This window comes from Ziziphus jujuba, chromosome 11 (assembly GCF_031755915.1).
Source record: "Ziziphus jujuba cultivar Dongzao chromosome 11, ASM3175591v1".
In the NCBI taxonomy this organism is placed as follows: domain Eukaryota; kingdom Viridiplantae; phylum Streptophyta; class Magnoliopsida; order Rosales; family Rhamnaceae; genus Ziziphus; species Ziziphus jujuba.
The window spans coordinates 15,044,103-15,101,629 of NC_083389.1; the positions used below are offsets into that span (position 1 = coordinate 15,044,103).

The 57,527-nt window shown below is 36.6% G+C and overlaps 2 protein-coding genes across 2 annotated transcripts; both read right to left on the bottom strand.

Moving 5' to 3' along the window:
- Positions 1-2,057: 2,057 nt before the first annotated feature.
- LOC107432633 (probable fatty acyl-CoA reductase 4) lies at positions 2,058-2,916 on the bottom strand. The gene is made up of 3 exons (XM_060812907.1): positions 2,801-2,916; positions 2,525-2,600; positions 2,058-2,255 (listed from the first exon to the last, which is right to left on the bottom strand). Exons 1-3 carry the CDS (start codon positions 2,914-2,916, stop codon positions 2,058-2,060), a joined length of 390 nt encoding a protein of 129 aa, XP_060668890.1.
- Positions 2,917-19,419: 16,503 nt separating this feature from the next.
- LOC107432639 (fatty acyl-CoA reductase 3) lies at positions 19,420-28,097 on the bottom strand. Its single transcript, XM_048465940.2, has 10 exons — positions 27,944-28,097; positions 27,603-27,706; positions 27,147-27,346; positions 26,950-27,050; positions 22,809-23,004; positions 22,445-22,606; positions 22,081-22,162; positions 20,754-21,020; positions 20,344-20,471; positions 19,420-19,676 (listed from the first exon to the last, which is right to left on the bottom strand). The coding sequence occupies exons 1-10, from the start codon at positions 28,020-28,022 to the stop codon at positions 19,520-19,522; spliced, it is 1,476 nt and encodes a 491-aa protein (XP_048321897.2). The 5' UTR covers positions 28,023-28,097; the 3' UTR covers positions 19,420-19,519.
- Positions 28,098-57,527: the final 29,430 nt, after the last annotated feature.

Genomic DNA, 57,527 nt, shown 5'->3' on the forward strand with positions numbered 1-57,527 from the left:
ATGGTATTGATTATAAAGACATTGTGGAGAATTTTCCGGTTCAAGCGGATGGACTATGCCCGCTATGTTTATGCAAAAAATGTGAGTTTTGATATATAATTTAAATTTGTGGATTTTATGATTTTTAGATGCACCGTGCACGTACTGGTGTTCTGTTTATATGCGATATGGTTAGTGTGCACACGGTTGTGATTAGCGCGCAGGTGGGTGTGAGTAGCGCGCAGGTAATATTATGAGGTTGTCCTGTGGTTGCCATCGGATGAGGGTAGGCCACCCCCCATGGCCGGGACACCAGGTTAGCAGCGGCGCAGTGGGACGCCACGCGACCGTATGCCGGTTTCTTTCTATAACCTCCTGTTTGGCGGTACCTTTGGACGCTGGGTACTGTTGGCGCCACTGGTATATAGTGGGTGCATCAAATGATTTTCAGAACTGTGTTTTAAAAATAAAATGTTTTGAGATTGTATTGGAACGAAAAATATAATTATTACTGTTCTGGTATTTATTTGGTTGGGGATCTTAAATTGGTTTAATTTTCTCTTTTCTTAATTATTCAATAAATTAATTTCCTTTAAATTAAAATTGTCGGATGCTTGACTTATTATATTCTATTTGATATTTAGTGAATTAATTGATGTCTTGGTTTTCGGGGAATACGAACAAAGGGTTTTGTGAAAAGGTTTTAAAAGGGAAACTTTTCCAACTGAGAGAATTGCGAGGGTTTTGAGAGAAATTATTATTTCCAAATAATTACTATTTATCTACTTTATTACCATGGTATTATATTGTATAGTAGATAGGGTCACTCACTGAGATGATTAGCATCTCACACTCTTAAATTCCGTTCCCCTAGGTCCAGGTTGGAGACGTTGATTGTCTGGGGCGAGCCCAACGTCTCAGTTCGTTGCCGAAGGTTCAAGAAGTTTTTCTTCCCTTTTTCCTCTCGAACTTGTATTGCTTCTTTATCTGTCATTTTATAAATTCCACATTTATCTGTATAATGCTCTGTATACTGTATTGGATGTGTAGTTGTTTTTGCACTGGGTTGCCGCTGTTTTCTTTTGAAGTGCTGAAATTTGTGGAATCATTTTGTAGTTTGCGGGAGGAATAAGGGGATGAGTATAGAAGTGTGTTTTCAGTGCAGGTAAAATTTTTTGGTTAGTCCTACCCTTAGGAGAGGTGCTGCCGGATTTTCCGTTGTAAGGTTCGGTGGTATTTCCCTGGGATCAGGGCTTGTCTAGGGTTCCGGGGAGGAATTCTGGACGGGTCCTGACATCATTGCCGAGAGTCCAAGAAGCATTTTCCCCCTTTTTCCTCTTCATCTTTTATTGCTTCCTTATCTGACATTGTATTAATTCCATATTTATTTGTATAATGCTCTGTATACTGTCTTGGACATTTAGTTATTAATTATGCACTGATTTACTGTTATTCATTTGGAGTGCTGCAAATTTATGGAATTAAATTGTAGTAATGTGGGAGGAATAAGGGGATGTATATAGAAGTGTGTTTTCAGTGCAGAAAATTTGTGGTAAGTCCAACCCTTAGGGGAGGTTCTACCGGATTTTCCATTGGAAGGTCCGGTAGGGTTTTCCCTGGGATCAGGGCTTCTCTAGGGTTCCGGTGAGGAATTTTGGACGGGTCCTGACAATATGCATGTGTAAAGTAGCTATATTCTTTGTGAATAACATATTCTGACTGACTTTATGTAACAGCCTAGTCCACCCCATGAGATATTGTCCGCTTTGGGCCCAGCCCACACGGATTTAAAAAGCCTTTCAAGGGAAAGGTATCCACACCCTCTTATAAGGTATGCTTCGTTCCCCTTTCCAACCGATGTTGGATCTTACAATTCACCCCCCTTGGGGCCCAGCGTTCTCGCTGGCACACAGATCCGGATCTGGCTCTGATACCATCTGTAACAGCCCAGTCCATCCGCATGCGATATTGTCCGCTTTGGGCCTAGCTAGCACGATTTTAAAAGGCCTCTCAAGGGAAAGGTATCCACACCCTCTTATAAGGCATGCTTCATTTCCCTTTCCAACTGATGTGGGATCTCACACTTTAACTAGCTTTCCCTTCTTGTCAGTCAATGGATTCTGAGTGAAGTAATGGAATGAAAAATTGGGAATGTTGGATATGTATATAGGATTTCTCGATGAGGATCCAATATGGTAAATAATTTCAGAACAAGACTTTTTGGCATGAGCTGCCATTGCTACCATTATTACATTGATCACCACATCGCATGGTATCTGCATAAGTAATTGTTAATTTGGTTAATCTTACAAATCAAAATTGAAAGAAGAAACTAAATTGGTCAAGTTATTAAACTCATACATAAGTTTTGGGCTCCTTTAATATACTAGACTATAGCTAGGTTGGATTGAATTGTATACCATAAAATCTAAACCTAATTCAGTTGGTTTTAAATATAATTTAATTGGATTGAACTAGACTTAAACAGTTCAATCAAATCCAATCCAATTTTAGATACCAGACAATTCAGAATGGTTTAACTCACCAGATCAAGTATTGACATGGGACTACCTAGGAAACATTTCACCTTTCCTTTACCATAAGCAGCTATCACGCCATCACTATATACCAACAAATTATAAAATCAATCAAAAAAATTATTTTTGATATTAGGGTTATGGAGATTCGAACTTAGATTATTATTCATAAAAAAAAAAAAATCCTCAATGACCAATCAAAGAAATTATTGGAATGCAATTACAAGTAAGATTTTTTTCCCCCCTGTAAAAATTGACGCAAAATCTTGTCACAATATTATTACCTCAAGCCTTCAATCCAGCCAGGGAAAGGTTCTCTGTAAGAGCTAGTGACCATAGTTGGACGTATGATGGCCAAGGGAATATTTTCTCTAAATTGCTTTACACATATTTCTCCCATTGCTTTTGTAAACACATAGGTATTTGGCCATCCATGAAGTTTTTCCTTGTGAGAATCAAAACAAAACAATTCAACCTTCTTAAGGTAAGATTTTCATGAATTTATTTACTAACTAGCTAGCATTTGGTTTTCACGTTTATTGAATTCAATTATGAAATATACATACAAATAATCATGCAAATATAATGGAAAGTATGTTTGAGGCAAATAAACCTTTTAATGCCAAAATCCCTCATAATAGATGTAAGTGTGTCTTCCGAAGCATTTTGTCCTCGTAACTCTTTCATTTTTTGATCCACACATTTCTGTTCTACTTTGAAATCTAATTTAGAGCTTTCGTTTATCTCCTCTGGAATGATTCCCTCTCGTGCACCACAAACAATTAGCTGAAAAACATCAATTAAAAAAGGTTAGCTATATGAAAATAGGCATACAATAGTACTATATTGTAGCCGAAAGGGTGATCGATTACTTAATGAGTTATCTACATTAAGAGGGGTGTATTCAATTAGGAATTTAATGGATTTTAAAAGATTTTAAAAGTCCAACGGTATTCAATAATGATTTCTATGGAATCCGTCAAAATATTAGGGTATCCAATTCAGAATTTTATATAATCTATAAAAATCTGATATTATTCAATTATGACTTTTTAAAAGTCTATAAAAGTCTGTTGGTATTCAAAAAGTTATTGACTTAGAAAGATTTTACAAATAAATGGATTTGATTGGATTTTGAGATACTAGGTATCAATACTCAAGCCTTTCACAAATCCAGTCTCCACCTTAGAGATTTCACCGGATTTTCAAACATAAAACATTGAGTGAGACCCTACTTTGAGACAGAATGAAGAACAGGCGACGAACACAACCCGCTAGATGAACGATCAAATGAAACCGGCGAATTGACAGTGTAACACTCCGTCCCAAAGTACACCGGAAATTTCTCAAATTTGACTAAGGTTGACCGGGTTTGACCGTCATTAACCGAGAAGGGGTCAAATGTTGACTTTTTGTTCCTAATAGAATCTCACATTGACCAAGGTACCGTTAAAAAGTACACGTTGTCACGAGTTCATAGACTAGTAGCACGTTGAAAACGGAGCTACGGTTTGAAAGTTATGAGCCAAACAAGTTAAGGTCCAAATTGTCCAAGGGGTGCTGAAGTTGACTTTTTATTCATGCAAAGCTGAGCTTTGACTCATGCATGGTTGTGAAGTACTCGTTGATACGAGTTCATAGACTAGAGGCACGCTTAAATTGGACATCTGATTAAAAAGTTATGGACATGTAAAGCTTTCCGAATACTGTAATATTTTAATATATTTGGCTTGAGTGAACAGTATATGCCACGTGTTGCAATTTCAGCCAATCCCATGAGTGAACAGTGTCACCCACGGGTGGATTTTATTTTGGCAAAACACGGGAGTTGGGGAGAAGAGAGAGAAAGAAGGGAGGAGAGAGAGAGAAAGAGAGAGCTAGAGAGAGAAACCAACCAGCCACCGCCGTTCACCCATTTCCGGCCATCAGAACAATACATGCACTACCCCACCTTGAAGCTCACCTGAAAACCGGCCGGCCAGCCAAAAATCACGACCAACCGACCGCCGACGCACCTGGATCGAGGCTTTTTCCAGCGGCGATGCCAATCACTTCAAACCCAAATTTCTCCCTATTCCGATCTCCGTTTGCCTCACCGCCTATTAGGACCCGTCCAAAATTTTTCACCGGAACCCTAGACAAGCCTTGATCTCAGGGAAACCCTACCGGACGCTCCAATGGAAAATCCTGCAGAACTTCCCCTAAGGGTTGGACTTACCACAAATTTCCTGCACTGAAAACACACTTCTATATTCATCCCCTTATTCCTCTCACAATACTACAATTTGATTTCCACAAATTTGCAGCACTTCAAAATAAATAACAGTAAATCAGTGCGTAATTAATAACTAAATGTCCAATATAGTATACAGAGTATTATACAAATATATGTGGAATTAATACAATGACAGATAAGGAAGCAATACAAGATGAAGAGGAAAAAGGGAAGAAATACTTCTTGGACTTTCGGCAATGAACTGAGAAGTCGGGCTCGCCCCGAACGATCAACGTCTCCCAACTTGGACCTAGGGGAACAGAATTTAAAAAAAAAAATGAGATGCTAATCATCTCAGTGAGTGACTCTAACTACTGCACAATTATAAAGCCACGATAATTATAGTACACTTAATTAATTAAGAATAAACAAATAAATAATTAATAATTAATTGGAAAATAATAATTTCTCTCAAAACCCTTACTATTCACTTCGTTGGAAATGTTCCCCTTTTAAAACATTTTCACAAAACCCGTTCGTATTTCCCGAAAACCAAGGAATCAATTAATTTAATAAATAATGATTAAACAATCCAAATATAAATAAAATGTAATAAAACATAATAAATAATTTTAGAACACTTTAGGGTTTGAAATTTCTATCCGAAAATTTATACTTGACGCACCACACCATATACCAGTGATGCCCTCCGATACCCAACGTCCCGAGCACCGACTGGCGGGGAGGTTAAAGAGAGAAACTTGCATACGGCACTTCGGCGTCCTGACAATACCACTGCTGAAACCGTCATCCCGGCCAAGGAGGGGGGCGGTTATGTGCACTCAATGGCAACTCACGGGAGACATAATAACTTGCGTGCTAACCACATATACAACCAGGATATCAATACTGTATGAGTGCGTCTAACATAATTGTTAAATTAATTATTACCGTACCGATTTTCCAAAATCACCGTGGAAAATATACAAATTTTCAAATTCACCATCCCACATTTTCTTTTAACATTTCCGGTACGAAACCATCGATAACAATATAAAAATAATTTTTTTCGTAACACGAGGTTCAACAAATAATATTCCACGAGCATAATTATAAAATTTAAACCACCAATTAAACCAATTATGCCCAACAATAATATTAAAATCCAAATACAATTAATTAATGAAAATACTTTGCTCATGTGTAATAAATACAATTAAATCACAATAATAAAAATTGGGGTTTTTTTTTTTTTTGGATAACCCAAAATTCCGTTTAGCACCAACAAACATATACGTATTTATAAAATAAAAATTTTCCACAATTATAATTAAATTTCCACCACATGAGCATAATTTCAGATACCAATTTAACACCAAATAAATATAACTAATTACCCCAAAATATTTTTAAAGGTGGATCACTCACCTGGAGCACGCAATTAATCCAAGATCCTCCATGGGATTAATTCCATGACTCACCCGTGCTCCTAGAACAACAACATTACACATCTCAAATAAATTAATATTTTATTCGGATAAATAATACCCGGTATCCGGGGGGGTTAAACACAAACGTTAACCAAAATTGACGAGTAATATACCGAATTGAAGCTTGAGTGATGAGAATTACGAATCCGATCTTATTTCCTAGAGATCGGATCCGAGGTGGTTGGAATCTCGCCAGAAAGCTTTCGGGATTCAACTCTTCGATTCTCTCAAACCGTCGCGAATTGGAGGAAAAGGACACCGCATTTGGATTCAGGGGGTCGGAATTAGTGGAGAAAGATCGGCGGTGCAACTGGGTACTCGCCAAAACAGGATTTTCCGGCGAGCCGCCGCAGTCACCGGCAACCGTCGCCGGCGGCGGCGCGTCCGGTGGCCGATGGCTTAGATTTTTGGGTGCCAACGGGACTGGCGATAAGGCAAACGGAGGCCGGACGGCGAAGAGATCTGGGTTTGAAGATTTTCGGCCCCTCGCCGGAAAATACTTTGATCCCGGCACGTTGGAGGTCCGGTGGCCGTGAAATTTGGTGAGTAGGCCGGAATTCTCACGGGTGAGAGACCGGTCAGGCGCGTGTAGCATGGGGTGGCCGGAAACTGGGCAAATCGGCGGTGGCCGGTGGTAGAGGGGAAAAATCGCTGTCGCCGGAAAACGCTCCGATCCGGGTGCGTCGCCAGTCGGTTGGCCGTGAAATTTGGGTGGTCGGTCGGAATTGAGGAGGTGGTGAGGGGTGGTTGGCGCGTGTGGCCAACCGGTGGTCGGCGGTCGTTTCTCTCTCCTCTCGCTCCTTCTCTTAACTTCTCTCTCCTCCCCCGCCGTTTTGCCAAAATAAAAGCCACTGTGGGTGACACTGTTCACCCACGTGGACCTCTCAGACGTCGACACGTGGCGTCACTGTGCACTTAAGCCAGATATAATAAAATATTACGGTATTCAGAAAACTTCACATGTCCATAACTTTTTAACCAGATGTCCAATTTAAGCGTGCCGCTAGTCTATGAACTCGTATCGACGAGCACTTTACAACCATATAAAATTCAAAGCAAAATTCTACATCCATAAAAAGTCAACTCCCGGCACCTTTTGGACAGTTTGAATCTCGACTTGTTTTGCCCATAACTTTCAAACCATAGCTCTGTTTTCAACGTGCTACTAGTCTACGAACTCGTGCCAACGTGTACTTTGTAACTGTACCTTAGTCAATCTAGAATTCCATCCAAGTCAAAAAGTCAACTTTTGACCTTTTCGGTCAACGATCAAAGTCAACGGTCAACGGTCAACCTCGGTCAAAGTTGGAAAATTTCCTTTGTACTTTGGGACAGGGTGTTACACCGCCGGTCTCGTTGAGTTACCCATCACCAGATCTACCTTCCCACCAAAAATCATGGCCAGTGGCCACCGGACGCGCCGCCGGCGGTGGCGGATTCTGGTTACCACGTCAGCTCGCCGGGAAATTGACTTTCTGGCGAGTTTCCAACTGCATCGCCCCTCTTTTCCTACTAATTCTGACCCTCTGAACTCAAATCCGGTGTCCAATTTTCTCAATTCGCGACGGATTGTGAGAATCGAAGGCTTAAAATCCGTGAGCTTTTCGGCGAGATTCCAGCCACCACGGGTCCAATCTCCGGGAGGTAAGCCTCAATCCATGATCCTCATTTCACAAGCTTCAATTCGGTATATTACTAGTCAATTTTGGTTAACGTTTGTGTTAAACCTCCCGGGTACCGGGTATTATTTATCCGAATAAAATATTAATTTATTTCAGATGTGTAATGTTGTTGTTCTAGGAGCACGGGTGCGTCGTGGAATTGATCCCATGGAGGATCTTAGGTTAATTGCGTGCTCCAGGTGAGTGAACCACCTTCAAAATTATTTTGGGACGTTAAAAAATATATATATATATATATATATTTTGTGTTAATTGGTTATCTGAAAAATATGTTTGATGTGTTGAATATTTAGTAAATTTATATTTTCAATTTTGGTGCCAAAATTGAATGGAATTAAATATTTGTGCATTATAAAATATTTTGGTTTTAAGGAATTTGAGATTTTGGTAAATTTATCAAATTTCATTGTTGAAATATTTCTTAATTAAATAATTGATAAATATGTTTTATGTATTTGATATTAAGAGAATTTCCATATAAATTGTATTGCTAATTTATAATGTTTTTAATATATGTTTTTGTTCCAAAAGAATATATTTGGGAATTTAAAGAAATTGTGGTTTGATTTATTTTAATTATTGCTATGGTTATTATTCAATTATTGTGCACAATTATATGAATTAATTATAGATGAAATTTATGTGGTTTTAAGGATTTGTTGATTTAAATGGATTTTGAGGATTGGAGAAAAATATTGTTTTAAAGAATTATGTTTCAAAAATATTTATGCCATTGGAAAATTGTATATTTGAGTTGATGGATTTGAAAATTTTATAATTGCATCGATGGATTTTGTGATATGAGAAAAATTATATATATTATCGAAGTATTCATGCTGGTGATATTAAAAGAAAAATGTGGGATGTGAATTTGAAAAGTGGTATAATTCCCACGGTGAATTTTGGAAAAAATTGCGTATTTTTAATAATAAATTTGGTTATCTGTTTTAGACGCACTTATACAGTACTGGTGTTCTGTACTGTATATGTGGATGAGCGCGCAAGTTATAATATCTCCTGTGAGTTGCCATTGGACCAAGGGTAGGCAAGTTTGATATTGGCCATAAGCCGCCCCCCTCCATGGCCGGGATGACGGCTTAAGCAGCGGCACTGTCGGGATGCCGAAGCGACCGTATACAAGTTTCTCTCTTTAACCTCCCGTTACACGGTGCTCGGGACGCTGGGTATCGTGGGACATCACTGGTATATAATATGGTGCGTCAAGTAGCTTTTGATACTATTTCCAAATAATAATGTTTTTAAAGAGTATCTAAAATAAAAATGTATCTAATGGAAGTTTTATAATTTATTTAATCAGTGTTTCTAAAATGCATTTTACCTTGATTATTTTACTATTTAAATGGATTGCTGTTTTCAAATAAATTCTTTTATAGTTTTATCATTTACTTCAAATAGATGATTAATTGATTTAAGTATTTCTTTTATTAATTAAATGATTTATTTTACTATTTATATTGATTTACTGATTTTAAAGCGATTTTACTATGTTCTTACCATTCATTTTAAATGGAGGTCTTAATTTGATTTAATTATTCATTTATTTAATTGTTCAATTAATTGATTCATTCTAATTATTTTATTATTTCCTGAATTGTCTTAATGTAAGTTTCATTAATACTTTTGTATTATTTGTTTATGACATTTATTAATCATTTAGTAATTGTTACGAAATTATTTTTATTCTATTCCTATTTTATTTTCATTATAAATTTTGGATCGTTGATCTATTATACTTTAATTGATATTTAGTTGATTAATTGTTTTCCTTGGTTTTCGGGACATACAAATAACGGATTTTGCGAAAATGTTTTAAAAGGGGAACTTTTCCAACGGAGTGAATGGTGAGGGTTTCGAAAGAATATTATTTTCAATTAATTATTATTTATTTACTTATTTATTGTTAATTAATCAAATGCGCTATAATTATTATTACTGTTATAATTGTACAGTAAATAGGGTCACTCACTGAGATGATTAGCATCTCATATTTTTTAAATTCCGTTCCCCTAGGTCCAGGTTGGGAGACGTTGATCGTCCGAGACGAGCTCGACATCTCAGTTCATTGCCGAAAGTCCAAGAAGCATTTCCTCCCTTTTTTCTCTTCATCTTGTATTGCTTCTTTATCTGTCATTGTATTAATTCCATATTTATTTGTATAATGCTCTGTATACTGTATTGGACACATTTTATTAAATATTGCATTAATTCTTGTTATTATTTTAGAGTGCTGTAAATTTGTGGAAACAAATTGTAGTAATGTGGGAGGAATAAGGTGGTGGTTATAGAAGGTGGTGTAGCTGTCGTACTTAATACCAATTAACTTGTTCTTTTGAGGCATTATTAACAGTACATGTCTACCATCTTTATACAAAGTCTCCATCGATCTCTTCCAGCACAGCTCCCTTTCTTCCTTAAGCCATAAACACACGGACGAAAGTAGAAGCATAGAAACAACTGCTGGGTGACAAAAATTTTGAGCGGTTAGTTTTCAGGAGGGTAAAGATCATCTCAGATCAATGATCAATGATCAATGTATTTTCTTTGTACCAAAAAAAAAAATGTAAAAAAAGGAAACAGATGGATAGTGATGATCACCGCCTTTGAAAAAAGAAAAAAAGGGTTGGTTGATTAGACATAATGACTATGGATGTCAGAAACTAGCCTCACAATTTTCCATCAATTAATAAATTTATAGAGCTTTGAAGAAAAAAAAAAGAATTGGTAGATTAGGCACAATGAGTGTGTACGTCAAAAGCTAGCCACACAATTTTCCATCAATTAATAAATTTATATTATAATATATATATATATATATATAGTTTCTTGTACTTAATTAAACACACTTCCCCAAGAATTTGTGCTTTGGTTACTGTTTCCACTGTGAGTGACTGATTTGGTGTTCCATCATTATTATTATTATTATATATATATACTTCTTGTACTAATTTAACACACTTCTCCAAGAAGTTGTGTTTTGGTTTTTGTTTCACTTTGAATGGCTGACCATGTTTAGTGTTCCATCACTATTATTATGTGTTACGAAAATATTACTGCCTACTTGCACTCAAAAAAATATATGTTGCGCTCCAGTACTACATGTTCATGCATATATATATATGATTTCAGAAAAAATTAGAAAAATACATTATTTTTTGGTTGCAGTTAGTAGTCTTTTAAAATGCATTATGAATCTAATATGATTTATTAAGTATTTTTAATTTGATTTTATAGTTTGATGACTTGGAATGTGAATATTTTGATTTTGTTTATTATATGTTTAATTTATAATATATATATATATATATATATAAATGTGATTCAACTATTCATGGACTTTATATTTAGATATTCATTGTTACAATGGGAGATTCACAACGAAAAGGTAAAACTGTATATAACACATGGACCTCACAAGAGAGTAATATGTTGCTGGAACTTATGGTTGATGCTGCTAATTATGGATGGCTTGACAATAATGGTGTATTTAGCAAACTAATAATGGTGTATTTAGCAAACTAACTCTGGAAAGTAAGATACTTCCTAAGCTAAATGAATCACTTGGGTGTAATAAAAATTATACTCAGTTTCAGAGTCGCTTGAAATGGTTTAAAACGCATTATCAAACATTTTCTCAACTTATGCGTTTCAACTCTGGTTTTGGATGGGATGCAGCCACACAAAGATTCACTGCCATAGATGAAATATGAGATAATTACTTTAAAGTGAGGTTATACGAATGTATTTTATATTATTATATCTTATATATATTTATATATATATTTTTTGTATTTTTATATGTTAGCAAAATATTATATTTATTTTATTTTGTTTTATTTTTTTTACAGTCTCATCCAAACCATAAACACCTTCGAATAGACACTTTTGTTGACTTTGAGGATTTAAAAATTGCTGTTGGAAATGGAACTGCTATTGAAAAAACTCTATTGGATTGGAAGACGATACAGATGCAAGATGAAAGTACACATGCTTGGATAGATGACTATGTATATGATGAGATTAACGAGGTATATGTTCCAACTCAACTCGATCAATCATGCTAAGCACGTTCACCCAGACATTATGAACCATCAATATCAGAGTTTGATCCAAATTTACAAGTTCCCCTGGAAAATGTTGTTCAAAGAAAGCGAACTAGAAATGAATATGAAGGGAATACTCGTTCATTTGATCAGAATGCCACTCGAGTTGATCTTCTAGAAAAACATTCACATGGTTTGAACTCGATTGGAAAAAGTGCAACTGAAATTCGGGGTATGTATAACCTAATGGAGAAAAGAGAAAAGGCAATTAGTGAAAAGGAGAAAAAGAATGATATTTGGAATGCTATTAAGGAACTCCAAATTTAGATAATCATGGTCGCTATAAAGCACTTGCTTTGATTCAGAAAATGGGAGTCGAAGATGCATTCTTGAAGATGTTACCTGAAGAGCACTCAGAATGGATATCATTTAATATGGAATGAGTGTTAAAACATATATGTGGCTATGACTATTTTATGAAATAGGTTTTTAGTTTTGATATATTTTTCTCTCTAGTTCGTTTAAGTGAATTTTTTCATTTGCTTTATTGTTCAATTTGTACTGAATTGAATTTTTCATTAAAGAGGTTTTTTTTTTTTTCGCCATCCTGATATTATTATTATTTATTACGTTTCATATTTTCTAATAATATTTGATGTTATGTTTTAGATTAAGAGAGAAAATGGAAGGAGAAGAACTGGGAGAAAGAGATACACAAGAAGATGAAGAATTTTATGAAACCATTAAATTAATATTGTTGGAAATTCAAGCAATACTTGAGGTATTAGATGCACTAATGATTAGCATATGTGATGAATATATCGAACGTCCACTGGCTCGACGATCAATCACTCTTAAGAGGTATAATTATATTCATAAAATATTGAAAGAAGATCCTTAACATTTTCGGCAACTATATAGGATGTATCCTAATGTGTTTTTGAAGTTATGTAATATTATTAGAGAAAAAACATATTTACAGGATACAAGATTCATTTGCATTGAAGAAATGCTTGTAACATTTTTACTTATTATAGGTCAAAATTCTTGGAATCGTATGACTCGTGAAACGTTTAGTCGATCACATTTCACAATGAGCAAAAACTTCAACAAAGTTTTGAGGGCTTTGAACACAATAGCACCAGATATGATGGTTAAACCAAAATCTACAGTGCCAAGTGAAATAAGAGAACATACAAGATTTTATCCTTGCTTCAAGGTAAGTAATGAATGTTTTACCCATTTATTTTTTTAGTAATAATAATAATTATTATTATTGTTATAGTTTTGTTATTACTAGTGTTGTAATTATTATTTAAAACACCTTATGTTTTATATTAGTTATAAAATTTATTATTTCTTTTAGGATTGTCTTGGAGCTATTGATGGCACACATATACCAGCAACAGTAAAGGGTCGTGATGTAAGTAGCTATTGTAATCGCCATGAAAAAATTTCACAAAATGTATTAGCAGCTTGTAACTTTGATTTGGAGTTCATCTCTATGCTTAGTGGATGGGAGGTTTTGGCTCATGATTCAAAATTACTACATGATGCTTTATCAAGGAGGAATGGACTTAAAGTGCCACAAGGTATATATTATTTTTGTTATATATATTTTTCAATATGTACTAATTTTTACAAAAATAATATTTATGAATTAATAATTAATATCTTATATTTTTAGGTAAATATTTTCGGGTGGATTGTGGATTTCCAAATCATCGACAAGTTTTAGCTCCATTTCAAAGGGTTCGATACCATTTGCAAGATTTTTTTGGTCCAGATCGTCATTTCGAAACTGCAGCTGAATTGTTCAATCTCTATCACTCTTCTTTAAGAAATGTAATTGAGAGGATATTTAGTATATTCAAATCCAAATTCACAATTTTTAAGTCTGCACTTCCATTTCCATTTAAGACATAAGCAAAGCTAGTTTTAGCTTGTGCAGGATTGCATAATTTTCTTCACAAGGAATGTCGCTCTGATGAGTTTCCTATAGAGCCAAATGATGAATCTCCATCATCGTTATTAACACAAGAAACTGAAGAAAATAATTTTGAACAGCTGTTTGAAAATCAAGAATAACAACGAGAGAATGCTAATGAATGGAGAACTACAATGACTTCAAATATGTGGATGGATGCCCAAAATGCAATAAATCAAAGTAATGAACAATGAGTTTTTTTTTTATAAAAAAAATAAAATTTTGCATATAATAATAATAATAATAATAATAATAATAATAATAATATAGATGATATAAGACTATTTGATATATTTATCTAATTTTATTTTAATTTATCTTGACAATGTTTTTTTTTTAAATATTTTAAGGATAATATTATTAAAGTTTAATATTCATATATATGTTGTTTGCCTATTTGTTAATATTTGTTAATTTGTTCGATATCATAAATGTTCAATCATGCTAATGGTATGATAAAATAATATAAAAAAAAACTATGCTTATAATATAGAATAAATGATATTATTCACCAAAATAGTAAAATAAATTATATAAAAATATTTAAAATCATTAGAATTCCATCAAAATCTATTAAAGTCTACAATATAAGTCTCATAAAATCCATTAAACTCCATATATAATTATGATAAAATCCATATGAAGTTTATTAAATTCTAAACAAATCCATGAATTCTATCATACATTTTAACTTTTTTAAAATTCATTAAATTTTTAATTGAATACACCCCCTAAGATATTATTAATTTTTAGTGGTAGCTATCCCCTTTTTTTGCTTATTTTGGTTAGCCCTGGCCTCAAATCCTTCATGATTTTCCTCCCTTTTATTCCTTCTTTTTATTTTTATTTTTTTTTATTTTTTGTTTTTTAACTTCAACTCTGTTTTTTTAATATCCGCTCTGTTTTTCTGATTTTGGTTTATCATGTCATTGAAATTGTTGTCAAGTTTAGTTTGCTCTTTATTTCTTTTATTAATTACTTTTCAAGCAAGTATTTAGCCAAAAAAACAAGCCTCTAAGCGATGAGTCATCATGGTATTTGGGTTATCTCAACAAATGCTATGTTATGATTTTATTTATTTATTTATTTTTTTCAACAATGCTTTGTTTTGATAATTTATGTAATTATTTTTTTTCTGCTTCGGTTTTAACCGTTGGTCATCTTATGCAATGTGAAGTAATTGAATACTCTATATTAATGATTATGTGAAATCAAAGTATTTATAGAAATAATAAAAACTTATCTGTAGAAATATGGATTAATCTAGATTGATACATTTCTTGGCAAAGCTGAGCACATGGACAACTCCGAAGTTGTTGGTGCCCAATGCAGCATCATATCTGCAAAGAGTTTGATTTTTTATACTATAGTTTCATTTAATCTTTGATAAATATTTAAACTGCAATATATATATATATATATAATCAGAAGATCGTGTATGATTGAGGTGATTCACTTGATATTATAAATAAGTTATATATATATATATTACCTTCCATCAAAGCTGGTGGTGGCTGCGGAATTAATTATTATGTCTGTTTCTTTCCATAACATTTCCTTCAATTGGGCATCTTTCACTTCCAGGTTTTCACAAGAAACATCTCCTGGTATAGCAGCCACTTTTTCCGATATAAAGTGATTAAAATTTGCATCCCATTTCTGACTTAGAACTCTGAATAGCTCCTTTGCTAAGACCTTTTCCACATGTAAAAAGCGTAAAAATCAATATATATATATATATAAAAAAAAAAAAAAACAATGTCATGATAAATGTGTACTTTATATGAATTTTGATGAACCTTGTTGGCCATCAGTATGGATGGACAGCTAAACATTTAATTAAACTAAGAAGCGTTTGACAAATTGTTTACTTTTGAAGAGAAGGTGAAAAATAATGCGCAGCCTATTTGGACAGTTGGATTGGGCCGGGTCTGGGTATCTAGTACTAATCACAGACAAGGTAAGGAGCTCATGGGGATGAGGTAAGAACCCCCACACCAAATTGAAAAATAGCCCAAAACAAGTTTTTGTTGTTTTTGTTTTTTAAAAATTGTTTTAAAAAACACGTGGCCGAACTCACAATGCATATTTTAGAACAATTTTCTGTTTTTGAAAACAGAAAATAATTATTTTTTGTTAGTAAAATAAGGATTCTATTGCATAATATTAATTCTTATTTCTATAAATATATAAACAGTAAAACACATAAAACAACATATCATATATATATATATAGCAATTGAGAGATAATTGAAAAATTAGTATGGATCGAAACAAATATTATTTGGTTTTAGGATAATTTTCACACCGAATTGATGCTGAGGGCCAATGTCTCCAAAGCTACAGCAGTACTATAGATCCTCAAAAATGACAAACAAATTTTATTCACACTTTCTCTTCATGCAAATAAATGGATGTGAATGAAACAATTTCCTATTTTTCTCTTCTGATTATTGCTTAACTGTAGAAAATCAATCATATTAATAGATAAAGTTTGCATTTATTGGCAGAGACTGACCCACGTTGGGTCCGTGAGGCACGTGCCCCTTCAGGTTTTTTACTTTTTTAATTTTTATTATATATATATTTATCTATTTACTTTTTTAACCTCAGACGTATGTAAATGTGCCCCCCCTTACCCCTCCTTCCTTCTATCTCCCACCCATTTACCATTCCTTCCATTTAGTGCTCCTTTCTTCACCATCCCAAAACCACGTGTATTTTCAGGTTTTGAGTTTTTCATTTTATTTTCCATTTGTCTTTTGTTTTATTCATATATATTTTTCTTTTTCTAACTTATTTATATACATTTTTTTTCATATTTATTATATGATGATAACTATTTAATATAGTTATAGTATTTAGTTATATAATATTTCAACAATATAATAGCTATTTGATCAAGATTCTATTATATATTATAATAGGATGTAATTATTTAATAACAAAATTTTTATAATATAATTCTTATTTCAATCTTGTGTTAATTTGGAGAAACAAATTTGTATTTTTTGTTTTAATTACACATTTTTGCTGTTAAAAGTTTTTTTCCCCCTACTTTTCAATTTCTTTAATTGTTGAAATCCTAAGAAAACCAAATTTTTATTTATTTTTTTATTTTTCCTCAAGGAGTTTATATATATATATATATATATTTGCAATCAATTTCTTGCGTAATGTGAAAGTGTTTAAATCATATTTTTCTTAAAAAGAAATTGGACTTTTAGTGAATGTTCTAATTAGTAAGAATAACCATAGTAAAACAAATATTGCATTTTTTTTATATGTTTATATGTCTAATCATAGATTAAAAATAGTCAAATGGCAATATATCATCGTGCTCTCTGGAAAAAAAAATTTTGGGTCTTCCATTGCCTATTGATGAAGAAATACAACACTTTACTGTTTCTAACTTTAAATAAATAACCCAATTAATTGACAACCGAATTATTAGTTAAAAATAAAAATTTCTATTCATATAAAATTCTTAAAATTTTCAACAGAAAGTTTATATATATATATATATATGTATGTATATTTAATTTCATATCAAATCCTTTGTTAACAACATTAGAATTATACTTTGAATTAATATTTAAAAATTTTAATAATCAATTAGTACTCAAATATATATTTAATAATATTCAAACTTTATTTGGAAAACTATTAATATATTTTTCTAATTTCAACCAGTTAAGTGATTTAACTACTGATAAAGAAAATTTTAATAATAAATCATTAAATAGATCTAATGTGAAATTGATTATATATATATATATGAATGTATATATATATATATATATATATATATGAATGTATATATGTTTGTAACCTCAGTATGCATCCGATGGGAGGCTGACTCGCTATCAGTGGCTCTAATTAGTAGATTAAGCTTCTTAACATGGGGCTGAATCCGCAGTATTTTCTCCACCAACACTGCAAATATATATTATAAAAAAGAAAAAGGAAGAGAAAAAACTTATTATTTAAAGTCTTCCAACAATTCAAACAAACAGTGAAGAAAGCTATATAAAATGGGAGTTTTGAGGATTTACTCTTTCGAAGAAAGCCTGTGGCCCCAGTGACCCAAATGGTCTTATTTTTTAGAAATTGAACTATGCTTTCCAACTCCATAGAAGAAAGAACCGAAAATTGTTGCAGATTTTAATTAATATAAAAAATCTTGACATACAGAGAAAGAATGCTTTAGATCTCGTAGCAGATCTATTTCTTTTATATTTCCGCCAAGACAGAGATACCCATTGGGCAAATGTAGGAGTTTATGTGTGTATATATATATATATATATGTAAGGGGCTGGCTATTACCAAAAAAATATACATATAAGGGGCTGAAGGACCATTCAGCGGCTGCTCAAGAAAATAATAATACTAATAATAATAAATGAAAAAGTAAATAAAAAAAAAAATCCATGAGTTCCTTGAATAAAATATTGGCCATGAGTATTTCGTTCCCTCAAAATAAAACGTTTGGCCATGGGCATTTTTCCCTTAATAAAAAAATTGACCATGAGTATTTCGTTCCCTAAAAATAAAACATTTGGCCATGGGCATTTCTTTCCCTTAATAAAACATTTGACCATGAGTATTTCGTTCCCTAAAAATAAAAAAATTGGCCACGAGTATTCGATAATACTTAAGCATTTTCAAATAAAATCTTGTTTTAATTTCTACATTTTTTGATCATCATTATTGACTTTTTGTTTTTTTTTTTATTTTAACTAATCAAGTAAATGAGATTGATTCAATTAATAAATTATTTTTATTTATATTTGAAAATCATGTGTTGAGACAATAGAATAGAGGAAATTATTATAAATAATTTACTTGATTATAGTTGCTGTTGTACCACATAAATATTGTCCACTAAAAATTTTAATAATCATTACAAATTTTTTTTTTATATAAATATAGATATAAGTTCATTTAGAACAATTAGATGATAATAACCACTCGTGATATCTTTTAGATTTTTGAGTTCAAAACTTTGTGCTAAAATTCCCATTTCTCAATTTATCAAAATATATCCAAAAATATCATGGTGCTCTTTTTGTTAGTGGATGTAGACATGTACGGATTATATTAAACAATATAATAATACTAGAGCAATCAATTATTCTACTAAAATAATGGGATAAAATATCATTTTATATAAGTCAATAAATAATACAATAAAATATATCACTTAGAAAAATTTTGATAAATTAATTGATACCTTTAGCATTATTCTTAACAATTAAGAAAAAAATTATGTTTTAAAACAATTATATATATATGTACACAGATATAAATTTAAGATAAACAAAACAGAGTTTACTCATGTACACAAAACACAGTTTATATATGTAGATAGTAGTTTAACGAATTAGCAGGGTAGGTGTGGACAATAACCAAAATGTAAGACAAAAATAAGACAATGCAAATTAATTGTTTTCTTACATGCATTCTACATAGATTCAAGTTCATGATCATTGTTTGAGAAACACACGGTATATATATGGATTTGAGATATTTGAATACATCAGTAATAGATAGACAAGAACTAATTGTTATTTAATGACATATTTTACAAGGCCAGGAAAATGAGTATTGATCATGTAGTCTTCCCAGTCAATGCACTTTGGATCAAAATTCAACGTTTCCATTTCCTTGCCACTGATCTCCCTCAGTTTTTGTCGTAGATTCTCTGAGTTACTGTCATCAAAACTAAAATTGAAAACGTATTCATGTTGTTAACGGTTTTAACTAGTGGCAAAGATCTATTTTGAGGAAAATTTCACAAAACAGTCTCATCAATCTATTTTTCACCCAAAAAAGGTCTCATCAATCTATTTAATTTACAATTTATCCTCATCTCTTACATTTCAATTATTAATCCTTTCTATGGCTCTCTCTCTCTCTCTAAAAAGAACCATTCATATATATATATATATATATAGTCTTTACTTCTATCATCCTTTCTATAGTCTTTCTATAGTCCTATAATGTTATCAATTTAACTATTGGTCAACCATGACATTTTGCAAATGTCATTTTGTCCCTTCATCAATGGAACAATAAATTTAACATAAGCATAAAAATTAAACTTTGTTAGAAAAAGATAAATTTTCATTAAATTTGTCAAATTAATTACTCTTAAAAATTTTATCAAACAATTTTTATGATTAAAATAGTGGCAGATTTGTCAAAATATTTATATTAGTAGTTGGTTATTAAATTAAAGCAAAGTCCAAATGTGAGGAAGATAAACTGTAATTTTTTTTTAATAGCATATATACAAAGTGTTAAATAAAATTATTTTTAAAAAGACAAATTTTAAAATTAGTTTATTTATATTTTTTGATAAAACAATAAAAGAGAGATATGTACTTACATCCCATTGAATAGCGCATAGGGTTTGTAGAGCTGTATCAAACGCATCATTAATTTGAGTTTCCGATTATTGTCGGTGTGCACATCAGGAAAATGGTGGCAAGATGCTATGTTCCCCAATTTTAGTATCTGTGTATTGAATTAATAATTAGGAAAATAGAACATAGAACAATAATAACCCCTATTTGATTTCAAGCAAAAAAAAATAATAATAATAATAACCCCTATTTGTTATGTAGCAAAAGAATAAAACAAAAAATAAAATTATAGCTGTAAATTAAAAAAAAAAAAAAAAGGACCCAACAGGCCAACATCATCATACAAGCAAGAATTGCAAATTCATTCACCTGTCTTAAATGAAAAAATCAATATTGAGGCAAGAAAAAAAAAAAAAAAAAGTTTGACACAAACCTTTAAAGGTAGTTTGAAACGGATGACCATGTAGGCCTGGAAAACAGCCACATTGCTAAAAAATATACAGTTTCCAACTTTGATTAGCTTTCCCTTCTTGTTTGTCAATGGATTTTTGGTGAAGTATTGCAAGCTAAAATTTCGAATATTAGACATTCTTATAGGATTTCTCATGGACGATCCAATATGATATATGATCTCACAACATTGATTTGCATGCCTTGCCATCGCCACAATTATAGAATTCACCACCATGTCACCTGGAATCTGTATATATTTATTTATTTCCCAATTTAACATATATAATGAAAATAATTAAATAATATTATAAATAAACAGGTCCGCCCTTTCAAAAAAAAAAAAAAAAAAACAGGTAATGGACTAAATTCCCCCCTAGTATAATATTGGCATCTACCCCCCATAACGTGCTCTACTGCTAGTATGCGGCCATATCGTAGTTAGACTAGCCCATAACGTAGGCCCTTGACACTAGCCCGGTATAGATAATTTAACATATGTCTGGGTCGCGCCCAAAATTGAGCCCACAATGTGAGATACTAAATAAAACAAGCGTGCTTTATTTATTTATTATTATTACTATTATTATTTTTTTTTTTTAACTGAGAAGCAATTCAACATATTAAACAAGCTATATACATGATTTTTTTTTTTTGAGCAGAACTACATACATGATTACTGTTGCACTAACCATGGTATAAAATTTTTTTCACAGTATTATATACAATATACATATATATTATTTTTTTATGGTACATATTTAACTTTCAAATGCATCTAAAAATGGTAATTTTTAAAACTGTCTTCTTTTATGTGTATCAGTAAGTTAAAAGTTTATATATATTCACATTGTAATATATATATGGCTTTAATCATATTTTTATTTTATAAAATTAAGATATATTATCAATCATGATAAATTGATCATTTTCATTTTAATCTAATTTTTTAACATTATATTATAATTTTATAAAATCAAAATACTCTAATTCTATATAGATATATATATATATATGTATGTATGTATACATTATCAATCAATTATAATAAATTGATCATTTTCATTTCAATATAATTTTTTAACATTATATTCTAATTTTATAAAATAAAATACTCTAACTGAATAATTATTCTTTTTATACATATGTATATGCTTTACGTAAACTCATTATATCCAAACTTTATAAAATTAAAATACACTAATTGAATAATTATTCTTTTTATATATATGTATATGCTTCACGTAAACTCACATGCATATGAAGTAGACTTCGTAGAATTAAAGTTTGCAGTTTATTAACGTACTCACCAGATCTGCTATTGACATGGGATTAGCGAGGAAGCATTTAACCTTCCCTTTACCATGGCCAACTACTATACTATCAATGGTTCTGTATACCCACAAAAAGTAAACTATCAGATTTTGCTGAACAAAATTGTTCAGAAGTTCGTATAATATATATCCAATCTAATTAATAATTTATTTGAACTTAGTTTTTCTTTTTAGCTCTTACGATATATGTTTCTTCTCGAACGGTCAAACCGTGGAGTTATTATTTTTTCAAACAATAATTTAAATTTAAATTCCATATACTTTCAAATATCATAAAATAAATAAATAATATCCAATATATGATATCTAGATATATAATAATGCAGTCATTTCACATTACCTGAAACCTTCCATCCAACCAGGAAAAGGTTCTTTGTAAGTGCTTGTAACAACAGTTGGACGAATGATGATTAGTGGCAAATTTTCTTTGGAGACCTTAACACATAATTCCCCCATTGCCTTGGTAAACACATATGTATTTGGCCATCCAAACAATTTCGCCCTTATTTTGCAAAACAAAAATAAAATAAAAATCTAATTTTAAATGAGAGAGATATTTCTATGAATTTACACAACTTGGTTTTTAACATTTATTGGCATTAATTCAGAGAAGTGCATGGAAATAAGAAACATATTATCAATTTGATGCACAATATTAACACCCACAACAAAATGTTTGATGTGTACAAAATGGGATAAGGTACCTTTTGATGCCAAATTCTTTCATGATAGTTGTAATTGTATCTTCTGAAGCATTTTGGTTTCGTAATTCCTGCAATTTCTCTGCCACCAATTTCTGTTCTTCCTTGATATCCAATTTAGAGGTTGACTTAATGGTTTTGCCCGTGCAAAAAATTGTATCCTCTTGTATGACCCCGTCCCTTTCCCCGCACACATAAGCTGAAAACACCATTATCATGGAGGAAGCTTTGAAAAAAACAAAGGATTTGTACATATTTAGGAATACAACATATATAAAAAGTGCATCTCTTTATTCACAGTACTTTTTATCACAAAATAAAATCTTGCGTGCCCAAAGCTTAACTATTTGAAGATGCACCGTTATTATATTTATATTATATTAATATTTTTTTCTTTTATGTAGACCCAGCATATTTGGGCTTAAATATTGGTTCTTAAATAATCTCAAGGCCCCTTTTTTTAGGTCTATGGGTCATGATTGTGTTTTAGTTAACAGGCCTAGAGCATAAATATGTTTCGCTTCGATCTGTCACTTCCTATAGATTTATAATTATGCTCAGCAATATATATTTATATTTATATTCAGTTTCTCATTTGGGATGCCTAAGTTAGATCGAAGATGCGTAAATTTAGAACCATATGAAAAGATAATATTAACTTTGAATATATATATATATATATATATATATTCAAAATAATATTTTCTTCATTGTTGTTTTGAATCGTTGCTTGCCATTAGCCTGCGTTTAAAACCCATTTGGATAGATAGTCTGGACTATTTGAAATTCTATCCAATAAAAAATTTTCAAATTTAAAACAGTCTAATTTAATGAGGCTACCTAGTTTCCCAATGGTCATCTATGCCAATCCATAAATTCTGAGTTCAAAATTTGATGATATTATGACCCAGTTTATATATAAAAAGAAGTTTAGTTCAATATGATAGACCAATTATACATTTTATAATAAGTCTTAAGAAGAGATCAAGTACATATATTTATCGTAATAGTTTATTTTGGGGTAAATATCTTTGTAGCCTCCTCTATATTGTTATTTTTTTAATACTACATTTTTATTATGAAAAATATCATTACAACTTTTTTACATCTTATATTTGTTTTTATAGCACATTTTTAAAAATTCTTAGCAATAAAATTAGAATTTTACCTATTTACTTTTATTTGACCATTTTTTTTTAACTTCCATAGTTTATCTTCCTTTTTAAAAAATAAAAATAAAATAAAATTCTGACTACCTTTTTAAAATCTCTTCTCCAATTTATCCAAAAAAAAAAATGGTTTCAAGTTATTTATATATAACTATGATTATCTCAAATACAGCTTCAAAAATTAAGCTCATTGACATTAAATTCATTTAAAACTATTATTGTAAATGATAAAAAAAAATATATATTTCTTTTTTCTTTTAAAAAAAAAACAAGTTACTGTTATTATTTTTTTTTAATAGCTAAAAGTCATTATGAGTGATTAAATTATTTTTTTAATTTTAAAAAATTTATTTAATGAGGGTAAACAAAATCTCACTCTATTGCCAAAAGTTTAAAAATGAGGTGCTATATTGAAATACAAGTGAAATATGGGGAAGCTGTACTGGTATTTTTTAGGGATAATTATATAAATTTACATTGTAGTTTTAAGTTTTTTCACATTTATCCTTATGTTTTGATTTTTTTATTATATCTAAAATTAAAAAGTGAAAAGACAATAATGTCAATCGAGTTAAAATACAAGATTTATCAAAACAAACTCCATTAGATTCATAAAACTTTTTACCCAACATTGACTATTGCCTTAGATTTATCTATCTCACGTTAAAATCTACTGCAACACATGATCCAATCCAAATCTCTTTTTTCCCTTCTTCTTCCCAATCAATCATAGATTTCAATATAGGACCTATTTAGAAACCCAACAATTATTTTTGTTTTTTGAAAATTTAAGATTGTATTCTTGTAATCTTCTTGTTAATGTTTTTATTATATTATTTTCTTTTATTAAAACATTTTCTTTCTTGTTAGTGCTTTAAAAGAAGAATTTCATTTATCAAACATATGGATGTGGATGGGATTTTTTTTTTTTTTTTTTATTTTTTATTTTTTTTACTTTGATGTTCTCTAGGATGGATCCTAAAGTCTTTGGTGGAGACCCTACATCTTAGAGGGCAATTGTGTAAAGGCAACGAGAGGCAGATGATCAAGACTTGTATGTTCCTATTTAGTAGTTCCTCAAGGTGTTAAGATTAAAGCTGCAGATTGGCTAGTTATAATGGAAACGAAGACTTCCCTGTTTAATTAGGAGGATAAGGGAGACAAAACTTCTTAATACAGTCATTGTGTTTTAATTAGATGGTTTTTGTTGTCTTTTCCTTTATTAATTTTATATCAGATTATACATATTACATTAAGAATAAATCATTTAAAAGGAAAAAGAAAATAAAAGGGAAGTGTCTAAAAAAAGTCAAAACACAGGAACAAATGTGAAAAACTTTCAAACTATAAGGTTCTGTTATTATCCTTATTTTTCATAATAGAATTACAGTATTGAAAAAACAACAAAATAAGAGAAACTATGACAGTGTATATACTTTGTCTTCTTGGGTGTGTGTTTTCTAGGTCCATATAGAAAGACCTTATTTAATCACGCTCCTCTGACTCCAATTGGTAGATCATAGGCTACCCTTGATTTATATTGTGGACAGAAGCCGAATTGTTTGTCTTCCAAATAAGAGTGAGCCAAAAAAATAATAATAATAAAAAATAAAAAAAATTAACCAATCAAAGTGATCAATTCAATCCAAATTAAATTGTTTGAATCGGTTATTTTATTGTAATTGAATTATATCGGTCTCAAAAATTAAAAAAAAAGCTAGTCGCTTTGGCTTTTCAATTCGGTTTGAATCTGTTTGGTGGGACAAAAATTGATGAGATGATTAAAACCAACCGAAAAATATAAATAATTAAAAAATATATTTAAAAGATAATTAGAAAATTATTGTTGTTTTGTTTTATTTAATATATACCTATTTGCATTATTTAGTAAAAAAAATTAGTTGTAATTGATATATTATTTAAAATAATTTTGTTTTATTTATCTTATGCTAAAAATAAATATTTTCATTTTTCCAACTACCTAATATTTCCCATAGTAAATCTACCGGCCTGTCCATTTAAAAAAAACTTTGTCATATCTGACTTATCCACAGTTTTTTTTTTTTTAAATAATCTTCAATGGTGTTGTGCAAAATTCCTGTAAAGTTGATGTAGTATTAAAAAAAATAAATGTTATACAACAGACCTTTTAAACAGTATAAATCATAAATTTAGCCTTTTCTCTCTCATCTCTTCTCATCAATTCACAAGCTTTTTTTTTTCTCTCTTCTCTCTTCTTATCTCCTTTCCCAATATACCAATTCATTCCATTTAAAATCAAAACAAAACCCATTGAAGAAGAATTTCAAATAGATATTATCTATTGAAAGATACTATACCACCGGAATATCAATACCTTCTAAACACCTTGTTGCATAAGCTTCAATGGATAGAACTATTAAAAATGCTTTAAAATTTAAAGTTTCTAAACCTAAGTTCAAACCAATTCTAAACTAACCATAAAAATAATAAAAACTGACCATTATTGGATTGAGTTGGATGGAAGTTTATTTAGAAATCAATTTGAATTTGATTGAAAGTTACCAAACTGATTCATTAACAATTGAATCAGATTTGTTATTGCAAAAATAAATTAGTTTCAAACCCATAAACACCCCTACTGAATAAATTTTTACACTAGAGTTTTAATCTAGGACGTCGAGTTTTCAATTGTGGTCAATATTTCTAATTTATTGGTTTACATTGAATTTTACTTATCAGTTTAAAAGCATGTTTATATATTTAATTCATACTAATTTTTAACCAATGAAGTAATACCATAACATTTTGCTTCATAGTTTAATTTGATGGATTCATAGCATTACTATTTTTACAGCCAGTTGATTTTGAGATTTAGACAGAAAGAAAAAAAAAAAAAAAAAAAAAAGAAGAAGAAGAAGAAGAAGAAGAAGAAGGAAAGAAAGAAAAAAACAAAGAAAGAAAAGAAAGAAACAGAAAATCAGACATATATATACCTGTAGATATATGGACTAGCATCCTTAATTTGGTACATTTCTTGGCAAAGCCAAGCACATGTAGAACTCCCAAGGTGTTGATATCCAATGCAACATCATATCTGCATATTATTTAGGAACTTAACTTTAATTTAACTTGTAATTTTATTTTAAAACTTGAATCCATGCATATTTTTTATTTTTTAACATTGATATACCTTCCATCAAATCTAGTGGTGGCTGCAGAATTTATTATAATATCTATTTCTTTCCACAACTTTTCCTCATCGTTTGCATCCAGACCCAGGTTTTCGAAAGAAATGTCTCCAGAAACAGCAGCCATCTTTTCTGATACAAAGGACTCGAATTCCGTGTCCCATCTTTCCCTTAGAACCCTAAACAACTCCTTTCCTATAATCTATAATTTACAATATAAAAATTTAAGGGGGGAAAAAAAAAAAGAAAAAGAAATCCATGCATCAATATCGATCCTGAACCCCATGAATTAAAAAAAGAAAAAAAAAAAAAGGAGATATATATTCATAACTAATTAAAAAGTAGTAATATGTATGCAAAGGAGACATTAAACTTTAAAAGGAATTTGTGTAATATATCAAACACATGCATATGTATTTTATTTTTTATCTGAATAATTAATGCTAATTGTTTGAAACCTCAGTATGCATTCGTTGGTAGGCAAAGTCGTTGTCTGAAGCTCTTATTAGAAGATAGAGTTTCTTCACGTTGGGCTGAACTCTCAGTACTTTCTCCACCAACACTGCATTAATTTAAACGCACAATCAACTTAAAGAAAATATTAAAATATCTTAAATACAAGGACAATATTTAAGATATAGAATCGGACTGAATGATACTGAATCATTTTAAATCTAGCCGTATTTTGAATCGAACTAAATTTTAAAACTAATTAGGTAGCTAGATTTAAAATAATCCATTGTATCAAATGAGATTTATATATAAAAGAAGGAAAAATGTAGGGTTTTTGGGTCTATACTCTTTCCAAGAAAGCCAGTGGCTCCAGTGATTAAAATGGCCTTATTCTCCAGAAATTGAAGTACGCTTTCCAACTCCATGGGGAAAAAGTGGCTGGAAATGCAAAACTTTTGTTAAAGGAAGAAATTAAAAAAATAATAGAAAGGTAGAGAGAGTGGTTTAGATAGAGAGATAGAGGAAAACTAATGATTTATGGATGATTTATAGTACACCTCAGAATGTTCTGTTTATTTTCACCCAAAAAAAAAAAAAAAAAAGTGTTCTGTTTATTCATTGGCTGTGCGAATATGGGCAAACCCAAATTGAATTTTAATTGGGCTGGGGGACAACAATAAATACTTGGTCTATCAATCGGCCCCAGTAAATCTACCAAATTGTGCTGGCCGTGAGTATTACTATTATGTTGGTAAATAGCTGGGCATGAGTATTTTGAACGACTTTTCATAATGAATTAAAAAAAGAACTGTCGGTTGACTCAAACAAAAAATTATAATTTCTCCTCCCCTAAGAGAATGTAAAAGCTACGTCTCTAATTTGATATCTCACAGTATTATTTAATTAATCAAAGTAATATCATAAACGCTATAAATGTTTCTCAAGTTGAGACTTTTGGAGATTTATGATGTGATTGGAAGAGTTTTTATTTTTTTTATTAGCTTTTTTTTCATAGTATTTATTAATAATAAAAGAAGTAATAAAGTGTTTGATTATATACAGTAAATTCTTTTTAAAATTATTTGTTATATTTTGATATTTTAATTACTGTACCTAGTATTTTTTTTCTTTGCTCCTATCCTGCTAAAAGCACCTAAAATGCTTTTTCAATTAATTTTTTGCCAAACATATAACCAATTATTTATTTATTTATTTTTTTCCTTGATAGCATTGAAACTCCAAAGAAAACAATCAAACACGCATTCGTATAGTTGAAGTGTCCTATCCATGAGAAAAAGACAGCATAACCAAGGACACTTGTAATTAATACGAAAGGATACAAAACAACCAGCAACGCATCTAGTGGACGAAGAAAAGGCATATCCTTTAGTTTGTCCCTTTTTTTTTTTTTATTTGTTTTTTTTAAGGAATATATATATATTTTTTTAACAATTAATCTAAATTTTAATCAATTTAATTTTTTTTTATGATTATTCGAATTTGTACTTGCATGAATATAAATAGAAATGTTTTGAGTTCATTGTTTCGTCTTTTCAAAAATATATATATTATTTTAAATTCCTAAATAATAATATATTATTATGTATTTTGCTTTCTAAACTATATATTTTATCACATTTTTCCCTAAACTACTATTTTTATTTTTATTTATATCACTTTGGTCTAATCAAATATTTTTAACATATAAGTTTGATTAAATTAATTGAATGCAACCTAGGTAATTTTGTTTAGAAACAATTTTATCATATTCTTTTTATTTTCGTACATTGTGTATTTAATTTTACCAAATTTATTAGAAAAAATTAAATAGTTTTTTTTTACATAAAAAATAAAGTAGTTAGACTAGAGTGATACAAAAACTATAGTTTACCAGGCAATTTAAAAAAAAAAATTATGATTTAGGAGGAAAGGTGAAGAAACATGCCACAATTTAAGAAGTAAAATGATATTAACTCTAAAAACTTATAAAAGGTCAAATTTAATTTTTTTAAAAACTTTTTTCATATTAGGATAACATATTAATTATGTATCTTTATAAAAATAGTAATTTTGTAATCAATTATGTATCTTTATAAAAATAATAATTTTCTCATTAATTGTGTTTATAGGACCTCGCAATTCTCACATTGCTATTTTTCTTTTTGAATAGAAAAGTTAGGTAACACTTGCTAATTGTTAATTTATGAATAAAATCCGTACGAAAATCTCATGTTACGTCCAAAAAATGAAAAATCAATATGAAATCCTAAAAAGCCTAAACATGTACGATTGGACTGCCTGAAGGAACGGTGGCAGCTAGCCAGTATCGCTTGTATATCGACAAAATCAGTTATGCATTTATCTATTTTTTCTTAGGGTGAATCAGTCTTTGTATTTTTTCCTTTTTTTGGTTAATTTTTTTTTTAGTTGTTATTATTATTATTATTATTTTGGTAATTGAATCAGTGAGCGTCAACAAATGAAACATTAAAAATTGCCAAAATTGTGAATGATAACACCTTCTCAACATTTTCCCCCAAGAATTTGTAACGATAGATTACTATTTTCTCGACATTAATCTCATCCATGTTTCAACCCCAAAATGTAATTACTATTTTTTTTTTGACAAATTTACTCTTATTTAATGAAATAATATAGTTTGCATAAAGATAAATTTGTCAAATTTTTTTCAAATAATTTGGTAATAGGTAGGTTTTTATTTTTTTATTTTTTTTCCCCATTTAATTATGTATAATTTGATTATTTCAAATGCTAATTAAAGTTTGTTAACCATTTCAATTCACAACAAATTAAAATAAAAAAATAAGAAATAAATATTTGAAATAAATAAACTACACATAGTTAAGTAACCGAAAAGCGACTCATGACCAAAATGGGACCTAGTTTTCATTAGGAAACGGAAACTTGGAATACATCAGCTGAGATGATAAGAAGCAAGCAACCATTGGGTGCTGTCCTCCATCCATACAACAGCCTTATCAATTGAGAGGAAAACGAGATTGCATATATTTTGCTGACACTTAATTCTAGGTTTTAGATTTTAGTAGTCTAGACTATGCATTATTTGCGTATAAGAACTTAAAAATTAATTATTATGGTCAATTTATATATTCCGGAAAAGGATGACCATCAAACAATCATGACTATTGTAGGAGAAAGGACCATGAAGATTGCATATTGTTGCTGCTATCATCACAAGGGTGTTAAAGAGTAACGTTTCAATCCTCAAAACTTTGCTACTATTATTTTTCTAGAAAGGATGCAACCTTTTTTTTTTTCTCCCCAAAAGTTGCGACCAATGGGAGGTGCACAATTAATTCTTACCAATTGTCACTGCAAATTAAACCTAAGAGCACACTCTTCAAGCTCTTCCTTAGTCAGATTTACCTCTTTGAATTAAATCCCATTAGAAGATAGACAGATTTTACTATTTAACCTTTTTCAAAAATCCAACATAGGTCCACCCATATGTTCAATAATGTACCTGCATCATTCTCCCTCATTTAGAGAAATACTCAACACTTGACATCTAGCTCTGATACCAACTGATGTACTTAGGAAGGATACAATCATTTCTTCCAAAAGTTATAACTGATGAAAGGGGCACAATAAACTCTAATCAACCATCTAGGATCATATCTGAGAACACATTCTTCAGGCTCTATTAGTCTAGTCAGGTCCTCCTCTTTGGGTTAAATACTTCTAGACTATAGATAAATCTTAAAAACTTAACTTTGGCATGCTCGGGAATCCAATATAGATTATCCATGTGTTCAATGATAATTCTACATCAGGGACTAAAGTAGAGTGAACCAAACGACATTATAAATTTTACCATTAGGATTGCCTCTTATTGATGTGTTTTGCATATAAACATTTGATTTATTTTTATGTATAAATTTTATTCATTTCAACTTAACAACCTATGAACCTAAATTTGGAGAATAAAATAAGTGGTTGTGAACTGAAAAGAGCATTTATTTTGTAACTCACTTAATTCTCTTTTGCGGTGGCTTTTTGGTTTAAGTAGTGATTTCTGCTACTAGTTAATAAGAAACATACGTAAGAAAATTGAGAGATGTTAGTGCTAATAATAATTTAATCTAGCATGCTCACATAATCAGATCATCAATAAACATGTTCAATATCATAATCACCCATAGATCTAACATACAGTATTAAACTGTATTAAATAATAAGATTGATTAAGACAACTAACCTTTGAAAACAACTATTGAAATCTTAAATATGTGATCTTGCAAAATAAAAAAATAAACAAACAATCATTATAGCAGTGCTCAATAAACATACTGCTCTCTATCCCCTACTATGTGGTTTCCCAATAGATCCAAAAGTAATCCTGAAACCCTAATTGAAAATAATGCATTGTATTCACTCTTACTTACACTACCAATAATCCCTAAGCCTTTTAAAGACTGAAATCTTTTACAAGACATATGGCTTATCTATATATTTAAACACACAAAAATTAATTAATTAATCAATTAATTAATAATAGTAATAATAGTAATAATAATAATCGGATAAACCAATTAGGTTTCTAGAGGAAGTTGATCTTTCAGTTTAATGAGTCAACTGAAAAATTACAGACAATGTGTGCCCAAAAATCATAATATATAAATCAATAAACAAGCCAAATCTATTACTAACATAAATAAAAATTGTAAATGAGTCACATAATTATAGGTAGTACACATAAAACATGTAACAAAGAGATGCACATATTATAAGCAAACCACGTGTATGAATAATTAATGAGAAAACGATGCACAACCATCAACAAGTGAATGTATAGTTAATAAGAAAAGAGCGCATAACGGCCAAGGGCTCATGTATACTGTAGTTAACAATAAATTACAAGGATGTATTGCCATATTAACAAAGAGATGCACATATTATAAGCAAGCCACGTGTATGAATAATTAATGAGAAAACGATGCACAACCATCAACAAGTGAATGTATAGTTACTAAGAAAAGAGCGCATAACGGCGAAGGGCTCGTGTATACTGTAGTTAACAATAAATTACAAGGATGTATTGCCAACTTGACTTTGTATAATTAATACAAGATAGAAAGCATCATTCTAATGAGACTTTGGTATTAAAATAGTTTTGATTGGTAAAGTGTTGGTTTTTGTTTTTGTTTTTTTTTTTTTTCCTAATTCAATTGTGTATAATTTACTTATTTTGAATATGTTGGTAGGACTGATAAAATCTTATATGGGTATCTTTTCCTTGAGAAGTCTTTTAAAACCGTGCGAACGGGGTCCAAAGCGAACAATGTAACACCCCGTCCCAAAGTACATCGGAATTTTTGTACGTTGACCGTTGACCGAGAAGGTCAAAATTTTGACTTTTTGTTCTGGATGGAATTTTGCGTTGACCGAGGCATCATTTCAAAGTACGTATCGTTCCAAGTTCGTAGACTAGTAGCACGTCGAAATCGGAGCTATCCTTTGAAAATTATATGCAAGGCAAGTTGCGGTCCAAGTTGTCTAAGGGTGCCAAGTTTGACTTTTTATCTATGTGGAATTTTGATTTGACTCTTGTATGGTTATAAAGTACTCATTGTTACGAGTTTATAGACTAGCGGCACACCTAATTTGGACACCAGATTAAAAAGTTATGGACTCGCAAAGTTTTTCTGATACAATATTATTTTATATTATTTTTAATTAAATGGTGTTATTGTGAAAAATGAGCGCCAGGAGTCAAGCCCTCAGCCTTTCCCGTGAGTGCATAGTGGCACCCACGGGATGGCTTCTTATTGGCTCAAACCCATGTGTGAGCCGTGTGACCGAAGAGAGAGAGAGAAAGAGGGAGAGAGAGAGAAGGGAGGAGAGAGAGAGAGGAGAGACCACCATCGGCCATGGCCGATTTGCCTTTTTTTGGCCACCCTTTCCATACATGCGCCACCCCACCTTGACGCCCACTTGAAAACCGACCGGCCAGCCAAAAATCACGGCCAATCGACCGCTGACGCACCCGGATCGAGACTTTTTTCGGCGATACCGCCAATTGTTTCAAACCCAGATTTCTCCCAATTTGGCCTCCGTTTGCCTCACCACCGGTCCCATCCATTTACCCATCCCCTGATCTACATTTCCTCCAAAAACCATGACCAGTGGCCACCGGACAAGCCGCAGGCAGTGACGGGTTCCGGTGACCACGGCGGCTCGTCGGGAAATCGACTTTCTGGCGAGTTTCCAGTTGCACCGTCCATCCTTTCCCACTAATTCCAACCCCTTGAACCCAAATCCGGTGTCCACTTTCCCCAATTCTAAACAGATTGTGAGAATCGAGGGTCTAAAATCTTAAAGTTTTCCGGCGAGATTTCGGCTACCTCGGATCCGATCTTCGGAAAGTAACACCAGATTTGTAATCCTCGTTTCACAAGCTTCGATTTGGTATATTACTCGTAAATTTTGGTTGTCGTTTGTGTTCGCTCCCCGGATACCCATTTGGAAGTTACCCGATTAAAATATTAAAATAATTAGTTTTGTGTATTGTGGATATTTTAGATGCACGTGTGGGTAGTGGAGTTGATTCTGCAGAGGATCTCGATTGATACACGTGCTTGAGGTGAGTGACCCACCTTTAAAACTATTTTGGGGTGATTAATTATATTTATTTTGTGTTAATTTAATATTTAGAAAATATGCTCATATGGTGGAATTTAATTATAACTGTGGTAAAATTGTATTTTATATATATATATATATATATGCTTATTGATGCTAAATGAAAGTTTGGTTTATTAAGAAATTCTTGATTATTATTATTGTCATTTAATTGAATTTATTACGCATGAGCAAAATATTTTCATTTAATTAATTATACTTGGATTTTAATATTATTTTTGGGCATGATTCGATTTTAAATATTTCAAGAAAAATATTGGTTTAAGTTTGGTGCCTTCAAATTATATAATTATGCCCTTGAAATATTATTTGATTGATTTTATTATTTGGGAAAAGTTATTTGTATATTATTATTGATGGATTTATGCTGGAGATATTAAAGAAAAAATGTGGGATTGTAAATTTGGAAAATTGTATGATTTCCACGGTGAGTTTTGAAAAAATTGTTATTTTAAAAATAATATGGTTATTTCTTTTAGATGCACTCATACATTACTGGTGTTATGTACTGTGTATGTGGATGAGCGCGCAAGTTATAATGTTTCCCGTGAGTTGCCATCGGACCGAGGGCAGACAAGTTTTATATAGTGCACATAAGCTACTCCCCTCCATAGTTTGGTTGATGGTTTAAGCAGCGGCGCTGTCGGGACGCCGAAGCGACCGTATGCAAGTTTCTCTCTTTAACCTCCCGCCGAATGGTGCTCGGGACGCTGGGTATCATAGGGCATCACTAGTATATAGTGTGGTGCATCAAGTATTATTTTTTTTGATATAAATTTCAAATCCTAAAGTTTTAAAGCCGTATTTAAATTAAATGTATTTAAATTGTTATCTCATCTATTTCCAATTAGTATTTTCTAAAATATATTTATTCATATTTTATGTCACTTATTTTAAATTAATATTTTTAAAATGCATCTTGCCATAAAAATATTATATAGATTGGTTGAATATTTGAAAATGAATATTATAATATTTTTACCACATATTTTACATGATCGTTTGTAATTATTTAAATTATATTTTTGACACTGTTTATTTTAGTTTATTAAATCAAATTTTATAAATTATATATTGAATTTTATTTTTATGTTATATTTCTTTAATGCAAGTATTTTAAATTATTTTATTATATTTTATTCGTATTTGGATTATTTAATTATTTATTAAATTAATTATTTCTTGATTTTTGGTGTATAAAAGATTGGGTTTTGCGAAAATATTTTAAAAGGAGAACCTTTCCAACGGAGTGAATGGTGAGGGTTTTGAGAGAAAATATTATTTTTAATTAATTATTATTTATTTACTTATTTATTCTTAATTAATCAAGTGTTGTAACACCCCGTCCCGAACCATGTCGGAATTTTTGCACGTTGACCGAGGTTGACCGTTGACCGTTGACCGAAGGGGTCAAAAGTTGACTTTTTGATCCAGTTGGAATTCTGGGTTGACTGAGGTACTGTTACGAAGTACACGTTGGCACGAGTTCGTAGACTGGTAGCACGTTGAAAACGGAGCTACGGTTTGAAAGTTTTGAGCAAAACAAGTTGAGGTCCAAACTGTCTAAGGGATGCCGGAGTTGACTTTTTATTCATGCAAGGTTGAGCTTTGACTCATGCATGGTTGTGAAGTGCTCGTCGATACGAGTCCGTAGACTAGCGGCACGTCCGATTTGAACATGTGGTTTGAAAGTTATGGACCTGTAGAGTTTTTCAAATACCGTATTATTTTAATATTATTTTTACACGCATAACGATGTGTCACGTGTGACTCAATGAAGGTGGCCATGTGTCACCATGGTGAAAAGCCACATGTCAAGCATGTGTAAAATCAAATTATTTTTATTATTATTTTAAATAATAATATTATTATTTAATTATTTTTATTTTATTTCTTTTTCTTTTCCTTTCCTTTTCTTTTTCTTTTTCTTTTTCTTTTCCCCACGTGGGAAAACACCTCCCTTTTCTTTTCTTTTTCTTTTTTTTTCTTTTTTCCTTCTTCTTCCCCGAGCCCGAAAGACAAAATATGCAGAAAAGTTTTTCTCCCTTTCTCTCTCCTTTGACTCTCTCCCTCTCCCTGTTTAACCGGTGTTTCGCCGGATTTCAATCCCCAGAATGCTACACGCGCCGGCCACCGGTGTAGCCCGCCACCTCGCGACCTCGGCCACCAAGTTTCCCGGCCAGCCGCCGCCGGACGCGCCCAGATCGGGCCGGCGAAGTCGCGGCGGTGAGGTGAAATTTTTCCGGCGATTCTCGCCGTTTCCGACCAACCCAGCCCGTCCCATACCTCTATCCCACTATTTTCGACCCCTCTGAGTCCATTTCCGGGGTTAGTTTGCCCAAAATCCCCACCGTTTGAAAGATCCCTCAAGATTAAAACCGGCCGAAGCTTCCCGACCAAATTCCGGCCACCTCCAGCGGAATTGGGGTCGATGGAGACCGGATTGGTGATCCTCGTCCCACGAGCTTCGATTCAGTATATCATTCGCCTATTTTGGTTAACGTTTGTGTTTTGACCCCCCGGGTACCGGGTATTATTTATTCGATTAAAATATTAATTTATTTGACTGTCTGTGAATTTTATTCTAGGAGCACCGGTGAGTCGTAGAATTGATCCCGTAGTGGATCGTGGGTTAATTGCGTGCTCCAGGTGAGTGACCCACTTTTAAAAATATTTTTGGGGTAATTAATTGTATTTATGTGGTATTAATTTGATGTCTGTAAAATTGTGCTCATGTGGCGTATTTTAAATATAATCGGGAAAAATATTATTTTATATATATATTTACTATTGGTGCTAAATGAAATTTTGGAGTCATTAGAAATTCCCGATTATTATTTTATTGTGATTAAATGGTATTTATTACACATGAGCAAGTATTTTCATTAATTGTTTGTGTCTGGATTTTATATCATTTTTGGGCAATTAATTATATTTAATTGGTATTTCAATTATGCTCATGTGGTGTGATTTAATTATGGTTTTATTGTGGTTTAATTTATTTATTATACATGAGCAAAGTGTATTTCGGTGGTATTTGTACGTGGGTTTCAGTATTAATTTTTCGGGCATAATTGGGTTAAATATTTTACGAAAATAATTGTTTAAATTTTATAAAATTATGCCCGCGGTATTTTTATGGTTGCATCTCATACTTCGAGAAAATTGTGGTTTGTTGGTTATCAATGTTTCGTACCGGGTTATTAAATAAAAATATGTGGGATGGTGTTTTGTGAAAATTTGGTATACTTCCCACGGTAATTTTGGAAAACGGTACGGTTGGTTATTATTGTTTATTTTTAGACGCACTCATACAGTATTGGTGTTCTGGTGTATGGTGTATGGACACGTGGTAGTGCGCGGTTATTATGTGGTTTAGCGCACGGTTTACTTCACCCGTGAGTTGCCATTGGACCGTGGGCAGGCAAGGTTATTGTTGTGCACAGCCGCCCCCCTCCTTGGCCGGGTTGATGGTTTTAGCAGCGGTACTGTCGGGACGCCGAAGTGACCGTTGCAGGTTTCTCTCTTTAACCCCCCCGCCAGTCGGTGCTCAGGATGCTGGGTATCGGAGGGCATCTGTCAGGACCCGTCCAAAGTTCCCCACCGGAACCCTAGACAAGCCCTGATCCCAGGGAAACCCTACCGGACCCTTCTGTGGAAGATCCGGCAGAACCTCCCCTAAGGGATGGACTTACCACAAAATTTCCTGCACTGAAAACACACTTCTATAATTGTTCCCTTATTCCTCCCACAGTACTACGAACTGGTTCCACAAATTTCAGCACTCCAAAATAAAAATACAGTAATCCAGTGCAATACAAATACTTAAGTGTCCCATACAGTATACAGAGCTTTATGAAGTACTACAAAATATAGAATACAGCAAAAGTGAAAGAAATATTACAACTGCAGTAAAAGAAGAACAAGGTACTGCGCGAACAAATACAGCGAGGAAGATCAAGTCCGCTCCGAGTGAACACCGACAACCTGGTACCTAGAGGAACGGAATTTAAGAGTGTGAGATGCTAATCATCTCAGTGAGCGACCCTACTACTCTACACTATCATACCACGGTAATAGGTATATAAATAATAATTATTTGGAAATAATAATGTCTCTCAAAACCCTTACAATTCTCTCAGTTGGAAAGGTTCCCCTTTTAAAACATTTTCACAAAACCCTTTAATCATATTTCCCGAAAACCAAGACATCAATTAAATACCAGAAGCGGTAACAATTATATTTTTAATTCCAATTCAGTTTCCAAACATTTTATTTTTAAAACACAGTTCTGAAAATCATTTGATGCACCCACTATATACCAGTGGCGCCAACAGTACCCAGCGTCCCAAGGTACCGCCAGACAGGAGGTTATAGAAAGAAACCGGCATACGGTCGCGTGGCGTCCCACTGCGCCGCTGCTAACCTGGTGTCCCGGCCAATGGGGGGTGGCCGCCCTCTCCGATGGCATCCACAGGACACCCTCATAATATCAACCGCGCGCTACTCACACCCACCTGCGCGCTAATCACATCACCTGCGCGCTAATCACACCCACATGCGCGCTAATCACAACCGTGTGCACACTAACCATAGCACATATACCATATCACATAATCAGAACACCAGTACGTGCACGGTGCATCTAAAAATTATAAAATCCATAAATTTAAATCATAAAACAAATTTCACATTTTTCATAAGCATAGCGGGCATAATCCATCCGCTTGAACCGGGAAATTCTCCACAATTTCCTTATAATCCATACCATAAATTCCTCCATGATTTTCAAATCCACCAACTCCCAAATCCATCAATTCAAATATCCACATTTTTTCCAAGCATAAATAATTTCTCGAAATATCATAATCAAATCCCATAATATTTTATGGGCATATTTCATAAAAATTGAAATCACCAACATAACCAAATATTTTCCTTGAAATATTTGAAAATCAAATCGTGCCCAATTTACCATTAAAACCACACCAATTTCAAAATCCTCAAAACCATAAAATAATTCCACACGGCATAAATTTGTAGAATTCGCATTTTCTTAAATCCAATAAATTCATAAATAATTCCACAATAAATCCAATAAATATTTGGCACATAGAAATTAAATTCCAAATATTTAAATCACACATTATATATTCACCAATTAAATTCCCAAAATTAATTTGAAGGTGGGTCACTCACCTTGTGCACGTATCTCAATCAAGATCCTCCGCAGGATCGACTCCGCTACTTGCACGTGCACCTAAAACATCCACAGTACCAAAACCACAAATATTAATATTTTATTCGGGTAATCCCCAAATGGGTACCCGAGGAGCGAACACCAAACGATAACTAAAATTTACGAATTATATACCGAATCGAAGCTCGAGTGATGCTAATCACAGATCCGGTCTTAATTTCCGATGATCGTACCCGACGGGGTCGGAATTTTATCAGGAAGTTTTTCGGGTTTCGGCTCCGCAATTCTCCCAAACCGTCGCGAATTGGTGGAAACGGAAGTCGGATTTGGGTTCAGGAGGTCGAACACTGCGGACTGGAGCTGGCCGGAATTTTCGGGGTACTCGCCGGAACAGTAATTTCCGGCGGGCCGCCACGTCACCGGCAACCGTCGCCGGAACAGTAATTTCCGACGGTGGCCGTTTGCTGTGAAATTTTGCAGATTTGTAGATCGTGAGGAGAGCAATCCAACGGGACCGACGGTGAGCAAAACGGAGGTCGGACGGCGGAGAAATCACCGTTTGAAGATTTTCGACCCCTCGCGGGAAAACGCTCCGATCCCGGCGCGTCGGTGGTCCGATGGCCGTGATTTTTGGTGGGTAGGCCGGACTTGAGGAGAGGATCAAGGCTGTCAGGCGCGTGTGGCCGGAAAATGGCCGGAACAGTGCCGATTCGCGGTGGCCGGCGGTGGAGGGGAAAAATCGCCGCCAAACTTCGGACGTCCGATCCGGGCGCGTCCGGCGGCCGTTCGCCGTGAAATTTGGAGGTTTTGCCGGAAATGAGGTGGGAAATCTGGCTGGCCGGCGCGTGTACAGTAACTAGGCCGGAAAAACGTGAAAATGACCGGCGGCCGGCGGGTCCTCTTTCTCTCTTTCTCTCTCCTCTCTCTCTTTCTCTCTCTTCTCTCTCTTTCTCTCTCTTCCCCGAGAGTTTTTCAAAATTAAAACCCTGCGTGACACTGTTCATGCCACGTGGACCACTCAGAAGCTGACACGTGGCATTTCACTGTTCACGACCCAAAAACATTAAAATAATACGGTATCCGGTAAACTTCAAACGTCCATAACTTTTTAACCGGATGTCCGATTTAAGCGTGCCGCTAGTCTATGAACTCGTATCGACGAGTACTTTACAACCATACAAGAGTCAACTCACAATTACATCACAAGAAAAAGTCAACTCCCGGCACCTTTTAGACAGTTTACACTTCAACTTGTTTTGCCCATAACTTTCAAACCGTAGCTCCGTTTTCGACGTGCTACTAGTCTATGAACTCAGGGCGTCATGCACTTCGCCACGGTACCCTGGTCAACTCGAAATTCCCACCGAGTCAAAAAGTCAACTTTGACCCCTTCGGTCAACGGTCAACCTCGGTCAACGTGCACGGATTCCGGTGCGATTCGGGACGGGGTGTTACAGCCTTCCCCCCTTACAAAAATTTCGTCCTCGAAATTTCCGCACGTCACTGGAACAGATACGGGTACTGCTCACGCATCTGTGCTTCGGGTTCCCACGTTGCTTCCTCGACCAAGTGGTTCCGCCATAAGACCTTAACTAGAGGAATAGTCTTGTTGCGTAGCGTGCGTTCCTCGCAATCCAAAATTTGTACTGGCTGCTCCACATACGAAAGATCTTCCCTTATCTCTATATCCGGACTCTCGAGTACGTGCGAAGGGTCTGCAATATACTTCCGTAGCATCGACACATGAAACACGTTGTGTACTCGAGCTAGCTCTTCCGGTAACGCCAACCTATACGCCACCGGGCCAATCCTCTCCGTAACCTCGTAAGGCCCAATATAACGAGGACCCAACTTACCTCGTCGTCCAAAACGTACTACTCCTTTCCATGGAGATAGTTTTAGGAATACCCAATCTCCTACCTCAAATTCCAAATCCTTTCTACGCACATCGGCGTAACTCTTCTGTCTATCTTGGGCAACCTTCAATCGATCCCTAATGATCTTCACCTTGTCCAAGGTCATCCTTAAATACTCAGATCCGACCGCATTAGTTGTTGCAAGGAGCCTCTCTTCTCCTACCTCACTCCAACACAAAGGTGTCCGACACTGCCTCCCATATAAAGCTTCATACGGGGACATTCCAGTACTCGCTTGATAACTGTTGTTGTAGACAAACTCTATCAGTGGCAGTTGTTCATCCCAGCTACCGCTAAATTGCATAATGCAAGACCTTAGCATGTCTTCTAATGTCTGGATTGTGCGCTCTGCTTGTCCATCAGATTGTGGGTGAAAAGCGGTGCTGTAGTTAAGTCTTGCTCCTAGTGCATCAGCCAACTTCCGCCATAGTCGTGAAGTAAAGCGCGGATCTCGATCGGAGACGATGGCTAACGGTACTCCATGAAGACTTACAATGCGTTGCACGAACAACTGGGCTAACTTCTCGGGCGAAAAACGTTCTCGTACCGGTAGGAAGTGTGCCGACTTGGTGAGACGATCAATGATTACCCAAATGCCGTCGTACCTTCTAGGTGTGGAAGGAAGCTTGAATACGAAGTCCATGTTGAGTTCTTCCCACTTCCACACGGGAATCGGTAAAGGTTGGAGTAGTCCCGAAGGCTTCTGTCTTTCTGCTTTCACTTGTTGACAAATCAAACACTTTGATACAAAGTCTGCCACTTCTCTCTTCATACCAATCCACCAATAATACTTAACAAGCGTCCGATACATCTTGGTACTCCCAGGATGCATCGCATACATCGAGCTATGCGCCTCCTCCAAAATCTCCTTCTTGAGTCCTGGGATATCCGGAACGCAAAGTCGTCCTTTATTCACGAGGGCTCCATCCCTCCTTATGGAAAATTCCGGATCAAGACCTTCTTGTACCTTGCCCTTAATTGTCCTCAACTTAGGATCTTCCATTTGGGTCTCTACTATACGATCCACCAACACCGGTCGTACCTGGAAGCTAGCCATGAGAACTCCTGAAGGATGCATATGCATTAACACCCCCATCTTCTTCAACTCCACCATGAGAGGTAGTTGGATGACTTGGATGTGAGCAAGGGATCCAGTAGCCTTCCTACTCAAAGCATCTGCCACTACATTCGCCTTACCCGGGTGATAGTCAATCACACAGTCATAATCCTTTAACAACTCCATCCATCGCCTTTGCCTCATATTTAACTCCTTCTGAGTGAAAATATACTTGAGGCTCTTGTGGTCGGTATAGATTTGGCACGTGGCCCCATACAAGTAGTGCCTCCACTTCTTTAGAGCAAAGACTACCGCCGCCAATTCTAAGTCGTGCGTAGGGTAATTCTGTTCGTGCTGCTTCAATTGCCGAGATGCATACACTACCACCCTTTGATTCTGCATTAGCACGCAACCCAACCCTTGATGGGATGCATCACAATAAACTTCAAAACCTTCATTCCCATCAGGTAAAGTTAAAACAGGTGCGGATGTCAACTTTTGCTTCAACTCCTGAAAACTCTGTTCACACCTGTCCGTCCAACTAAATTCAACATTCTTTCGGGTCAATCTATGAAGCGGCCCGGCAGTCCTTGAAAACCCTTCAATAAAACGACGGTAGTAACCCGCTAATCCAAGAAAACTTCGTACCTCCCTCACAGTGGTAGGGCGCTCCCAACTCAACACTGCCTTTACCTTATCAGGGTCCACATAGATACCTTCTGCCGACACGATATGTCCGAGAAAACCCACTTGATTCAACCAGAATTCACACTTGTCGAATTTAGCATATAGCTGATGCTGCCTTAGAGTTTGGAGCACTCTCTTCAAATGCCTCACGTGCTCTTCTTGGCTCCTTGAATAGATCAGAATGTCATCGATAAATACAATGACAAAATGATCCAAGTACGGACGAAACACCCTATTCATCAAGTCCATGAAAGCTGCTGGGGCATTGGTGAGTCCGAACGACATCACTAGGAATTCATAATGTCCGTACCTCGTCCTAAAGGCAGTCTTAGGAATGTCCGACTCTCGGATCCTTAACTGATGGTATCCCGACCTCAAGTCGATCTTGGAGAACACCTTGGCACCTTGGAGTTGGTCGAATAGATCATCTATCCTTGGCAACGGATAGCGATTAGGAATGGTGACCTTATTAAGTTGTCGGTAGTCTATACACAGCCTTAGACTACCATCCTTTTTCTTTACAAACAAAACTGGGGCTCCCCACGGCGATATACTTGGTCTAATAAACCCCTTATCTACCAAATCTTGCAACTGGACCTTTAGCTCCCTTAACTCCGCTGGAGCCATCCGATACGGTGGTAGAGAAATAGGCACGGTGCCTGGAATCAATTCAATGGGAAAGTCAACTTCCCTTTCCGGAGGCAATCCTGGTAACTCCTCAGGAAACACGTCCGGGAAATCCCTCACAACGGGCATGTCTTCCAACCTGACCCCACTTACTCGGGTATCTATCACATGAGCCAATTACCCCTGGCAACCTTTATTCAGTAGCTTCTTGGCGGTAAGGGTAGATATCAACCTCGGTAAGGGCCTTCCAACTCCTCCACGGAATACTACTTCTGGCAACCCTGGCCTCCTGAATGTAACTTCCTTGCTGAAACAGTCTACAGATGCATGGTTCCTTGCCAACCATTCCATGCCCAAAATTACATCAAGTCCGGACAGATCCAACAGGATCAAGTCCACCTCCATCACTTGATCTTCGATGCAGAAGAAACATTCCTTGATTAACTGGCTAGGCCACAAGGATTCTCCTGCAGGAGTGGCTATCTCTACTAGACATTCTAAAGGAGTAGGGGTCATACCGACCCGAGTGACGAATTCCTTGGAGATGAATGAATGTGTTGCTCCCGGGTCTATAAGTACTAATGCATCATTACCGAATATATTCAACGTACCTGCCACGACGTCCGGTGTAGCTAGGGCCTCCTGCTGCGTCATCGCAAACACTCGACCCTGCCCTGTCTGCTGGGGCCTCCGTCCTCTACCCCTGCTCGGTCCAACAGGCTGTGGGACTGATCCCGATGAACCTCCTACTGCATAACTCCCTCGGGAACTCTGACCCCGCGATCCACTGGCCTGATGTGATGGTGGGCTCGCCCCTAACACTCCCGCCTCTCCATAAGGGCAATTTCTCTTAATATGTCCCGCCTGTCCACACTGAAAGCACACACCCTCAAACTGGCAAATCCCATGGTGTGCTCTATTGCAACGTCTGCAGAATGGCTTGGGGCTAAACCCAGAGTGCTGATATGAGCTCGTGCCGCCGCTGATGGAATGGCGCGCTGGTTGGGGCATACGATAGCCGCCTCTCCTCTGAAATCTGCCTCGAGGGCTGAACCCACCACTGTCTGAGCCTGAACTATGACTCTTCTTAGATGCCCCCTGTCGAGGTACCCCGCTGTACGAACCTTCGAACGGTCTGCGCCTCGAGAGTCTGTGTATCTCCGCCTGTCTCTCTAGCTCGAGTGCTGCATCCCTGGCGGACTGATAGGTGGGGTGTACTGACCCAGAAAGGGTGTAGCCGATGCTCTCGTTCAACTCGTCTATGAACCTCACCTTCTTCGCGTGATCGTCGGGAATCAAGTGCATGCAGAACTCTGACAGCTCCCGGAACCTCCTCTCGTACTCTGTCACCGTCATGTTTCCCTGGCGCAGTCCCTCGAACTCTCTCCTTCTCGCCTCACGGTAGGCAGGAGGACAGAACTCAGTAGAGAAGGCAATCTTGAACTGGTCCCACGTATGCCTTCTGCGGGTCTTCTCCATTTGCCACCACTTCCGGGCGTCTCCCTCTAACATGAACCCAGAAATCCTCACCATATCCTCATCGGGGCACTGCATCCCCTCTTCCAAGATTTTCTCCATGCTGGATAGCCACTTCAAGGCTGCAGCTGGGCCTTGGCTTCCATCGAACTCCACGGCTCCTAAACGTCGAGCCTGATCCACGGATCGGTTACTAGAGCTTGAACCTCCTAAGGCTCTAGTTAGCTGAGAGACCAGATCTCTAAGGCTTGATCGACTCCCGGAACTCTCAGCCGAGCGTTCCCGAGTTCTACGTGTGTCCCGCCGACTCATCGTAGTCGATTACTGAAGAAACAAACAAGAGTTTAGAAACAGGGACACTTAAGCACGATTACAAAAGGAAGGAATTTACGGATGGGCTGTACAGCAATGCACAGTCCCTTAGGATTACAAGAACCTATGCTCTGATACCAACTGTCAGGACCCGTCCAAAGTTCCCCACCGGAACCCTAGACAAGCCCTGATCCCAGGGAAACCCTACCGGACCCTTCTGTGGAAGATCCGGCAGAACCTCCCCTAAGGGATGGACTTACCACAAAATTTCCTGCACTGAAAACACACTTCTATAATTGTTCCCTTATTCCTCCCACAGTACTACGAACTGGTTCCACAAATTTCAGCACTCCAAAATAAAAATACAGTAATCCAGTGCAATACAAATACTTAAGTGTCCCATACAGTATACAGAGCTTTATGAAGTACTACAAAATATAGAATACAGCAAAAGTGAAAGAAATATTACAACTGCAGTAAAAGAAGAACAAGGTACTGCGCGAACAAATACAGCGAGGAAGATCAAGTCCGCTCCGAGTGAACACCGACAACCTGGTACCTAGAGGAACGGAATTTAAGAGTGTGAGATGCTAATCATCTCAGTGAGCGACCCTACTACTCTACACTATCATACCACGGTAATAGGTATATAAATAATAATTATTTGGAAATAATAATGTCTCTCAAAACCCTTACAATTCTCTCAGTTGGAAAGGTTCCCCTTTTAAAACATTTTCACAAAACCCTTTAATCATATTTCCCGAAAACCAAGATATCAATTAAATACCAGAAGCGGTAACAATTATATTTTTAATTCCAATTCAGTTTCCAAACATTTTATTTTTAAAACACAGTTCTGAAAATCATTTGATGCACCCACTATATACCAGTGGCGCCAACAGTACCCAGCGTCCCAAGGTACCGCCAGACAGGAGGTTATAGAAAGAAACCGGCATACGGTCGCGTGGCGTCCCACTGCGCCGCTGCTAACCTGGTGTCCCGGCCAATGGGGGGTGGCCGCCCTCTCCGATGGCATCCACAGGACACCCTCATAATATCAACCGCGCGCTACTCACACCCACCTGCGCGCTAATCACATCACCTGCGCGCTAATCACACCCACATGCGCGCTAATCACAACCGTGTGCACACTAACCATAGCACATATACCATATCACATAATCAGAACACCAGTACGTGCACGGTGCATCTAAAAATTATAAAATCCATAAATTTAAATCATAAAACAAATTTCACATTTTTCATAAGCATAGCGGGCATAATCCATCCGCTTGAACCGGGAAATTCTCCACAATTTCCTTATAATCCATACCATAAATTCCTCCATGATTTTCAAATCCACCAACTCCCAAATCCATCAATTCAAATATCCACATTTTTTCCAAGCATAAATAATTTCTCGAAATATCATAATCAAATCCCATAATATTTTATGGGCATATTTCATAAAAATTGAAATCACCAACATAACCAAATATTTTCCTTGAAATATTTGAAAATCAAATCGTGCCCAATTTACCATTAAAACCACACCAATTTCAAAATCCTCAAAACCATAAAATAATTCCACACGGCATAAATTTGTAGAATTCGCATTTTCTTAAATCCAATAAATTCATAAATAATTCCACAATAAATCCAATAAATATTTGGCACATAGAAATTAAATTCCAAATATTTAAATCACACATTATATATTCACCAATTAAATTCCCAAAATTAATTTGAAGGTGGGTCACTCACCTTGTGCACGTATCTCAATCAAGATCCTCCGCAGGATCGACTCCGCTACTTGCACGTGCACCTAAAACATCCACAGTACCAAAACCACAAATATTAATATTTTATTCGGGTAATCCCCAAATGGGTACCCGAGGAGCGAACACCAAACGATAACTAAAATTTACGAATTATATACCGAATCGAAGCTCGAGTGATGCTAATCACAGATCCGGTCTTAATTTCCGATGATCGTACCCGACGGGGTCGGAATTTTATCAGGAAGTTTTTCGGGTTTCGGCTCCGCAATTCTCCCAAACCGTCGCGAATTGGTGGAAACGGAAGTCGGATTTGGGTTCAGGAGGTCGAACACTGCGGACTGGAGCTGGCCGGAATTTTCGGGGTACTCGCCGGAACAGTAATTTCCGGCGGGCCGCCACGTCACCGGCAACCGTCGCCGGAACAGTAATTTCCGACGGTGGCCGTTTGCTGTGAAATTTTGCAGATTTGTAGATCGTGAAGAGAGCAATCCAACGGGACCGACGGTGAGCAAAACGGAGGTCGGACGGCGGAGAAATCACCGTTTGAAGATTTTCGACCCCTCGCGGGAAAACGCTCCGATCCCGGCGCGTCGGTGGTCCGATGGCCGTGATTTTTGGTGGGTAGGCCGGACTTGAGGAGAGGATCAAGGCTGTCAGGCGCGTGTGGCCGGAAAATGGCCGGAACAGTGCCGATTCGCGGTGGCCGGCGGTGGAGGGGAAAAATCGCCGCCAAACTTCGGACGTCCGATCCGGGCGCGTCCGGCGGCCGTTCGCCGTGAAATTTGGAGGTTTTGCCGGAAATGAGGTGGGAAATCTGGCTGGCCGGCGCGTGTACAGTAACTAGGCCGGAAAAACGTGAAAATGACCGGCGGCCGGCGGGTCCTCTTTCTCTCTTTCTCTCTCCTCTCTCTCTTTCTCTCTCTTCTCTCTCTTTCTCTCTCTTCCCCGAGAGTTTTTCAAAATTAAAACCCTGCGTGACACTGTTCATGCCACGTGGACCACTCAGAAGCTGACACGTGGCATTTCACTGTTCACGACCCAAAAACATTAAAATAATACGGTATCCGGTAAACTTCAAACGTCCATAACTTTTTAACCGGATGTCCGATTTAAGCGTGCCGCTAGTCTATGAACTCGTATCGACGAGTACTTTACAACCATACAAGAGTCAACTCACAATTACATCACAAGAAAAAGTCAACTCCCGGCACCTTTTAGACAGTTTACACTTCAACTTGTTTTGCCCATAACTTTCAAACCGTAGCTCCGTTTTCGACGTGCTACTAGTCTATGAACTCAGGGCGTCATGCACTTCGCCACGGTACCCTGGTCAACTCGAAATTCCCACCGAGTCAAAAAGTCAACTTTGACCCCTTCGGTCAACGGTCAACCTCGGTCAACGTGCACGGATTCCGGTGCGATTCGGGACGGGGTGTTACAGCCTTCCCCCCTTACAAAAATTTCGTCCTCGAAATTTCCGCACGTCACTGGAACAGATACGGGTACTGCTCACGCATCTGTGCTTCGGGTTCCCACGTTGCTTCCTCGACCAAGTGGTTCCGCCATAAGACCTTAACTAGAGGAATAGTCTTGTTGCGTAGCGTGCGTTCCTCGCGATCCAAAATTTGTACTGGCTGCTCCACATACGAAAGATCTTCCCTTATCTCTATATCCGGACTCTCGAGTACGTGCGAAGGGTCTGCAATATACTTCCGTAGCATCGACACATGAAACACGTTGTGTACTCGAGCTAGCTCTTCCGGTAACGCCAACCTATACGCCACCGGGCCAATCCTCTCCGTAACCTCGTAAGGCCCAATATAACGAGGACCCAACTTACCTCGTCGTCCAAAACGTACTACTCCTTTCCATGGAGATAGTTTTAGGAATACCCAATCTCCTACCTCAAATTCCAAATCCTTTCTACGCACATCGGCGTAACTCTTCTGTCTATCTTGGGCAACCTTCAATCGATCCCTAATGATCTTCACCTTGTCCAAGGTCATCCTTAAATACTCAGATCCGACCGCATTAGTTGTTGCAAGGAGCCTCTCTTCTCCTACCTCACTCCAACACAAAGGTGTCCGACACTGCCTCCCATATAAAGCTTCATACGGGGACATTCCAGTACTCGCTTGATAACTGTTGTTGTAGACAAACTCTATCAGTGGCAGTTGTTCATCCCAGCTACCGCTAAATTGCATAATGCAAGACCTTAGCATGTCTTCTAATGTCTGGATTGTGCGCTCTGCTTGTCCATCAGATTGTGGGTGAAAAGCGGTGCTGTAGTTAAGTCTTGCTCCTAGTGCATCAGCCAACTTCCGCCATAGTCGTGAAGTAAAGCGCGGATCTCGATCGGAGACGATGGCTAACGGTACTCCATGAAGACTTACAATGCGTTGCACGAACAACTGGGCTAACTTCTCGGGCGAAAAACGTTCTCGTACCGGTAGGAAGTGTGCCGACTTGGTGAGACGATCAATGATTACCCAAATGCCGTCGTACCTTCTAGGTGTGGAAGGAAGCTTGAATACGAAGTCCATGTTGAGTTCTTCCCACTTCCACACGGGAATCGGTAAAGGTTGGAGTAGTCCCGAAGGCTTCTGTCTTTCTGCTTTCACTTGTTGACAAATCAAACACTTTGATACAAAGTCTGCCACTTCTCTCTTCATACCAATCCACCAATAATACTTAACAAGCGTCCGATACATCTTGGTACTCCCAGGATGCATCGCATACATCGAGCTATGCGCCTCCTCCAAAATCTCCTTCTTGAGTCCTGGGATATCCGGAACGCAAAGTCGTCCTTTATTCACGAGGGCTCCATCCCTCCTTATGGAAAATTCCGGATCAAGACCTTCTTGTACCTTGCCCTTAATTGTCCTCAACTTAGGATCTTCCATTTGGGTCTCTACTATACGATCCACCAACACCGGTCGTACCTGGAAGCTAGCCATGAGAACTCCTGAAGGATGCATATGCATTAACACCCCCATCTTCTTCAACTCCACCATGAGAGGTAGTTGGATGACTTGGATGTGAGCAAGGGATCCAGTAGCCTTCCTACTCAAAGCATCTGCCACTACATTCGCCTTACCCGGGTGATAGTCAATCACACAGTCATAATCCTTTAACAACTCCATCCATCGCCTTTGCCTCATATTTAACTCCTTCTGAGTGAAAATATACTTGAGGCTCTTGTGGTCGGTATAGATTTGGCACGTGGCCCCATACAAGTAGTGCCTCCACTTCTTTAGAGCAAAGACTACCGCCGCCAATTCTAAGTCGTGCGTAGGGTAATTCTGTTCGTGCTGCTTCAATTGCCGAGATGCATACGCTACCACCCTTTGATTCTGCATTAGCACGCAACCCAACCCTTGATGGGATGCATCACAATAAACTTCAAAACCTTCATTCCCATCAGGTAAAGTTAAAACAGGTGCGGATGTCAACTTTTGCTTCAACTCCTGAAAACTCTGTTCACACCTGTCCGTCCAACTAAATTCAACATTCTTTCGGGTCAATCTATGAAGCGGCCCGGCAGTCCTTGAAAACCCTTCAATAAAACGACGGTAGTAACCCGCTAATCCAAGAAAACTTCGTACCTCCCTCACAGTGGTAGGGCGCTCCCAACTCAACACTGCCTTTACCTTATCAGGGTCCACATAGATACCTTCTGCCGACACGATATGTCCGAGAAAACCCACTTGATTCAACCAGAATTCACACTTGTCGAATTTAGCATATAGCTGATGCTGCCTTAGAGTTTGGAGCACTCTCTTCAAATGCCTCACGTGCTCTTCTTGGCTCCTTGAATAGATCAGAATGTCATCGATAAATACAATGACAAAATGATCCAAGTACGGACGAAACACCCTATTCATCAAGTCCATGAAAGCTGCTGGGGCATTGGTGAGTCCGAACGACATCACTAGGAATTCATAATGTCCGTACCTCGTCCTAAAGGCAGTCTTAGGAATGTCCGACTCTCGGATCCTTAACTGATGGTATCCCGACCTCAAGTCGATCTTGGAGAACACCTTGGCACCTTGGAGTTGGTCGAATAGATCATCTATCCTTGGCAACGGATAGCGATTAGGAATGGTGACCTTATTAAGTTGTCGGTAGTCTATACACAGCCTTAGACTACCATCCTTTTTCTTTACAAACAAAACTGGGGCTCCCCACGGCGATATACTTGGTCTAATAAACCCCTTATCTACCAAATCTTGCAACTGGACCTTTAGCTCCCTTAACTCCGCTGGAGCCATCCGATACGGTGGTAGAGAAATAGGCACGGTGCCTGGAATCAATTCAATGGGAAAGTCAACTTCCCTTTCCGGAGGCAATCCTGGTAACTCCTCAGGAAACACGTCCGGGAAATCCCTCACAACGGGCATGTCTTCCAACCTGACCCCACTTACTCGGGTATCTATCACATGAGCCAATTACCCCTGGCAACCTTTATTCAGTAGCTTCTTGGCGGTAAGGGTAGATATCAACCTCGGTAAGGGCCTTCCAACTCCTCCACGGAATACTACTTCTGGCAACCCTGGCCTCCTGAATGTAACTTCCTTGCTGAAACAGTCTACAGATGCATGGTTCCTTGCCAACCATTCCATGCCCAAAATTACATCAAGTCCGGACAGATCCAACAGGATCAAGTCCACCTCCATCACTTGATCTTCGATGCAGAAGAAACATTCCTTGATTAACTGGCTAGGCCACAAGGATTCTCCTGCAGGAGTGGCTATCTCTACTAGACATTCTAAAGGAGTAGGGGTCATACCGACCCGAGTGACGAATTCCTTGGAGATGAATGAATGTGTTGCTCCCGGGTCTATAAGTACTAATGCATCATTACCGAATATATTCAACGTACCTGCCACGACGTCCGGTGTAGCTAGGGCCTCCTGCTGCGTCATCGCAAACACTCGACCCTGCCCTGTCTGCTGGGGCCTCCGTCCTCTACCCCTGCTCGGTCCAACAGGCTGTGGGACTGATCCCGATGAACCTCCTACTGCATAACTCCCTCGGGAACTCTGACCCCGCGATCCACTGGCCTGATGTGATGGTGGGCTCGCCCCTAACACTCCCGCCTCTCCATAAGGGCAATTTCTCTTAATATGTCCCGCCTGTCCACACTGAAAGCACACACCCTCAAACTGGCAAATCCCATGGTGTGCTCTATTGCAACGTCTGCAGAATGGCTTGGGGCTAAACCCAGAGTGCTGATATGAGCTCGTGCCGCCGCTGATGGAATGGCGCGCTGGTTGGGGCATACGATAGCCGCCTCTCCTCTGAAATCTGCCTCGAGGGCTGAACCCACCACTGTCTGAGCCTGAACTATGACTCTTCTTAGATGCCCCCTGTCGAGGTACCCCGCTGTACGAACCTTCGAACGGTCTGCGCCTCGAGAGTCTGTGTATCTCCGCCTGTCTCTCTAGCTCGAGTGCTGCATCCCTGGCGGACTGATAGGTGGGGTGTACTGACCCAGAAAGGGTGTAGCCGATGCTCTCGTTCAACTCGTCTATGAACCTCACCTTCTTCGCGTGATCGTCGGGAATCAAGTGCATGCAGAACTCTGACAGCTCCCGGAACCTCCTCTCGTACTCTGTCACCGTCATGTTTCCCTGGCGCAGTCCCTCGAACTCTCTCCTTCTCGCCTCACGGTAGGCAGGAGGACAGAACTCAGTAGAGAAGGCAATCTTGAACTGGTCCCACGTATGCCTTCTGCGGGTCTTCTCCATTTGCCACCACTTCCGGGCGTCTCCCTCTAACATGAACCCAGAAATCCTCACCATATCCTCATCGGGGCACTGCATCCCCTCTTCCAAGATTTTCTCCATGCTGGATAGCCACTTCAAGGCTGCAGCTGGGCCTTGGCTTCCATCGAACTCCACGGCTCCTAAACGTCGAGCCTGATCCACGGATCGGTTACTAGAGCTTGAACCTCCTAAGGCTCTAGTTAGCTGAGAGACCAGATCTCTAAGGCTTGATCGACTCCCGGAACTCTCAGCCGAGCGTTCCCGAGTTCTACGTGTGTCCCGCCGACTCATCGTAGTCGATTACTGAAGAAACAAACAAGAGTTTAGAAACAGGGACACTTAAGCACGATTACAAAAGGAAGGAATTTACGGATGGGCTGTACAGCAATGCACAGTCCCTTAGGATTACAAGAACCTATGCTCTGATACCAACTGTCAGGACCCGTCTAAAGTTCCCCACCGGAACCCTAGACAAGCCCTGATCCCAGGGAAACCCTACCGGACCCTTCTGTGGAAGATCCGGCAGAACCTCCCCTAAGGGATGGACTTACCACAAAATTTCCTGCACTGAAAACACACTTCTATAATTGTTCCCTTATTCCTCCCACAGTACTACGAACTGGTTCCACAAATTTCAGCACTCCAAAATAAAAATACAGTAATCCAGTGCAATACAAATACTTAAGTGTCCCATACAGTATACAGAGCTTTATGAAGTACTACAAAATATAGAATACAGCAAAAGTGAAAGAAATATTACAACTGCAGTAAAAGAAGAACAAGGTACTGCGCGAACAAATACAGCGAGGAAGATCAAGTCCGCTCCGAGTGAACACCGACAACCTGGTACCTAGAGGAACGGAATTTAAGAGTGTGAGATGCTAATCATCTCAGTGAGCGACCCTACTACTCTACACTATCATACCACGGTAATAGGTATATAAATAATAATTATTTGGAAATAATAATGTCTCTCAAAACCCTTACAATTCTCTCAGTTGGAAAGGTTCCCCTTTTAAAACATTTTCACAAAACCCTTTAATCATATTTCCCGAAAACCAAGATATCAATTAAATACCAGAAGCGGTAACAATTATATTTTTAATTCCAATTCAGTTTCCAAACATTTTATTTTTAAAACACAGTTCTGAAAATCATTTGATGCACCCACTATATACCAGTGGCGCCAACAGTACCCAGCGTCCCAAGGTACCGCCAGACAGGAGGTTATAGAAAGAAACCGGCATACGGTCGCGTGGCGTCCCACTGCGCCGCTGCTAACCTGGTGTCCCGGCCAATGGGGGGTGGCCGCCCTCTCCGATGGCATCCACAGGACACCCTCATAATATCAACCGCGCGCTACTCACACCCACCTGCGCGCTAATCACATCACCTGCGCGCTAATCACACCCACATGCGCGCTAATCACAACCGTGTGCACACTAACCATAGCACATATACCATATCACATAATCAGAACACCAGTACGTGCACGGTGCATCTAAAAATTATAAAATCCATAAATTTAAATCATAAAACAAATTTCACATTTTTCATAAGCATAGCGGGCATAATCCATCCGCTTGAACCGGGAAATTCTCCACAATTTCCTTATAATCCATACCATAAATTCCTCCATGATTTTCAAATCCACCAACTCCCAAATCCATCAATTCAAATATCCACATTTTTTCCAAGCATAAATAATTTCTCGAAATATCATAATCAAATCCCATAATATTTTATGGGCATATTTCATAAAAATTGAAATCACCAACATAACCAAATATTTTCCTTGAAATATTTGAAAATCAAATCGTGCCCAATTTACCATTAAAACCACACCAATTTCAAAATCCTCAAAACCATAAAATAATTCCACACGGCATAAATTTGTAGAATTCGCATTTTCTTAAATCCAATAAATTCATAAATAATTCCACAATAAATCCAATAAATATTTGGCACATAGAAATTAAATTCCAAATATTTAAATCACACATTATATATTCACCAATTAAATTCCCAAAATTAATTTGAAGGTGGGTCACTCACCTTGTGCACGTATCTCAATCAAGATCCTCCGCAGGATCGACTCCGCTACTTGCACGTGCACCTAAAACATCCACAGTACCAAAACCACAAATATTAATATTTTATTCGGGTAATCCCCAAATGGGTACCCGAGGAGCGAACACCAAACGATAACTAAAATTTACGAATTATATACCGAATCGAAGCTCGAGTGATGCTAATCACAGATCCGGTCTTAATTTCCGATGATCGTACCCGACGGGGTCGGAATTTTATCAGGAAGTTTTTCGGGTTTCGGCTCCGCAATTCTCCCAAACCGTCGCGAATTGGTGGAAACGGAAGTCGGATTTGGGTTCAGGAGGTCGAACACTGCGGACTGGAGCTGGCCGGAATTTTCGGGGTACTCGCCGGAACAGTAATTTCCGGCGGGCCGCCACGTCACCGGCAACCGTCGCCGGAACAGTAATTTCCGACGGTGGCCGTTTGCTGTGAAATTTTGCAGATTTGTAGATCGTGAGGAGAGCAATCCAACGGGACCGACGGTGAGCAAAACGGAGGTCGGACGGCGGAGAAATCACCGTTTGAAGATTTTCGACCCCTCGCGGGAAAACGCTCCGATCCCGGCGCGTCGGTGGTCCGATGGCCGTGATTTTTGGTGGGTAGGCCGGACTTGAGGAGAGGATCAAGGCTGTCAGGCGCGTGTGGCCGGAAAATGGCCGGAACAGTGCCGATTCGCGGTGGCCGGCGGTGGAGGGGAAAAATCGCCGCCAAACTTCGGACGTCCGATCCGGGCGCGTCCGGCGGCCGTTCGCCGTGAAATTTGGAGGTTTTGCCGGAAATGAGGTGGGCAATCTGGCTGGCCGGCGCGTGTACAGTAACTAGGCCGGAAAAACGTGAAAATGACCGGCGGCCGGCGGGTCCTCTTTCTCTCTTTCTCTCTCCTCTCTCTCTTTCTCTCTCTTCTCTCTCTTTCTCTCTCTTCCCCAAGAGTTTTTCAAAATTAAAACCCTGCGTGACACTGTTCATGCCACGTGGACCACTCAGAAGCTGACACGTGGCATTTCACTGTTCACGACCCAAAAACATTAAAATAATACGGTATCCGGTAAACTTCAAACGTCCATAACTTTTTAACCGGATGTCCGATTTAAGCGTGCCGCTAGTCTATGAACTCGTATCGACGAGTACTTTACAACCATACAAGAGTCAACTCACAATTACATCACAAGAAAAAGTCAACTCCCGGCACCTTTTAGACAGTTTACACTTCAACTTGTTTTGCCCATAACTTTCAAACCGTAGCTCCGTTTTCGACGTGCTACTAGTCTATGAACTCAGGGCGTCATGCACTTCGCCACGGTACCCTGGTCAACTCGAAATTCCCACCGAGTCAAAAAGTCAACTTTGACCCCTTCGGTCAACGGTCAACCTCGGTCAACGTGCACGGATTCCGGTGCGATTCGGGACGGGGTGTTACAGCATCACCGATATATGGTGTGGTGCGTCGGTATAAATTGCAAATAATGTTTTAAACCCCAAAGGTGTTCTAAAATTATTTATTATAATTTATTGCAGTTTATTGATATTTGGGGTATTTATTTATTTATTTGTTGTTTATTAAATTGTTGGTTCCTTGGTTTTTGGGAAGTACGTATAAGGGTTTTGTGAAAATGTTTTAAAAGGGGAACTTTTCCAACTGAGAGAATTGTAAGGGTTTTGAGAGAAATTATTATTTTCCCATTTAATTATTATCTATCTACTGTATTACTGTGGTATTATATTGTATAGTAGATAGGGTCACTCACTGAGATGATTAGCATCTCACACTCTTAAATTTCGTTCCCCTAGGTCCAGGTTGGAGACGTTGACTATCCGGGGCGAGCCCGACGTCTCAGTTCGTTGCCGAAGGTTCAAGAAGTTTTTCTTCCCTTTTTCCTCTCTATCTTGTATTGCTTCTTTATCTGTCATTTTATAAATTCCACATTTGCTGTATAATGCTTTGTATACTGTATTGGACGTGTAGTTGTTTTATGCACTGGGTTGCTGCTGTTGTTTTATTCTGAAGTGCTGAAATTTGTGGAACCAATTTGTAGTTTGTGGGAGGAATAAGGGGATGTTTATAGAAGTGTGTTTTCAGTGCAGGTAGTTTGTGGTAAGTAAATCCCTTAGGGGAGGCTCTGCCGGATTTTCCGTTGGAGGGTCAGGTAGGGTTTCCCTGGGATCAGGGCTTGTCTAGGGTTCCGGGGAAGGAATTCTGGACGGGTCCTGACAAGTGTACTATAATTATTATTACTATTATAATTTTATAGTAGACAGGGTCACTCACTGAGATGATTAGCATCTTATATTTCTTAAATCCATTTCCCTAGGTACAAGGATTGGTAGACG

What these genes read in the sequence shown, in the direction of transcription:
- LOC107432639 (XM_048465940.2), bottom strand. Translation starts at nt 28,022, where the DNA reads ATGGAGTTGGAAAGCGTACTTCAATTTCTGGAGAATAAGGCCATTTTA. An exon ending in GTTTCAAACTACCTTTAAAG is followed by an intron (nt 20,472 to 20,753) that starts GTTTGTGTCAAA and finishes TTCAATACACAG; the next exon opens with ATACTAAAATTGGGGAACAT. An exon ending in TATGCGCTATTCAATGGGAT is followed by an intron (nt 19,677 to 20,343) that starts GTAAGTACATAT and finishes TTTCAATTTTAG; the next exon opens with TTTTGATGACAGTAACTCAG.
- LOC107432633 (XM_060812907.1), bottom strand. Translation starts at nt 2,916, where the DNA reads ATGGGAGAAATATGTGTAAAGCAATTTAGAGAAAATATTCCCTTGGCC. An exon ending in GGCTGGATTGAAGGCTTGAG is followed by an intron (nt 2,601 to 2,800) that starts GTAATAATATTG and finishes GTTGGTATATAG; the next exon opens with TGATGGCGTGATAGCTGCTT. An exon ending in CCATGTCAATACTTGATCTG is followed by an intron (nt 2,256 to 2,524) that starts GTGAGTTAAACC and finishes TTACTTATGCAG; the next exon opens with ATACCATGCGATGTGGTGAT.